The sequence below is a fragment of the Schistocerca americana genome, chromosome 3 (assembly GCF_021461395.2).
Source record: "Schistocerca americana isolate TAMUIC-IGC-003095 chromosome 3, iqSchAmer2.1, whole genome shotgun sequence".
Taxonomy (NCBI): Eukaryota; Metazoa; Arthropoda; class Insecta; order Orthoptera; family Acrididae; genus Schistocerca; species Schistocerca americana.
Genome location: NC_060121.1, coordinates 747,791,783 through 747,863,871, shown reverse-complemented (window position 1 = coordinate 747,863,871; position 72,089 = coordinate 747,791,783). Strand labels below are relative to the sequence as shown.

Sequence of the window (72,089 nt, the reverse complement as noted above, 5' to 3'; positions counted from 1 at the left end):
ATAAGGCACAAACGTCAGGGATATTCACGGCAGTTACAGCATGGCTGAAATTTAATCAATGAAAGTTTAACAAACATTTCCATATGCTCAGCCTAAGCGTCGTCCCTCTGTGTTCCTAAAGAGACCAAGAAGACATAAGCTATATATTTCTAAAATGTCCTCGGAACACGTATCACATAAACGTAATTGTAAGTAATCTTCGTGCGCTTGGTCTTCAGTTCCCAAGCAGTCTCCAAACCTTGTTAGCAGCCAATAATATAGGAACGTATAAACTACTATACGAGTTCGTCAGCAATGTCAGTCTCAAGATATAGCTCTCAGGCTGTTAATCTAATGCTCTTGGTAATCAGAATACCAAGGGAAGACAAAAGCTTGAAAGTTATCCTGGCATGGGACGCCACAATGAAAGTTAACCTGTTTGTGGGCTATATAAAAATGTTTGAGAATGTACGCAAAATCTAGTTTACCGACACATTTATTTTCCAAAACAAAGACAGACATGATCTATGGTAAACATGTTATGATAGAATATCGTAAACAACTACCAGGTGGTTTGAGACCACAATGGACAAGGCTCCTGGGTGGCAGAAGTGAGTCAAGTACTCTGTCCATAAAAATGTGGATAACGCAATCTGAATCAAACTGACGCTGAGCAGGCTTTTATCGATAATCTACGGAACTTTATATTCGTGCAGCTGAGAGCAAGTGGCATTGGGATTTGTATGCCCTGACAAGACCAGATCAGCAGTAAGTTACCCTGTTGGCTTCGTGCAGCGATGTATCTTGCAGCTGGCGAGATGTATGCGGCGGAGGCGGGGTGTAAGGCAGCACCTGTGAATCGATCGCGGCCACAGAAGAAATGCAGAACCTCATAGTCTAGCGATCAGGCGGACGGACAGCAATTCATTCTCTACCAGAGCCTTGAAATCACAGTAGATTTCAATGTGCGACACGCCCATTCGCTGGTCATGCCAAGGACCAATCCGGCTCACTTATACGACAGAGCACACATGGATACCAAATGTCAAGAATGGTAAAACAAAAACGAATAATTGTGCCCTCGGCAGACGAGTAGTCCGAGACATTTTAAGTCACACTGTCGGTACAGCAAGAACTTCACCACAGGCTCCGCAGCCTAATTACTCGCAAGGGAAGTCAGTCAGCCGGCCGCGGTGGCTGAGCGGTTCTAGGGGTTTCAGTCCGGAACCGCGAGACTGCTACGATCGCAGGTTCGAATCCTGCCTCGGGCATGGATGTGTGTGATGTCCTTAGGTTAGTTTGGTTTAAGTAGTTCTAAGTTCTAGAGGACTGATGACCTCAGATGTTAAGTCCCATAGTGCTCAGAGCCATTTGAACCATTTTTTGAAGTCAGTCAGGATTGGTCCCAAATACCAACCACACATGCCAGAGCTTCGACCAGAAGTTGCTTCCAGACTGAAGTCCAGAGCCCGAGTGCCTCGCATCTCTCCCAGAGAAAACAATTCCGTTTTTCTGCAAAGTGCATGAGCGACACTGCCTTCACCCCGTCTTGAGCCAGTCACAGGGCTTTAGAGGCGCTAAATCTCGCCTCCCACACGACAGCACAAACTCATGTCGAACTCTCTGAAATCACAACAAGCGAACAGGTACAGTCTTAAACATCTTTGACTGAAATGCCTGTGCATTGGAGCATGTTAGTCCTAGCAATGGGGTGTCATAACGATTCTGCCTCTAAACATTTCTCAGACGCCAGAGTTTGTTATACGACCAAGGTGACCGATGGAAGTGGGTCACAAGCCTATTTGCAGTATCGGTGAACACGAAAACTTGTGAATTTTTACTAGGCGTGGCCTTGCACACAATGTCCGATTTATGACTCCACTGTGTAGATGCATCCCTTCAGTCTGTCGCGCCCAACTCAACCTTTGGCTGGCGCCAATGTACTCGTAGGTATAGTGGCATTGTCCTGCTAGATACCTGTCTCGACGAGGGGATGCTCTGTCTGCCCTGTGCGGCTGTGGGCCTGTCCAGCAAGAATTACTGAGGGATGGGCTTGCCGCCACTTGCTTTCAACTTCCAACATGCCGTTTCTACGAACTAAGAACCGTAAAAATACCTCATGACTTTAGCACCCTACCAGGTTCCATCAATGCCTGCGCTCAGGCTGTTAACTTTTTCTAGAGTCTCACTCAAAACGTGTAACGTTGTAACAATATCGTTATGAAGAATAGGTGAAAGAGTAACTTCTCCTCTCCCAAGCTCAATTAACTGATGATATTCCCATGTGATACCAGTTAGCTATTGAATGCTCAGCTTCTGAATGTATGTCGCTATGTGCCTCCAGTATGTATTTGTCTGAATACTGGTGTAACTGTACATATCGCTGTTATACTATGACTCTAATACCCAAATATGGTTATGTATACAGTTCTCCTATTCTGTTTAAATGGTACTTACAGACCTACACAAATATTTTCCGAAGAAAATAAAAAATAAATAAAATATAATGATACGTTTGTGTAGGTACTTTCAGTGGTTGATCTCGATACTGTCCAAGAAAGGTGTTGCGAATAGAGTTAGTAGCAACTAAGTAATAAATTTAAATGTCTTGCACGTTGCGACAGTTTTTCACGCATCTCAGTGTTTATGAAGTCGTATCTCTTGAACTACGTGTAGTACAATGACGTAACTTGTCTGGTACATTCAGTGGTATGTGTGAAAATTATCTGCAAAAATCGTCACTAATACAGTTAGTAGTTGTTGTTGTGGTCTTCAGTGGGAAGAGTGGTTTGATGCAGCTCTGCACACTATTCTATCCTGTACAAACCATTTCATCTCCGTATAACTACTGCAACCTACATTCTTTTGAATCTTCTTACTGTAACCATCTTTTGGTCTCCTTTTACGGTTTTTACGCTCCCTCCCCCCCCCCCCCCAATTTACTCTTCCCTCCAATACTAAATTGGTAATCTATTGATGTCTCAGAATGTGTTCTATCAACCGATTCCCTCTTTTAGTCAAGTTGTGCCATAAATTTCTTGTCTGCCCAACTCTGTTCAGTACGTCTTCATTAGTTACATGATCTACCCATTTAATCTTCAGCATTCTTCTGTAGCATTACATTTCAAAAGCTTTTGTTCTCTTCTTGTCTAAACTGTTTATCGTCCACGTTTCACTTCCATACACACCTACACTTCACACAAATGCTTTCGGAAAAGACTTCCTAACACTTAAGTTTGTATTCGATGTTAAGAAATTTCTCTTCTTCAGAAACACATTGCTTGCCATTGCCAGTCTACATTTTATGTTCTCTGCACTTCGGTCATCATCACTTACTTTGCTCCCGAAATAGCGCAACTCATCTACTACTCTAAGTTTCCCGTTTCCCTATGTAATTCCCTCCGCATAACCTGATTTAATGCGATTACATTCCATTATCATTGTTTTTCTTTTTTGATGTTCAGCTTATTCCCTCCTTTCAAGACACTGGCCATTCCGCCCAACTGCCCTTCCAGGTCTCTTGCTGTCTCGACAAAATTACAATGTCGTCGGCAAGCGTCCAAGTTCTTATTTCTCTTGCATGGATTTCAATTCCTGCTCCAAATTTTTCTTTAGTTTCCTTTACTGCTTGCTAAATCTACAAATCGAATAACATCGGGGATAGACTATAATACTATCTCACTTCCTTTTCAACTACTGGTTCCTTTTCATGGCCATCGATTCTTATAACACTCGTCTGGTTTCTGTACAAGCTGTAAATAGCCTTTCGCTTCCCGCTCCCTTCAGAATTTCAAAGAGAGTATTCCAGTCAGCATTGTCATGAGCTTTCTCGAAGTCTACAAATGCCTATAGCAGGGCCAGTATAGCTTGCGTGTTCCTACGCGTCTCCGAAATCGAACCTGATCTACCAGTTTTTCCATTATTTTGTAAAGAATTCGTGTTAGTAATCTGCAACCATGACTTAATAAACCGATATTCCGGTAATATTCACACCTGTAAGCACCTGCTTTCATTCTAGTCTTCTTAGAGTCTGAGGGTATTCCGCCTGTCTCATATATCTTGGACAACACATCGGTGATGGCGCTAAGTTCCTATGGGACCAAAATGCTGATGTCATCGGTCCCTAGACTTACACGCTACTTAATCTAACTTAAACGAACTTACGCTAACAACATACACACCTATTCCAAAGAGAGGACTCGAACCTCCGACGGGGTAAGCTGCAGCGACTGTGACATGGCGCCCCAGATCGCGCGGCTACCCTGTGCGCCACATACCACACCACATCGTGCACATGAAAGAGTTCTATCTTGTTTTGCTCTAGCAAGTCTGTCAGTAGTTCTGAATGACGTCTACACAAGGGGCCTTGTTTCTACTTAGGTCCTTCAGTGCTCTGTCAAATGCTTTTCGTCTTCATTTACGCCCACTTCAATTTCTATAATACTGCTTTCAAGTTCATCTTCTTTGTGTAGACCCTCTACATACTCCTTCCGCCTCCGATACATACATTTTTATATTTATAATACCTATCAAAACAAGCAAAGCAATGTCGTTTAGTTTTTCATACTCAAAATGAAATCAGTAAATCCATATCTCCTAGCCAAGTAAATTCGATGTTAGTTTGTATTTGTGAAGATAAGATTGCGGCGATTAATTCCTTCTCTGACAAAAACTTCCGAAAATGGTTATGTCACCGAGATAAAAACACATGCCTAGGAAAGAGGTAAAATATTATTAAAACGTACTGAAAGAAGAAAAGCAAGTTCTTAACTTACAAACCGAAATCAGTAAATTCATGTATCCTAGCCAAGTAAAAACGGAGTTTGTTTGTACTCGTAAAGATAAGATTGCGGCACTTTATTCGGTCAGTGACATTGTTGTTGTTGTTGTTGTGGTCTTCAGTCCTGAGACTGGTTTGATGCAGCTCTCCATGCTACTCTATCCTGTGCAAGCTTTTTCATCTCCCAGTACCTACTGCAACCTACATCCTTCTGAATCTGCTAAGTGTATTCATCTCTTGGTCTCCCTCTACGATTTTTACCCTCCACGATGCCCTCCAATACTAAATTGGTGATCCCTTGATGCCTCAGAACATGTCCTACCAACCGATCCCTTCTTCTGGTCAAGTTGTGCCACAAACTTCTCTTCTCCCCAATCCTATTCAGTACTTCCTCATTAGTTATGTGATCTACCCATCTAATCTTCAGCATTCTTCTGTAGCACCACATTTCGAAAGCTTCTATTCTCTTGTTGTCCAAACTATTTATCGTCCATGTTTCACTTCCATACATGGCTACACTCCATACAAATACTTTCAGAAATGACTTCCTGACACTTAAATCTATACTCGATGTTAACAAATTTCTCTTCTTCAGAAACGCTTTCCTTGCCATTGCCAGTCTACATTTTATATCCTTTCTACTTCGACCATCATCAGTTATTTTGCTCCCCAAATAGCAAAACTCCTTTACTACTTTAAGTGTCTCATTTCCTAATCTAATTCCCTCAGCATCACCCGACTTAATTCGACTACATTCCATTATCCTTGTTTTGCATTTGTTGATGTTCATCTTATATCCTCCTTTCAAGACACTGTCCATTCCATTCAACTGCTCTCCCAAGTCCTTTGCTGTCTCTGACAGAATTACAATGTCATCGGCGAACCTCAAAGTTTTTATTTCTTTTCCATGAATTTTAATACCTACTCCGAATTTTTCTTTCGTTTCCTTTACTGCTTGCTCAATATACAGATTGAACAACATCGGGGAAAGGCTACAACCCTGTCTTACTCCCTTCCCAACCACTGCTTCCCTTTCATGTCCCTCGACTCTTATAACTGCCATCTGGTTTCTGTACAAATTGTAAATAGCCTTTCGCTCCCTGTATTTTACCCCTGCCACCTTTAGAATTTGAAAGAGAGTATTCCAGTCAACATTGTCAAAAGCTTTCTCTAAGTCTACAAATGCTAGAAATGTAGGTTTGCCTTTCCTTAATCTTTCTTCAAAGATAAGTCGTAAGGTCAGTATTGTCTCACGTGTTCCAGTGTTTCTACGGAATCCAAACTGATCTTCCCCGAGGTTGGCTTCTACTAGTTTTTCCATTCGTCTGTAAAGAATTCGTGTTAGTATTTTGCAGCTGTGACTTATTAAACTGATAGTTCGGGTCAGTGACATAAGTTTCCGAAAAAGACATCTGTCATTGAGTTAAAAAGTAGACCGTGTCATCTATTGATTCTTTGGAGCACTACAAAGCAAACAGTGTCATCTATTGGCACTTTTGGATGTGTGGTTTCATGATTAACTATCCGAACTACTAGGCTGAGCAGATATTTTTAGATGAAACTCTAAATCAAGATACTATACTGTAATGCCTGTGTTACTCTGATTACGATGCGTAGTTCCTTTGGACATCCATGCATGTCCCAAGGAACAGGCCCAGCGGCGACTATAGCCATTATCAAATACATTAAATGTATCCTTTATGAAATACATTAAATGTATTACGCAAATTGCGAATAATGACAACCATCAGCTGTAGAACGGAAAGACGTCTATGAAAATTTGTGCCGGACTGGGACTTGAACCTGGAATCCCCGCTTATCGCAATTCCGAATACATTTGATGACTGTAGTCACCGGAGTGCCTGTTCCTTGTATCAACACAGGCACTGCAATATCGTATTTCACTGCCGAAGGGCAAGCGACTTTCAAGTACAGCGTCTGACCTGTACAGGGATATACATAATGGATGTACGCGGACACGTCGTGGATGCATGGTTGATGACATATGGGTGTTTGGGTCTGGCCGTGGGTCATGCACGGATGGTAAGTCGACCGCACGTGATAAACGGGAAATCCGGTTTCGAGTTCAAATCCAGCACAAATTTTCAGTGTCATCTTTCTATTCTACAGCAAGTCGTTGTCGTTATTCACAATTACAAGTTTATGGGAACTCTAATGTTAGCATCTACTCTACTATAGCGTGCCACTGCCACTTTCTAAGGAGTCTCTTCCTTCACCATATCAGACGAGATAATCCTAACAATCATAATACGATACTTAACTTCCGGATATTCTTATTGCAATGGAAATGCCGCTTATCGTATGAACAAGGGTAGTACTGGAACTTTGTACAATAAAAGATTAATCTCTAGTAAACTTGATTTCGTAACAAGGTACGCAACGGAAATGCATCTGATCCTGTACGACCATAGGCGCAGAACGATTCTATTGGGATTCTTTACACATATCGAAAATCAGTGCCTTGCTTGAATATTTATGCAATATGGGTACCTATCACGAGGTGAAAAAAACTGAAGATTATCTTTCATAAAACAATTATTTATTACATAAAATTCCATTACAGTGCAAAGAAATAGATCTTAACATCACGCATAAACCTTAGTTTACTTTGGAATCGTACACACGAGAAAGACATTTATTGATTAAATGGATCAACAAGAACACCTCTCGAGAGATGCTTGCGATAAGATGACGAAATGATACTACTCGATTGTCCCAAATCGATCACACAGGGAGGGGACGGGGGAGGGGGCGGGGGTAAGAAATTCCAAGACTAACACGTCCATTCGAGATTTAACTGTTCCAATTAACACTTCATCAAGGGAAATTATCATGTTTGTCGCGTTTCATTCTACACAGGTTACCTAGCACCATGCGGTTAGACTAGAGGCTCTGGTTGGGTATAGGAAAGAGGAGAACCCACTGAACCGAACTACGTTAAATACAGTAAAATTCATTAAAAGAAAACGATATTTTTGATATTGGTATTCATTATGTTCATAGGATCGATCTCTCTTTGGCAAACGTGACAGAATTAACAGGCAACACTGAATTACAATAGTAGAGTTCGCTGAAGACTATGATAAAAAAAATACGGAAGTCAAGGTTACAAATGAGCGACACGTCGGAGTATGACTCGAGATAGACGCCAGGTCCGATACAACGGTAGATTTCATTATTGTTCAGTACTCGTATTTCGCTCAATTAACAGTCTGAGAGTCCAGTGGAACTGCTTAATCGAAACAAGGCACGGAACATGGAACTGTCATCAGGTGCTGCGATACGACCTCATGGATAGATGATACTGAAGAGCAAAGACGAGCACAAAATCCTAGGTCGCACGCCAGTCTGTTAACATCCAAACACGACTGTTATTAAAAGAACAAAATTTGTCAATAACTGAAGATGAAAGTGCTGACACTTCCATGTCTAATAACACATCTGACATATTCTAAAAACTGCCATAAACATCGGAGCCTGCAGAAAGAGTTTCTAAAGTAGAGCCTCTCGGCCCCCGTTGAGGACGACGCTACGCTTTTTGCATGGGGATGGGATGGTGCACCCGCTATCCAATAGAGTGAAACATGAAAAACTGGGAAAGCTCAGGATTTGGGGTATGCTGATTTACTGGAAATAACTGGGATGTTGTAGCATAAATTGTGAGGTTCTACTGCTACGTTCTGAAGGAAAGAAACTTCCTCACCTATTCTGTAACATTCGAAAATATACACCCGCCCTTCCATATCATGGAGACAGGCATAGGGCTTGGTAATGGAAAAGTAAGAAGCTGCAGATGTCAAGAGAAAAGAAAAAGAAAATTGTCCCATTGTCTTCTTCTTCCAAGGAACGGCATATATTCAAAATACGATACTGAGAGCAACGAGATCATGACACAGGCATCTCATGAAATCATAAATTAAACTATGAAAGGGAGGGTCAAAGACGTGCCCCTTCACAATTGATATATTTAACCCGTTAACCAAATATGTTTTGCTTGAAATTCAACTCTAAAACCGGTGATGTGGTAAACCATTTTATTACACTACGTTTACTATTTTCCCTTTACTTACATAGAGTTTAATTTTTATTTACTTCTTTTTATTTCAGGCCAGCTATGGCCTGTCCATAAAATTATATGACACTAACCCGAAACACATGTAGTTAACTGGTTAAATACCGTAATTGCTCACTCTGATTCTGTTTATCGTCCGATTTTATTCTGGCGACTACAGCCAACAGTTACTTTTAATTTGTATTCTGACTGTGTTTTTCTTTCAGAAATTACTAAATCGGGGCTGTTATCATATCCGACAGCCCCCCACACAATATTTCCAGGAGAGGGATAAGAAAAGGCTCGAGGTCCCTGTTTTCTGCGACTTTTGAGAAGGTTGTCTACAGATACATAGATGTCGATACGACGGGCACAGACAGAAGAGAGACTCAGCGCTGAACATCACAGAATTTCACTAAGTGTTCCCATTGATTCTGGCTCTACACCAAGCAAGACTATATCATGATGTAACCGGTAAGGTAGGCAAAGGAACTCGAGCTCTTGATCCAACCAACATAAATCTGTTCACGATGATTCGTTGTAGCACTTTGCCTGTTACGTCCGTCCCTTTAACTGAGTGGTCAGAACGTCTGACAGCCTCACAGCAGGACCGTGTTTGATTCCAGGTGGGGTCGGAGATTTTCTACGCCCGTAGGTTGCATATTGTTTGTCCCCCTTCACCATTTCATCATGATCAACAAGCAAATCGCCCGGTGTGGTGTCAACTGAAAAGACTTGCAACTCGGCGGCCGAATATTTTCTCAAGTAGGGACTGACGACCATCAATGACATACGATCATCACTCTGCTTGTAACTTCTGCAAGGACTTCATCTCTCGACATCCGTCTATTTGCCAGTGAAAGTGGAACAATCATAGAATCGTCTCGTGGCGTAGCCCTACTAAAAGGACTCGTAACTTTTTGCCACACTTTCGTAACGAGAACCCCTTGTCATCGCTCGTTCTACACTCATTTGAGAACAGCCAACGGTCTGTGTGATCTGTCGGTATGATGTTTCCATGGCGCTCCTACTAATGAGCCGACCTCACTTAAAATCGGAAAGATGGCGACAAGATACAAATGCTCGTCTGATGGAGACTTTGTGTTGTGATCTCCAACTGAAATGTTTAACTATCATTATACACACCCGACAGCCATCACATACTCACACCATTCGTCGTACGTAGAAATGCTTTTTTGTGTCGAAAATACAGAAAGTAAGATTGCATTCGGATGACATTCTAATGACTTATCCAACAGGTTTGGAAATATTGGAATATCAGTTTTGTTGTGTTCGAACAAGACGGTCACGATACAGAACTTTCCATTTCCATCGATATATTTCACTACCCCCTGAATTATCTGGAATCATTCTTACCACGTCGACGGGGAAGGAGTAAAACCACGATCATAAAATTTCTGCATCATCTAGACTTCATTGGTGTCAGACTTATCTGCACCAAATGTTTTAAGATTCGGAAGGCACTTGTTCTCCTAGTTTCTTACGTTTAAAATCCCACTCTATTACTCCATAATCAAAACCAGAATGCATTCATTTATCTTCACATTCACTTATCTTCACTTCCAGAATGGAATTTAGTTCCAAAGCAGCCTCTCATCATGTGGCGGTAACATCTTAGAAATGCACATGAGCCATTCAATTAGTGACACCTACGAATTAAAGTGTGCCAGCCACTTTCACCTTTATGACGTCTTCGACACTTCATGACATCGACATAGCTAAACCGTTCGCGAGGCATCTTGCTCGATTAAATTCATGATAGTGCCCTTACGTAATGGAGATTTCTCCGAGTTCGCTCTGGGCATCCTAGGCTAGATTTGAAGCCATGTGTCCAAGTCAACCCTGTGGGGGCTATATAAATGATTGAGAATGAAGCAAAATTTACTAGAGTTCTAACAACAACTATTTTTCAAAGGAAAAGAAAACAGACATAAATTATGCTAAACAAGTTATTGATTGACTACCGTAAACAACTACCAGGTTGTTTAAGAGCACAATGGACGACGATCGTGAGCGGCAGAGGTGAGTCAAGTACTCTGGCCATAAAAATGTGGCTAACGCAATCTCAATCAAATTGACGATGAGCAGACTTTAATTGTTCAAATCTACAGAAGTTTCTCTATATAGGTGCACCTGGAGCAGTGGCGATTTCGATCTGTACGCTCTGACAATGCTGGAGCGGCAGTACATTACCCTGTTTGCTCCATGCTGCGATGTAACTTGCAGTTGGCGAGATGTGTGCGCTGGAGGCGAGGTGTAAGGCGGCACCTGTGAATCGATCAAGGCCACGAAAGAAATGCAAAAATCTCATGGTCTAACAATCAGGCAGACGTATCGCAATTTACTCTCTACCAAAGCCCTGAAATCACACTAGATTTCAGTGTGTGACACATCCGTTCGCTGATCATACCAAGGACCAATTTGGCTTGCTTATATGATGGACCGCACAAGGATAGCAAACGTCAAGACTGGTAAACCAAATCACAATAAGTGTGCCTTGAGCAATCTAGTAGTTCGAGACATTTGAAGTCACACTGTCGGTACAGCAAGAACTTCACCACAGGCTCCCCAGTCTAACTATTCGCAAGTGAAGTCCATCTTAGGACAGGTCCCAAGTACCAACCACACATGCCAGAGCTTCGACCAGAAGATGCTTCCAGACCAAAGTCCAGCACCCGAGTGCCTCACACCTCCCCAGAAAAAATTCCGTTTCCCACAAAGCGCATTAACGACATCGTCTTCACGCCATCTTGAGCCAATCGCAGGCTCTAGAGGCGCAAAATCTCCCCACCCCGCACACGACAGCACAAACTTCTGTCGAACCAGGGCAAGAGTTAAGAAACCTACATTTCTGTAAAAAAAAAGGAACCGCCAATTACTGGCATTTTTAAGTTTTCGCAGAGGGGGAAGATGATTTTCTCCGAAGCCATATCACTTCCCATGCCAACGAGTGAACAGATACAATCTTAAAGATCTTTATCTAAATTGCCTGTGCCTTGGAGCATAGTGGTCCTAGCTATGAGGTATAGTAGAGATTATATCTACAAACGTTTCTCAGATGCTGGAGTTTCTTATAAAACCAAGGCAGTCGATGGTTGTTGGGTCATAGGCCTATTTCCAGTATCGACGAACACAAGAACTTGTGAATTCTTATTACTCATGGCTCTGCACACAATTCTTCACTGTGTAGATGCGTTCCTTCAGACAGTCGCCCCCAGCCCAGTCTTCCACTGGTGCCACCGTAGGTAACTTGGCATTGTTCTGCTGGAGAGCTGTCTCAAGGAGGGACTGCCCTGTCTGCCCTGTATGGCTGTGGGCCTGTCTGGCAAGATTTACTGAGGGATGCACTCGCTGCCAATTGCTTTCAACTCCCAACATGCTGTTTCTAAGAGCTAAGAACCATAAAAATGCCTCACTTCATCAATGTCCACTCAGGTAATTGAGTCTTGCTCTAGGTGCTTTATGTTGTAACAAAATCTTCAATATTTTTCCGTAAACGAAAAATAGGTGAGAGAGTAACTTGCCCTCTCTCACATTTGTTAACATAATTCATTTCCAACAGAACTGTGAGCTGCCATTTTGAAGATATAAGTCAAATGTGGTACTGTAGGTGAACAAACAGGTGCTCGTGATAAAATAATATGTTTGTATACTGTCTGTCACTGATAAAATATGCTGACATGAAAAATCCTGAACTTCTTTTCAAGGTGCCATCCTTGGAAGGGTCTGAATGTTGCACTCATGATCGTTTCTTCATCACTGAGATCAAGTTTTCCCAATGTGGCGTGAAATGAAAAGACTTACAAATTCCACAGATGGTACTCCAAATTATCAATGTCATATGACCATTTCATCTCTTTTCTAAATTGGAGCATAAAGTAGCGTTGTTTGTGGGACCTCTCTTAGTTCTGGCCCTGTGACGATAAGAATAGATTTACTTATTCCGTTGGGGCTCCTGTACCCCTATGCAAGGACAAAGTACTGTACTGAATGGCTGCCCAAGGTTATTGCTTTCCGCCATTGAATAGACGGGTTACTATGTCCCATCAATCGATATGATCCACGGTAGTCGATGGCTATCCCTGTAGTAACGGAATTTGTGTGGCTGTGATGATAAGCTCTTGACACAGTAGCTCATGAAATTTCCAGTGCCTGATTGTAGTGTCTCATACATTTGTCACTATGTGGCCTCAGTCATGCAGGGATACGACACGTAATGGCAATCCTGCACTTGTTGTCGCACTGGCAATACTTTTTCGTGGTGATAGAACCTCTGTCACTGCAGCAAAACAGCTGTCACTAATTCAGCTGTTGGTGACTGTAAACAGCCAACAAACGTCTGGCAATTTCCCCTGAATCTCATTTTGTAATCTTTGTAGGCTATTTCGTTGAGAAGTGAGTCAAAATTCTGTTGTCATTTGGCTTCACGATCAACTGTCTTTTGCAATCAACAATTCAAATCCATACATATTATGAAACTGGATTTTCATATATATGTAAGTATGTATGTATGTTCCATACCTCCTTCTAAACCACTAGCCCGATTTCAACAAAACGTAGTGCACATATTAAATACTATCTGAATAGAATCGTTTGGGGGTGGGGGTGTAAGAATCACACACCTATGGAATGGGTGCAAGTGAGGGTGAAAAGCACTGTTGCCAGTGACATACGAATACCCATACTGCAGTCGTCTAGTATTTTAGAATGATACCACTTACTGACTTCCAACAAATTTGACACATATTTTCACACTTTAAGAAATTTTTTTCCAGCAGAGAAACGCCACAAAATGATGAAAGAAAACAAAGGTTCTCGCTTACTATATTTTCTATGTCCATGCAGTAAAACTGCCATATGAAGCACGACTTTTTAATTAATTACTTCTTTACTTAAATCTATTCGCGACACAGTTTGCAGTCAGTATTCTCAAAGTAACACTGAATGTACCAGGAGAATTATATCGTTGTAAGGCACATAGTTCAGGAGATATGACGTCATAAACACTTAGATATGTCATAAAGTGCTGCATCATGCAGTCGTTTAAATTTATTGCCTCCTTAATACTGACTCTGTTCGTAACACTTTTCACACGAAGTATCCGTATATGCTGCTGAATGTACCTACAAAATCATATCATTGTACGACCCATAGTTCAGGAGATATGATGTCAAATACTGAGAAGCGTGAGAAACTGCCGCATGTTGCATGACGTTTTAATTTATTACTTCTTTACCACTAACTTCATTCACAACACATTTCGCAGACAGTAGCCACATATACCACTGGCTTTACCTGGAAAATTACGTCATTGTGCGGGTCATAGTTCAGGAGATACGACGTCATAAAAATTGAACTGTGTGAAAATGAACCTCCAAGCTTAATTCAATACACGGAAGGAATACGTATACAAATACGAGTGTCATATGTCAATTATCTGTGAAATATATCGGGTGATCAAAAAGTCAGTATAAATTTGAAAACTGAATAAATCACGGAATAGTGTAGATAGAGAGGTACAAATTGACACACGTGCTGGGAATGTCATGGGGTTTTATTAGAACCTAAAAAATACAAACGTCCAAAAAATGTCCGACAGATGTCGCTTCATCTGATCAGAATAGCAATAATTACCATAACAAAAGTAAGATAAAGCAAAGATGATGTTCTTTACAGGAAATGCTCAATATGTACACCAACATTCTTCAACAATAGCTGTAGTCGTGGAATAATGTTGTGAACAGCACTATAAAGCATGTCCGGAGTTATGGTGTGGCATTGGCGTCGGATATTGTCTTTCAGCATCCCTAGAGATGTCGGTCAATCACGATACACTTGCGACTTAAGGTAACCCCAAAGCCAATAATCGCACAGACTGAGGTCTGGGGACCTGGTAGGCTAAGCATGACGTAAGTGGCGGCTGAACACACGATCATCACCAAACGACGCGCGCAAGAGATCTTTCACGCGTCTAGCAATAATTTGTTTTGTTGTTTGGTTCTAATAAAACCCCATGTCATTCCAAGCCTGTTTGTCAATTTTTACCTCTCTATCTACATTATTCCATGGTTTATTAAGTTTTCAAATTCATACTGACTTTTTGATCACCCAGTATTTTAAATGGCACTACCTGGCCAGTTCCAAGAGGGAAAAGGTGATTCTAATTCCCTGGAACGATTTTAACCAAATTTGCGACACATATTAGTTAAAATTTGAAAAGAAATACTTCGAGGATAAGAACCATCAGCATCCTATTAGCGTGTGACAACGTGCAGAGAGAATGGGGTGTGGAAAAGGGGGTGGACAGACAGCGAGGGGAAGGAGGAGAGTGACACAGATGGGGCAGAACGAGATGGACAGAGAGAGAGGGAGGGGGAAAATAACACGGAGAAGACTGAGGAGGACATGGATAGAGAAAGGAAAGAGGAGACAGGCAAAGGAAGTGGAAGAAGGAGACAGACAGATGTAATGGGGGAGCAGATGAACAGACAGAGATGGAGGAGGAAATGAACAAAGAAAGGTAATATGTGGAGATGGACCGAGAGAGGAAGGAGAAGGACAAAGAGAGGAGGAGGAGAAGATGAAATTAGGGGGGATGGGCAGGTGTACAGGGGGGGGGGGGGGGGGGGATGGAAGCTGCAGATGGACAGATTTGAAATTCTGTCTCGTTGTTGGAAAAGACACGGTAACACACATTTATGTTTAGGTGCATTACGTAATACTTTGTTATTCATACGAAAATAAAAAGTCATGTGTGATTAATCGAGACTTCTCCAGCAATTCGTGGAAGTTACCACAATGGGCAAAAACTGGAAATTTCAAAGCTCCTTCAGAGTTGTCAACAACTTAGAGACTACGCTGGTGATTAAATGGAACAGACATTTGCAAGTTGATTAAAAAGGTTTGAAAATGACATTGAAAACCTAACAGAAACTATCTAGACAGTTCAGTTACGTGTATTTACAGAACTCCAGATGGAAACGTCTGCATACACGAACTACAACAACGGCACATCTGCATAATTGTAAAATGTGTTGTCTCATCTAGAAAAATAGTGTTTCTTTCATTTTTAGTATTGTTTTTCGTTTGAATTAACTTCTTAAAGGAATAAATTTTCGTTGTGTGTGAATATCTGAACTGCGTATGCAACATGTGTGAACGAGAGGCGCCCTCAGAAGCGATCCCTTAACAGAGTGCGTATAGGAACATACACGCAGACTGTGTCTCAGACAGCGTCTGGCATGCTTTCTCCATCTTCCAAACACAGAACTTGGTCACTAGTCTGTCTTGTATATCCGCCGCAGGTAGGTCCTCTACAGTCATGGCACGTACTGTGAAATGTGTTCTTTCCGACATCAAAATGACCGACAATGAACCCTTTCGCAGACAGCGCGTGCCTTATGAGACCGTCTCGCCGAGTGTCTACTGTGGGTTGCCTCCGCCCATGTGTGCGTGTGTGTCTTTGTGTGCCGAATCCGCAGGAAGAGTGACGCGGCGGAACAGGTTCCAGAGGCACGGCTGGGACTCGAGTACACAGGCACTCCGGCTTCGCAAACAACGGCCTCTTGGCTCACTTCTGTACCCTTCGCATTCCTCTGACCCTGGTACACGCTTTCGGTGCTTCCTCTGGCCAGCTGACCGGATGTCTGCCGCACGCAGTGCACGTCCGTTGTTCCAGCTCCATCCGTTCTTTCCTACAGAACTCACAGTTTCCGTGTTACTTTCGAGCTTTCGAGGAGTTTGTGTTTCTTCGACTTAACAGCTTCTCTTCCATCTTTTGTTCTTGCACAACTCTAATGACATTAAGGAGTAAGGAGAACATAGCACATTCACTGTGTTCTCATTCTCTCGAAATTTAGTTAAAAAACACCTAATGGTTGCAAGATTGGCTCTGATCGCTTGCGGGTGTTTGGATTACCTTGTGTTCATCAAAGATGTAATACACAATATTTTCTTGAAGTAGCCGCTAAGAATGGCTGGTGTACTCATTACTGCAGAATCGTGCTTGCATATGGAAATATAGCGTGATGAGCGTAATTATCGGTGCCGCAGTCTGATTTAGAGATGTAAGGAGTTAAGTGAGAGTAATGTGCAAAATGAAGGTTTTACTCCAGATCGATTATACGTCGAACCTGCTGCCCTCAATTTCCCCACAGCAATTGCCCTGATAAGCCGCATTAATAAGTGTATTATTTGGCTTGCGTTTACTGAACAACATTGCTAAAAGCTATGTAAACTAGTATAAAATTATATATATATATATATATATATATATATATATATATATATATATATAGAGAGAGAGAGAGAGAGAGAGAGAGAGAGAGAGAGAGAGAGAGAGAGAGAAAAATCACAATATAAATAGTTTAAACAAAGGCTTAGTATAAGATTACCGTATCCACATAGCTACAATTCTATAGTTAAAGAATCTTGACATGATATCAACTACAGACAAAACCGATTATATGAGAGAGCTCAGCAGGTGTTCGGGAGAATGCACTCGGAAATCAGAGTCTTTATGCAACCACATACAGTCCACCAAATTTGGTAAATATGTTACTTAAGTGTATAAAATCAAAAACGCCTTGTATAGTTGTTTGAGTGTTTTCATGACGCAACAAGACTACTTATTGGAAGCAGAATATTCATTTTCAAAAGGATTTGAAGTAAACAGTTTTACTGTACTGCGAATGAATTGCAGGAAAACAGCAAGTGGCTTGAATTTCTTTCTTCTTACTTCTAACAGTCGCAGAAAGGGTTATTCTTTATGCCTATCCAACGTATGTGCGAAGGAGTTGAAATATGATTGATATGCATTCCTAAGAAGGCGCTTGTTAGTTTCCTGCTCGCTTCAAATGAGCGAAAAAAGGAGTAGCATCTGATTACTGGTTGCATATCAGTATAATAGCACCTTACTGGCTGATTAAAAGACGCCATTATTCCTCTCTCACATTCCGTGTCCATTACTTAAAATCGGAGTATGGCAGACTGACTTTGACTAGAATGCTAGGAACAATGAACATCGGCCTCGCAAAGGCAAAAGATCATTCTATTTCTTCTGCAACGGTGAAATGCCTTTTCTTCATGAGTCATCAGTCTTCTCATTGGTTTTATGCGGCAGTATCACTTGCAACCTATGGCCTCAATTATTTGCTATATGTATTCCAATGTCTGTCTTTCTCTAAGGTTTCGATCCTCTATAGCCGCCTCTACTCCACTGGAAGTTATTCACTGACATCTTAAGGCAAGTACTATCTTCCTGTCTCTTCTTCTTCTGTTTTTCACATATTCCTTTCCTCGATGGTTCTACAGATAACTTTCTCATTCCTGCCCTTACCAGTCCACCTAATGTTCAACATTTTTCTCTGGTAGGACATCATAAACGCTTCGAATCTCTCACAGTCCATGTATTACGCCCATACAATGCTGTCCTCCAAAAGTACATCCTCAAAAATTTCGTTTGAAATTAAAGTCTATGTTTGACAGTAATAGAATTCTCTCATCGATAATGGTAATGCACTTGGTAAATCACAACTGTAATTTGAGGGTTTGCTCAGCTCACCAGATTCTATAAAGATTAAGCAAAGAAAAAAACAACACTACTCGGTATTTTCTGTGATGTATCCAAGTCAAGTGACATCAATTCACAACATTTTGTAACAACAAATGATATTTTATAGAATTAATGAATGAAACATAAATAACGAAAAGACTGTAAACTGTTCTACTTCACAATTAATGTTTTTCTGATTGGGAAAAATTCTTAATTTGGCACCACAAAGTTTAATATTGTGCCTACTGTTTTTCATACATGTTAAATATCTTCCATTTCGTAATGATAAACCAGAATGCTAAAATTACAGTTAATTCCAATGTACATACAGTAACCGAGGAATCTGTAGACAACATGTTTGAAACGATCATTTACTGGTGTGAGGGAAATGGTCCTCTCAATTTTAAAAAGACATAAGACATTCAATTATGTACATCGTAAAGCACAACCGTGATCAGAATAAAATTTCACCTCTGTAACGGAGTGTGCGCTGATATGAAACTTCCTGGCAGATAGATCACTTTCCTACGGAAGGCAGAGTCCCGATTTCGAGTATCGGTCCGGCACACAGTCTTAATCTGTCAGAAAGTTTCTTTACAACATGAACAGGATTCACATAGTAAGATAGAATGGTCAAAAAATATCGCTGTACGCACTAACGAAAATTTAAATTGTAAAATAGAAACTAGGGAGCTTTTTAAACAACTCAGTTTAGCCACTTTATCAGTTGGTGTTATAGCAAACCTCGAGGAAAGGGAAAGCAGCACATTAACGAACGTCGCTTATTTTTATTTGCTAAAGATATACGCAATTGTATTCTACGGTAATTCATCTTAAAGAATGAAACTATTCATTGGACAAAAATATGCCTTTGGAATAAAATATGGTTCTCATCTACAGTAACTCTACAGACAACTGTTAAAGGTGTTAGATAGTTATTTGTAGCTTCACAGTATATACATTTTCTCACAAAATTGTTCGTAAATAATCTATCAGATTTTAAAGGAATAATCATATCCATAATTACAATACTAAAAGGAAAAATGACCTACATTATTCTTAAATAAAACTGACTTTAGTTCAAAAGGAGTAAAAGATGCTGCTATCACAGTCTTCCATCTCTCACCCAACGATATTAAAAGCCTGACAGATAGCAAAGCTAAATTTTAATATATGCTGGTAAAGTTCTTTCTGGGCAACTCTTTTTTCTTTTGCACCAATGGCGGATTTTTATTTCAAGACTTGTAAATTACTTAATGCAAAATTATTCCCGTAATTCCTTGTGATGCTATGGCTGCTTTCGGTCCGAAGACTACTTTGATGCAGCTCTCCATGCTGCTCTATCCTCACGGCGTCTCTTCATCTCCGCGTAACTGCTACAACCCACATGCCTTTGTACCTGCTTACCGTATTCCTCTCTTGGTCTTCCTTTATAAATTGTACCCCCCCCCCCCCCCCCCCCGAACACACACACACACACTCCCCTTCGATAATAAATTGGTATCCCTTGATGTCTCAGAACGTATCCCATCATCTGATCCCTTCTGTTAGTCACATATTTCTTTTCCCCCAATTCTGTTCATCACCTTCTCATTACTTACGTAAGCTAATCTACTCACGCAATCCTCAGCATTCTTCTGCGATGAGAACTCATCTGCAAATGATCAGTACGCAGTCATAGGTTAACCCTGTAATTTGGCTCGTTCCCCGCCATTATAATATATTGAACAAAGTGAACGGTGTAACATGTAACTAAGTAACTAATTTAACTTTTTTTATTACATAAGTTACTGTTTTAACTTTGGCTTTATCAGTGAATGTGGGCAACCAGAAATCATGTCTACAGCCACACTTCCGTGTAGTCACCACCATTTCCTTTCTCGTAGCTTCAATAGGATGCATACGTTACGTTGTACACGCTTTAATCTGATTGAATCAGCTATAGTGAAAACACCTACCTAAAACTGAATCAGTTATAACAAAAACAGTAAAGTGGGAGGTTGCAACACATTGCACGATGAAAGCCTGACAGCTATGAACAGAAGTTATTAATGGGGGAGGAAACGGCTTCACCACTTTCTAGGTCATCAGAACCAGATATAACTCCTGACCTGGTTTAGAATGTGGTGTTTTCTAATTAAGTTACAACAAGTGTGATCGATGTAGGGGATAGGAGCTATCACCATGTAGCCAAAATTTTCCTGCTTTTTATCTAACGAAAATAGTTTAAATAGATTTGCAGATTTTTAAGTGAAACTATAAACACGAAACCTTTTTTCACATGCTGTAACGATACTTTGTTAACGTTGAATAATTTAGTAATTTGAAACAGTGAATTCGTATGAAATATCGGAAGGAGGCTAATAACATTCATAAAGAAGCAAAGTAATGCAATTTACTCTCATGTGAATATCTTGTAACCAGTAACGGGTAACTCAAAATTTAATAAAACATGTAATACGAAAGACAAACCGCAGTTGGAGATTGGTGACAGTTAAAGATAAGGAAGAAGCAGCTGGATGTGAGAAACAAGAACTTGTTTTCTTTGTTTGCTGACTAGGATGTAATTGCTGTGCCACTCGTTTCAATAGCAATAGGTTAGAGACTACAGGATTTGACACTTGTTATCAGCCTAACTTAGGAACCACTAATTTTGTTTCTCAGTTGAATAAGAAAAGCTCGGAGTGGAAGCGGTATTAGTAACTTTTGATTTAAAGGAATAGATGCTGATTACCACACACTACAGAACGTTTCGTGAAAATAAAGTTTGACTCGAAAAGATATCAGTAATAGAAACAAACTTAAGGGACAGATTCTGCGTAATTTGGAACCTGGATGATAATCTGTAACACATGTAATTTTTAGAAGGACTGTCACACTGAAATATTTACTACTTGTCTCTGCAAGCGAATATCTATCCTGTGACCAGTAACAAGTTACTCAGAATTTGGTAAATGATGTACTACGAAAGAAATTAGACGATTACAAGAGTGGTGATAGTGAAGGCAAGGAAGTATGCCGTTAGACGTTTGAATTTCAGGTCAGCGTATCTCCGCAATTCCTGGTTCAGTCCTCTTGGCGCACTGGGAACAAACGTAACTGGTTGCGAAGTTCTTGTAGTCATATCTGTCTCTTATGACTCGAGAAATTTTAAACTGTTGGCTGTTCGGCAATGCATATGCCCCAGTATTTACAGCTGCAACAAAACTTTCTAAGGAGAACAATTTCAGTAGGACGAGGAACTGTAAAGAAAGTTCCAGTAAGCGTTTAGATGGAGATATGTCCCGTTGACATAACAGTAGAAGTTGACATCGTGGAAAATTATAAGACATATGTTTCCGGAATGTTAATTAATGCCGGCCGCGGTGGCCGTGCGGTTCTAGGCGCTGCAGTCCGGAACCGCGGGACTGCTACGGTCGCAGGTTCGAATCCTGCCTCGGGCATGGACGTGTGTGATGTCCTTAGGTTAGTTATGTTTAAGTAGTTCTAAGTTCTAGGGGACTGATGACCTGAGATGTTAAGTCTCATAGTGCTCAGAGCCATTTTTTGTTAATTAATTTTCTCTTATTTGTAGTGTATAGTACAATACAATACCTTTCTGGCTGTTCCTTAAAAACTTCTGACAGAAATCGTAAGTATTTTCAGTGTTTATTGTCCTAACCAGGCACTGTAGCTATGAGGAAATCGTTCAGATCACGAAACAGTACCTCATGACAAGATATCAATTGATAGACATGAACTGGAACAGTAATACAAACAGCAACTTCACGTAGGCTATTAACTATCGGACTACATGTGCACTGTATTACCCTCGTTGCTTGCTGTCAATATTTGTTAATACGTATGTCATTGCCAGGCTACTAGTCGTGATAGTAGAAAATTTACGTTTATTATTTCGACGAAACTTTTCTGTATCTGTGTCGACATCATGTTAGAAACTGAAATAATTCTTCCCAGAAACTGATTCTTCTTGAATGCGTAACTCATAACTTACTGCTTACGGATAGCTTATAGCCTGTTGATCTATTTCTTCATTGTGTATGCTAAACCTTGTTTGCACAATATTCCAAACAAATGTCGTTTGAAGTCGATATGATCGTAGTTAAATGTTTGCAGAGAAATACGTTTAGCCCTGAATACGTAAGTTGATGTTACGTGAAACTCGTTCTGAAATAACACTTACAATACCTCTTAATTAATGAGGTAAATAACTTTTTACTCCTATCGTGGTATCTGTGAATTCGCAGTACGAAACAAGGACTTTCGATAGAAGTAACAGAGATTCAGAGGCAGTAAACAATGACACCTGCGAAATTGGTGCCGTACCCACGGATGGCGGGGAAACCAGGTTTCTTGGGGGACCTTGCACTCACCCAGTGCCGGAATCGGGGTGTTCTCATGGCGAGGCGGTACGACGAGCGTGGTGGGAGCGCCGAGGTCATAATCGCGCACGAGCGGAGGCAGAGAGAGGCAGAGAGAGAGGGAGCGAGAGAGACAGAGAGAGCGAGCATCAGGGAGAGGAAAGCAGCACTCCGCACTCCCCTAGAGGTCAAGACGCCGCCGGTCCAGCTAGGTCCCTCGGGCCGCTGGAGGCGTTCCGCCGTAGTGGGGGGACGTTTTCAGCACATATAAACCTCTGTGGCATATCGTTGCGAGGTTCAGTGTGTAGATAAGACGCCGGTTTTCGCCCGTCGGCACCACCTATCAACAAACTAAGGGTACTGCTGGGAGCCAGAAATGCTGTTCCGAACGTGGATGCTGGTACTGCTGGCAGTGACATGGACGGCATCGGCTGATGACAAGAGTGGAGACGGAGACGAAGATCTCGGCGTCGGCCTCAAGATGGCCTTCCGCTTGTACGACGAATGCGAGAGACGCGGTGACACCCTGGCGGTCTGCCTCAAGATGCGAGCTGTGAACCTCCTGGACCGAGCCATGCGGTTGCCGGAAATCCCTCTGGGGGAGTCGGTGCTACTGGTGCGGTCGTCAGAGGAGGATGACGCGACAGGCGGCAGCAGGGGCGCGTCCCAAGACGACCTCGCGGATCGCAGCAGCAGCCCTGGCCAGAGGGAGGACAGAGTGGACCGAGCCCTGATGGACCGCGTAGCGCGCTTCATCAGCTCTCACAGGCTGCAGCTGACGCTGCCCAGGCTGCAGGGCGAGGACCTGGAGAGGGGCGTCGAGGAAGGTGTGTTTCCGTTTAGCTTTCATTGAGATGTACGTCTACATACACAAATTGCGAGAAACCACTGTGCAGTACGAAGTGGAACTAACATCGTGCCAGTACCATACGTTTATGTTCTACTCCATCGCTCACTGAACGAAGGGGTTAAAATGACTCTCGGTACGATGCTGTACGCCCGCTAATCTCTCATGTTCTAATGGTGTCTAGCACAATGGCAGCACGATGCTCTCAGACTCATTTAACAATACGGGTTCTCTTAATACACCCACAGGGTTTCGAGGGAACGACGTTGTGCTTATCCAAGGAATCCTGGTTAAGTTCAGTGAGCATTTCATTACACTTCCATATTTGCTATATGGACCTAGAAGCATGTCTTTGGATATGCTGAATGTCTGTGATCTAGCCCGCTTGATAAAAGCTCCAGTCGCTGGAACTTACCATGGAAGTGGTCGCACCAGCGACCTTTACAGATGCACTGCATTTTCTCAGAACATAACCATCAAGTAAATGTCTTCCATTCGCTTTTCTGATCGTACGAGATCGTCACATTTCTTAGTATTACCGCTACATGCTTAAGTGGTATGATATGCTCAAAATGCTCATTACTATCCCTGTAATGTACTTTTGGGTCCTTTCTCTTCACATTAATCTATTTTGAAATAGTGTTGCCACTCATCACAACGAAAGGAAATTCCTATAGTACAAAACTCTATCATTGTCGCTTATTTGTAGATGGCCTTCATGGTTTTTGGTGTATTTATCATCACAAGTTCGTTTACTCTGAGAAATAATCCAAATGGTTCTTATGGCTCTGAGCACTATGGGACTTAACTTCTGAGGTCATCAGCCCCCTGGAACTTAGAACTACTTAAACCTAACTAACCTAAGGACATCACACACATCCGTGGCCGAGGAAGGATTCGAACCTGCGACCGTAGCGATCGCGCCGTTCCAGACGGCTAGAAATAATCCAGACTCCGTGTTTTTTATGTACACAAGGAAAGAAGAAAAGAATACCAAGTAACAGAAATTATACTGCAACTACCCGACTTTTCACGAGAAGAGGGATCTCTATGCTAATGTAACAAGCTCCCAAAATAGAAGCTATTTTGCCCAGACCGCAGCTCATGCTTATCCTGATTACTAGCTTCAGCAAGTTGTATTGCCATATTCATGTGATCGAATACGTGAACTCTAAAGCCTCTAGGTGTGGCAAATTGCCATCTGGTAGTATGTAAACACAAACAGGCATAACGCGAGAAAAGGGCAAAACTGCAAAATTTTGGTATTGTCTGGTTTCCTGTTTAGTCCACCTTATCAAACACCCCATTCAGAGTGAAACTTCAAATCCTGTTTACATTGGGATACATGATTAATATGATATCAGTAGCAGGCAAAATAATTATTCTCTGGTAAGAGAACCTTGATCCCTCAGAAGCACTGATGACGGGCTACGTTAGCTGCGTAATGTACTTCTAACTAAACTCAATGTCCTTTGGTTTAGACATTATAGTAATAGTCCACAGCTGTGGCGCCAGTCTTTTGTAGTTTCGTAATATTTTTTTTACTATTCCTACGAGAGTCACACACTGACGATAGTATCCAAAGAGCTACGTTTCATGTATAATGCACTTCATTTATTCTTACAATGTGATAATTTTACTAATTTTACTATTATGTAGTCATACATCTACCTGCAGATAATCTTGGTTGTATCTCTTTTCCTCAGTTTAGTATTCAATTGGGATTTTGATTGATGATTTCGATGGATGATAGTTGCACATAGTAAATAATAAATGACAGCAGCAAAAATTTAAAATAGAAAACAACAGGAAAATACAAATCAAATTTAGTACCAAATATACGAAAGTCAATTGCGCCAAGAACAGACATTTCGAATGTATATTGTAAGAAGCAAAAAAAAAAAAAAATCCTATTTTACGGTGGAATTGTTTTACAATCAGATGAAAAAGATGCACGCAATGGTTCGAAATGAATGGCTCCAAACTAGTCACCTTTAAGGAAAATATATGCAACCGTGACAGGAAAATAATTAAATAAGGTAGTAAAACATTACTCTCCGACTGTCTGAGAACACAATATAGTGAGTAAAATCAAAATGTCAGATCAGAGCATGTATAATTTGAATCTCTTAAACAGGTAAGAAAAGCAATGTCTCTGCCAATACCGATATATTACTCTCTGCAATGACATGTATTAAAAAAAATTAAAACTGAACATGGCTGTCATGTTCAGAGGACTGCGCGACACCGGCCGGCCGTCGTGTCATCCCACGCCATATGGCGTCACTCGCTTGCGATACAGAGGGGCGTGGGGTCAGCACACAGCTCTCCTGGCTATTATCAGCTGCTCTGACCTTGGAGCCGTTATTGATCATTCACGTCGGTACTGAACTGGCATTTCGAGGCCACCCATTACAGTTCTCCTTCCAAGGATGAATTCTTGGCGCTGCTGGAAACTGAATGCATTTGCTCCGCATTGCATACACGCTGACCACTCAGTTATGGAAGCGGACCGCCATTACATGTGAAATTCTTAAATATCACAGGCGTCTATACATACGATACTCAAGTATACGTGTGAAATACAAAATCGAAAATTTCAGTGGGCCTAATGTTTAAGACACTTTTTTTTTTTTTTTTTTTTTTTTTTTTTTTTTTTTTTTTTTTTTTTTTTTTTAAAGGAAATGTAACGTAAAATCGCAAGCTAACACTATTCCTCCAAGCTTAAGGTTAACAGTATTCTCGCAGTTGATCTACATCATCTCTGAAAGCAACTGAAAAGTGTTTGTACAACGGAACATAGGCGGTTCACGGTACTATTGTACATTAATACATAAGAATTGTCAGCCAATGTGTAATTTTATTTCTATCGTGAAGCACAACAGCAGCATCCATATTCTACAAGCCACCTTGCGTTAAATGGCTAAATGTTAAGTGTAGTTCCCTCGTCCTCTCGTTACATTAATTCCAGTGAGCCAGCGCACGTGTGAATACAGTAGAAGCTTCGAAAAATTGTCTCCGTGGCTGTGATGCTTCGAATTTGACCTGTATTTACGCGAGCTTTCCGTTTTATTCTCATCGATGCATGCCGAGAGTATAATGCTGCCCTCAATGACTTTTCTACTGTACAATGAAGCATTCGCGATTTCTATGCTGTTAGACGTAGGTAAATAACTGACATGTCTTTAGAGGTTAAAAATTAATATTTATAATCCTCATAGAAGTGTGGTACGTCCTTAGATTTAATTCCAAAATAATTCTCTGACACCGAGGATGAAGAGAAAAGCTCGTGAATAAATATTTAGACGTTTAGACACATTCATTTGGTTCGGAAAAGACCTTTCTCTCCATCAGATCACCCGTACCGACAACATTACATGACGTGGAATTGTTGAGGAAATAACCGGCCATTAATGCTTTCAGGCAAAGCCCACACACGTGCATAACCCTAAGAAAATACACCTACCACTGTCGTAACGCCGTTACGGAAGTCAGATACATGGAGAAACATTTGGGTAGCCATTGTACTCTACTGGAAATATCTTGCAAAAAGAAAGGTGTAAATTCTCAGCTTTCAATAAAATTTAACGAATTGTGAATTTAAGACGTGACCGCATGTAGTTCCGAGGCTGTAATTGCTGCAGCTGCGGTTGCTTCGTGAAGTAAAAATTAAGAAGGAATGAGCTTTTAACACTTCTTTTTTAGTGGCAGTAAGGAAGAAAGTGGTGCGGCTTGGAAACAATAGGGAATTACGTAGTAATTGTCGCTCGCAGCCACTTTGCTCGCCCGTGACTGCAAGCTTGTTTTGTGAAGCCAAATTGCAGAACCGTTGTTTCTTAAAATTACTTCTTTCACCACTCTTTCAAATCTGCGAACAATAACAAGATTTTCCGAAGAATTTAGTCTGTCACCTCACAAGAATCCAAAGGCCTAGCATAGTGTTGAGAATGAAACGAATCACAAAGAATTTTCGAAAAAATTACGTCACACAGAATGTTAGTTTTTTGGACACATAGTGATGACATCAACATCGATGTAGTACATATCAGGAAAAAAATAATAAGTGATAATTATTTCAAATAAAAAGTCATTAATGAAATTTTCGTATGTGAATTAAATTACATTTATTAAACATCTTTTCATTTAAAAATAACACAAATTTTATCACAAACATGTGAAAAAAGTTATCACGGTTAATTTTCACAGGTCACTTTAATGAGCGGAAGGTGTATAAAAGCCGGATACCATATAGCAATCAGGTTATTTAATGTTACTAATAATATACTAATGATTATTTTGTTCTCCTCATAAATTATTCAGCGGAGTAAAATGAACTGGCTACCTCTAATTCTCTCAAGTTTCTTTCAAATTATGCTTTATTCCTAGGTAAAATTTTCATGAATGCTGGTGAGTTATTGGAAAATGTTTCTGGTTGATGAACACCTTAGTGTTCACCAAAGGCATTAACTTCAGCTCTTCACACTGATCGTTCTTATTCATTTTATTGATTCCGTGATTGTGATGTTCGTTTGAAAGAGAGATCGACCTATATTGTTTTCATCTTGTTTAACCCAGGAATAAATATAATATATAGTCGGTGTATCTAATTCTTAGCAGTTGATTCTGCGGTACCTTCTGAATTCCACGTCATGCATAACTGGTCTGACATGTTTGGGGAGATTTAACTAGGCTTCGTTTGCTACCCTAAATACGACAATAAAAGACAGTAAGCATTCTATGCTTGCTTTACTGTTCTAGTACGACGCATGTCTCACACTTTGCTATAGCAAACAAATTTCTGCTTAGGTTATGTGCTCCTTTCTTCGCAACTGAATTTGTTATCTAGCCTTCTGGGACACCACTTGCAGTTGGTTCCCTGTCAGATTGACACACAGTTTAATAAAGGACTTTCTCAACTAACATCACGTTTATTGCTAGAGATAAACAAACTGGGCCAGTTAATCGAAATTCTTTCAACACCGTAGTTCTCTTACATACTTAAAAGACATGAATTACATAGTGAAACCGCTTTGGCAGAAAATTTGTAAAAATACTGCAAGTCGTAAATCTAGTATCCAATGTCTTAAGTGAGTCATTCCTCCTGTGTAAACAGCTTTCTCATTACTGGGATTTTTTAGAAAAATTAATTATAATTTCTGTAATATGTTACGATAAGTTAGCTATGGAGCTTCGTCGTAAAATTGTTAAAAATGTTTGAAATAGTGAAATGAAACAAAGTTTTGGTCTTACTTTTTATTCTCATTCTTAGAAGGAAATTTGTCTCATAGTACCCGAGACAGCTGGAACGTCCTCCAGTGAGAAATGAATGGTACAACATATAACTTTAGATGTCACAAAAATCTATGAACAAACTTCAACTTACTAGATGTTTTAGATTAAGCATTAGAATGTTTAAGTTTTAAAGTTTTAACGATAGACGTTGCTTCCTCGGGTGCTTAGGGCTTGATACTCATGTTACTGAAGTCAGTTAAGTATGCCAGACAAAAAGGAGACATCGTGCTCATATTGCGCGAGACCGCATCCTCTGTCCTCGATAATTCGATGAGGAGGAGAGTGCACAAATTTCTTCAGGTACATCGTATTCCACTGCAGTTACTCATTGATGATAATTTTAGGCATTTGACATCATCCCGCACTGCCGATTACTGAAACAAACAAAAAAAAATGAGTTTAGCCAGTTTCGGACCAGATTTACAAGTGCATTCAAGACTTCCTTGTAAATAAAGCTCAACACGTCGCTCTCAACTGAACAAAATCGACAGCATTAAAGGTAATTTCCAGGGTACACAAGGAAGTGTGATAGGACCGTTAAATCGGCCGGAGTGGCCGAGCGGTTCTAGGCGCTACAGTCTGGAACCGCGCGACCGCTACGGTCGTAGGTTCGAATCCTGCCTCGGGTATGGATGTGTGTTATGTCCTCGTGTTAGTTAGGTTTAAGTAGTAATAAGTTCTAGGGAACTTATGACCTCAGAAGTTAAGTCCCATAGTGCTCAGATCCATAGGACCGTTAATGTTCACAAGGAAAATAAATGATCAGGTAGAAAGAGTCGGAAGCTCTTTAAAACTGATCGCAGATGGCGCGCTGTTTATAAGTAGAAATGCTAGAATACAGCACAGATCTGCAGAATGACCTCAGAGGACTTGTGAATGGTCCACGCTCTGCCAGTTGACCCTGAATCTGATTATAATACACTGCGTATAAGCAGGGAAAGAAATTCACTACGGTGCAGCTAAACTATTGATGTCAAATTTCTGGAAACAGTACCTGTGGTAAAATATCTAGGAGTAACTATCCAGAGTTACCGTAAGTGTAACGGCCACTAAAAAAAAATAGTACGGAAAGCTGGTGCCAGACTGAGACTCGGGGAAAGAATCTTAAGGAAATGTAGCTCAGTCACGGAGGAAGTGACTTAGAAGGCGCTTGTTCGACCGATTCCTGAGTATCGTTCTTCAGTCTGGTTCCCGTTTCAGGTAGGACTGACGGAAGGGATAGAGAAGATCCCACGAAGTGCAGGGCGTTACATTACGGGATTATTTAGTCGATGCGAGAGCGTTACAAAGATTCTTAACAATCTTCGATGATAGACACTACAAGGAAGGCGTTGTGCAACACGCAGAGGCTTACCTTTTAAATTTCCGGGAAGAGTCGGACAACATGTTACTTCCTCTACGCACACACACACGCGCACACGCACACACGCAAACACGCACACACACACACACACACACACACACACGCACACAAATTCGAGAAATTAGAAGCAAAGCGACAATAATTCTTCTCACGCGCCATTCACGAGTGGAACATAGGAAGGGGGAGATTAGTTAGTGGTAGCAGTTGTACCTTCCACCAAACGCAGTTGTGTGTTTTGCGGAGTATGATGTAGATATGAAATCAAACCACGAACAGGATTTTTCTTGGGAGATAGCACCTCCAAAGCACACTTATTTAATTGTAGACGAAAAGCCAGCCCTGAGTAACCGAGAACGTTGAAATAAACTTCCTCGTTAAGTTTGACAGTAACCTGAATGAGTGGAATGAAGTCATGGTATAAGAGACGCCCCAAAACATCACCGATACTCATTGCATCAGTCAGCCACTGTCCACTTCCTAAGATGTTTTGTCCCTTGAAGACGTGCAGCCCTATGTGACACTGTGAGAAATGACCTTTTGCGAGGTTCCCGAGCCCATATATCAATTACTTGCGGTTTCTTTAAGATACTTCACTCTGAAACTGGTGAACAGGGACATGCATGCACTGACATTTGCAATTTATGTCAGATTTGAAACAAATTGTCATTGGCTAGGACTTACACTCACCTTCAGTCCATGTCGGTTGGAATCTTCTTGCGATCACAGGCCATAGGCGATTTTATGTACCCGCGGTTGGAAGACCATTTATTGTAGACATGTTGGACAGTTCACGGTGATAAAGCAACGAATTTGGCAACATCTATAATAGCTCTTTGTTTCCATTCCGTAGCGCATCAACCCACGTCACCGTCCTTATTCGATAAAACCAACTGGCTACAGCATCTGCAGCGCTTCAAATTGATCAATGCACTCAAGGTAACTAACATTTCTTCTGCTGAATTTGTTCAGGTCGGTCATAAGTATTCCAGGAAATATAATATGTTGCTGGTATCTCCGTCTGCCAAGTAACACTTCCAAGCGCTTCTTAATGCGTTTTTGCTAATCTACACGCTTCTGATACCAGTACAACACTTACTCTCGAAGTTACATCCTAGTTTTCTGCTTCAACTACTCTTTCTTTGTATTCCACATCGTCTTTATTTTGTTGGTGGGGTAACTGTCTACTTCCAATACACTGAAATACGGCTCATAATGAATTATAATATCAACATCACAACTCTCCATTTATCGTATATTCCTTGCCAACTGCATCATTTCTTTTGTAATCTACTTTTGAACGAACAAATGGGTGAGAACTTAGTTCCATTTTTCATTCATTCTTGGAGCACTGTAGACACCACTTCAGTTAAAGTCAGTATTATATAAAACTCAACTTATCCCGATTAACTCAGTTCTACAACAGGCGATTTTCTGTCCTGATCACTACACACATAACCTATCATATTGAAGGTTTAAGCTGCCGTTGACTATTGGTTTTATTTTGACTGTGATTTACGGGTAGCGTATTATACAATTTGTACAAACGTTGTGATTCGAGCGTTCGATCACAGCTCCTCTTTGGATTTTGAATAATAGCCATTTGGGTTACCTGACTTTATCACCAGGAGAACGATCTATGAGTTTCAAAAATGCGATCTTCTCACTAAAGCAGTTTTATTTGGCCAGGTCGCAAAAAATACATGTATAAACTAGTTTCGGCAATTTAAATTGCAATCTTCAGATCATCTACGTACATCAACAACTGTGCCATTCAATGCAGTTCACTCTAATGAGTGGCGCAATGGTTGATATGTGTAGATGCTCTGAAAACGGCTGTTTGAATTGCCGAAACTAGTTATCTATATTTGTATTTATTGCGATCTACGCAAATAAAATTTCCCTAGGAAAAAATTATACTTTTCACCAACCAGTAGCTTCGGCGGCTAAAGTCTGTATAGGAAGAAACCACCTCAGATTGCCAAGGGCCTTGGAGAGCAGAAGGAGAGATAGGGGAGAGAGACAAACAGACAGACAGACAGAGAGAGAGAGAGAGAGGGGGGGGGGGGCGAGGGGGGTTTGGAGAAGCGGGTAGAGGTTACATGTATCCTCTTCTTTTTCTGTGCAAACTGCCTGTCACTGAAGGTGGAAGAATTCACAATGTTCAACAGCATAAAGATGGTATGGAGACAACTGCATTAGAGAAACATAATGTGGCTCGTAAGTGGAATGCTGTCCTTGGCGAAAGTTTCCAAATGTGTACGCTGTTTGGGTTGTTCGGTATACATTTTGAATAGGGAGTTAAACATAAAGTGAAACTGAAAAACTAATAAATGCATACCGTTCTACGATTCGAGCGCTAGTGAAATATAAAAATTCTGGATGTGGCAATGAAGTTAGAAAAAGGTAAAAGACAGTCTAGATGCAATAAGGGTGAATGAAGTGAAATGGAAAGTGGATAGAGATATATGATCAGATGATCATTGGGTTGAATCAACATATCGGCAAGAAGAGGAAATGGTGTAACAGAAGCCGGTTTGGATTTGAAATGGAAGAAATGACAGAGAGTGATTTATTGTGAGCAGTACTGTAATAGTATCTGTCTCATCACCAACGCGATCAAAGGAACGTCAAAACGTATGTTTTGGGTATGTACATGTCATTAACATAAGCACAAGATGAAAAATAGAGATATTATATTAGATTCGTAACATAGAATATATAGTGGAGATGAAAATTGTATAATCATAGGGTGCTGGAACATGGAAGGAAGTGGAAGCAGAGCTGTGGGAAAACACATTGTCAGCAATTGAAGTGAGAGACACGGGAAACTACTGAGTTCGGCAGTAAATTTTGCTGGTAACAGTAAATACACTGTTTAAAAATCATAAGATCAGGAGACACAGGAAGGAAACGTATTAATTAAATGATGGAGAGACGTAGATTGTGATATCTGGTATTGAAGTCAAAGGTGTTCCCATCTGCAGATTTATTTATTTCACATATGTCACAACATACGGTTTTGTTATACAGATGTATAACAATGGCACCAATAAAAGAGTGAAAACGTACAGACCAAGTACGTCACATATTTATTAACATTAGAATTTAATCATTCAATCCAATCAACAGCATCCAGTATCATTACCAGGAAGTGTTGGATGGTGTGGGATGTCTCGCCGTAACTACTAGACCGGTCGAACATATTTTCCCACTCGAAAAGAAAGTTCTTGCATGCACCGTTGTTAGTTGTTAGTGCAGTATCTAGGCGCTGTTGGTTTAGTGTGGGTATTTGGTGGTGATTTATGGCTTGCATCAGAACCTTCATCAAGACATTCTGTAGCAGTTCTTATTGCCGGTTGGCTGGATTTTAGTACGTCAGACGTAAAACTTGCGATATAATTGTTAGTGCTAAGCGCGAGGTTGCCACGTGCAGATATAGACTCAGATCACAGGTTAGTAATAGTGGCTAAAGTTTTAAAAAATCTGTGTGATAGAATCAAAGTACAAATAATTGGCATACTAAAGAACTGAGTAATGAAGATCTGAATTAGAAATTATCTGCGGTTGTTGATACGGAGATGTTCATAGTCTTCAGGACAGTCCAATTAAATAGGATTTGATATCACAAACAGAGTAAATACTGAAGCGGGGAAGATAAATGTGAATACGACTAAGGTAACTGCGAAGAAACATGGGGTAGCAAAAGAGAAATTTCAACTCCTATAAGGAAAGCAGAAAAGCAAAAATTTTCAGGATAGGAATGGCATAAAACTGTGTGAGACAAATATGAATGAAATCAATAGGAAGTACAAAGAAACTTGGAAACTTGTGAAGAAATCAAAAAATAATTGATCGTTGGAAGGACAGATCCTGCAGACAAGAAAGTAAAAACATCTTTCGGAGAAATTAAAAGAAAATGCTTCAACATTGTGTGCGAAAGGAATTACGGTGTTAAACTCAGAAGACAATGGGAAACAGCTTCTGTAAGAGGGAGGTAATATCGGCTAACGTGATACAGAAGGAAATGGAGGATCCAGTATTAGAGTCGGAGTTTGACAGAGCCGTGAAAGATTTGCACTGAAACAAGGCAAGAGATATATTTATTTTCTGCGGACTTTGTAAACTCGTTGAGAGAAGTGGCGACCAAACAATTATTATGATTAACTTTTCTTAAAGGGGAACCACTGTCGAATAAAACTTTTAAAAAGACTTTGATTGTTAAAATTACTTATCTGAAACCAAAATTTCAGTTTTGAGCTTTAGCCATTTTCGAATAGAGCGCAGCAAATTTAATTGTAACATGAGCTAGAGACGTACAAATGTGTTTCAAAATATATAGTCAGAAGCGTCGATGACAACCATGACATACTTTAAATACAATTTCTCTATTTGCAGGCAGACTCTGTGGGAATGGATACATGAGACTTTCTGAACAGTTTCGTCCACACAGTCCCAAAGCTATCAAGGGTATTCTTTTGCGTGAACTATCGCAAAATCAGTTTTTCAGTTCATCCATCCAAATTATTGAGCATAAATATAAGCAGAAAAACGACAAAGAAGGTATCATGTGATCACTATGCTGTACGCAAATGATGGAGGATTAATATAGAATGAGGAAGCAAACGCACAACATACGGTGTGAATGGTAAACGAACTAGGAAGACAACGCGACAATCTGAAACTATCCCCCCTCTATAACTGAAGTTATGGCTCAGTAAGACATCGCCCAGTTCAATCAAAAACTACTATTGTAGTCAAAGCAATGGGACATGTCTCCAGTTTTAAATATTTACGGTGTGATGTCAACATGAATAACGACAATGATGCTCAGCATAAAATGAATAAGTTTGAACACATTTGTGGAACTATAAATAAAACGCCAGCCATTGTTGCTGTGCACTATATTTAACACCTATATACCCATAAATCACGTACAAATTTTACCATTTATTCTTAATACTTTACTGTATACGTACTAGAAATGAAATTTCGTTTGCTATTCTCCCTGCTGTTGGAATTTTAGTGCCTGGAATTATAGTATGTTGACCATATCACAGTTTAATGTGCTGTTAAGCTTGGATATGGAAATTTTTTTGGCTCGTATTTAGATAAGCTGTGTAGACATATTAATGTGGTCACCTATCAATATCCTGAATAATGACCTCTTGCAACGTAGATGTGTTTGAAGAGAGTAATGATGTTCTGGAAGGTACCGACAGAGATGTGGAGCTATGTGCACTGCTTTCTCGGTTCAGGATCCAGTCTGCAAACAGCCCGATGAAGGTGGTCTCACAGATTCTCGATTGGCTTTCAATACGGGAGTTTGATGGCCAGGGGAGTACAGTAAACTCATGTGGGTGATGCCATCACGCTGAAGTAAAACAAACTGCATGTACGTGTGGATATGGTCTCCACGGATATATTCATACTTATGTTGATCCACTGTGACTTCCAGAATCACCCAGAGATCACCCATGGAATGCTACGAAAACGTTCCCCAGACCGTAACACGCCCTCCTCCGGCCTGGAATCTTCCGACAATTGATGTAGGATGTTGGCTTCCAGTCAGATGCAGCATAAAACGTGTTCCATATGAAAAGGCCACCTCTTACCTCTCTGTGGACGTCCAGCTGTGGTATCTGCGTGGAAATTGCAGTCTTCGTCTCCGATGAACAGCAGTCGGCATGGGAGCACTAACCAGACACGTGCTATTGAGATCAATAACCAGCAGCTTTCACTGAACGATGAGACGATCTTGGTAGTCCCTTGGTTCACTGGTTCATCTGGATGGTCAGCTGCTCAACAGTTTTATGTCTATTGACGCGTACACATCTCTGCAGCCGCCTCCGCCCCCCCCCCCCCCCTCCACCTGCCAGAAGCCCTGTCATTTAGGCCGGTATCACACTATCAAATTTCTTTGTCAAAGATTTGATCAAATATTCCGTCAAATATATTTGACAAAGATCTTTGACGTAGCGCTAGAAGTGGTATTACACTGTCGTCATATTTCTCGTCGAAGTTCAAGATGGCTGACAACAACAACTTGTTATTAACCGCAGCAGTTGCATGTACCACAACTGCACTGCGTGCTTATGCGGAAGAGAAGCGGGGGAAAAAGGAAACATACCTGGGTGAAGCCGTGGGTTTTACGACGACACGATAAAAGCATTCAACAAAACTAGTTATGTGAGCTTACAGTGAAGGACGTCAAGTCGTACATCAATTACTTAAGAATGAATGAGCATACATTTCTGTATGTGCTCGATGAAGTGTATCGTCATATCACAAAGTACAATATTCACTTAAGAACTGCTACATCTGCAGAAGACAGCACCACTGTAACACTCCGATTCCTTGCTACAGGAAAGGGTTAGGTTAGGTTAGGTCAGGTCTTCAATCTTCATAATCTATTTTTGTATTAAGCGTGCTACACGTCGTAAAGCGCCTCATCAGCTTCATACATTTCTATTAATTTTGTAGTTGTCGGCACACACCAATTGTATTTACCCGCAATGTTTATAAAAGCACTACAGACGACAGAATGCAGCGATGCTAGCGCTCCGTGTGGTAACATGTCGCATTGCAGTGAACAGAAGACAAACGACTTCTTTGATCAGATCTACGGCGAGGCCCTACATTTGATGCAATATTGGACGAGATTGGACAAAGTTCCGTATTACACCATCAAATATCTTTGACAAAGGTACTGGACAAAGATAATTGACAAAGAAATTTGATAGTGTAATACTGGCCTCACGGCCCGTGGTTCCCCGCAGTTGCCTCTTAATACACAGTGTACGTAATCCGCGGCGACACGAACAAGTTTCATTCCGGAAGAGTTTACAATAAACTTCCCCGTTTCGAAAATGTTTCCACCCTTGCGCTTTTGGACGTCAGATAAATCGCTACGTTTCCTTATTGTGACAGTGACTGCACAGTTTTCCGCGTCTGCCCGACATGCACTGCTAATGCTGCCACCTGCACTCTGTGAGTTGTTATTGTACGTTGACAGTCCGCAGCTCGTGGTCGTGCGGTAGCGTTCTCGCTTGCTACGCCCGGGTTCCTGGGTTCGATTCGCGGCGGGGTCAGGGATTTTCTCTGCCTCGTGATGACTGGGTGTTGTGGGATGTCCTTTGGTTAGTTAGTTCAAGGGGGCTGATGAAGATAGATGTGAAGTCCCATAGTGCTCAGAGCCATTTTTTTGTACATTGACATTGAACATCCGCGGTGGTCAAGTTAATGTGACTGGACTGTGTATAACACCTAGATAGAATTATTTCAGTTACACTACCGTTTTCTAGAAAGCTACTATCACAAAGGAAACCTTTAGTGAATTCCATTCGCTTCTTTGTTCCCTCATTACCTCCAATATTGGCTCACAAATCTATTGTCTGCTCCCAGGACGTGGTAAGATGAAGAAGATGATGGGCATGATGATGATGGGCATGGCCTCCAAGATGGCCGGCCTGATCCCCGCAGCCATCGCCGGTCTGTTCCTGCTGGCGGGCAAGGCACTCATCGTGAGCAAGATGGCGCTGGTGCTGATCCTGGTGATCGCGCTCAAGAAGATCGTGGCCCAGCGGCAGAACGAGGGTGGCCACCACTACGAGATGGCGCACGGCTGGCAGGGCGGCCACGGGGGCGGCGGTCACGGGGGCGGCGGACACGGCGGGGCCGACTGGGACCGCCGCTCGCTCGCCGCGCATCGCATGGCGTACCGCGCGCAGCACCGGCCCAGGGCGGCCGACGCCGCCGCAGCTGCAGCAAAGGAGAAGGCCGCCGCGTAGGGGCGACTCTGCGCCTAACCAGCGTGCGCTCTGCTCTCTCTGCACTCTCCTCGGGCCTCAGTGACGTATACCGAGTCTTTCACTGTATCTGCGCCACCAATTCCGCTTTTAACTCCAATTCCTCCCTCCCACGCTCCACTAATAACGATCACTCACTACACCGTTACCTAATATAATTCAGTTTCTTCCCCTGCAACTGTCATACGAATCCATTGTTTACAAGTAGTTTTCTATGTCAGTGGTGAGTTCTATCTCCTCTTGCTGGTTCTACGTGATATTGGTCTGGTCAGTGTCTTCCTCCCACGCTGTTTTAAGTTGTTCGAAGGTAACCGATAAGTGCCTAGGTCTTTAAAAGTTTTCTTTCTTAAACTTTACTAAATCTGATGCTCTCTCACATATGTCGCCAGCGATATAAAAAAGTTTTCCATGCCAAACATCAAAATTTCAAGTCCTCTTACCATATCATAGGATTTATTTAGTGCACACTACCCAGTGGGTAAGAAATAGTAGTCTTTATTCGCTGTAACCGTAATTCTCTCTCACGCTGACTGTGATAACTGCTGTATTATTCTCTTGTCTTCGTCCAAAACCTGGGAACCACAAAGTTCCACAGTGGCTAGTTAAACTGTGTATTAAAAGTACTTGCTGTGGCGGAAGTATATACTTTTGAGTAATCTTGATATGAGATGATGCATAAACGGCTTTGTGACAAAGTATTCGATTGTAGAGGTGATACTGAAATTTCAATTGTAGAGGAAAAACAGCTATTTTGACATTTTTGTAGAGCGCACCCAGAAATTGACTTAGGTGTTAGCTCCCAAGACTCTGAAGAATGCCAGCTACAAAAACGTGAAAGAAGACCATTACCTGTCGAATACCTAGCTGAAGCTACGTCTTTCGCGTAGCTATACCGAGTAAGTGGTATGTCCTGGAGATTTTTATCACGAAGAAAAGTGTAACGTTCACCTTCTCATCATTGAAGGGGATTCCATTGAAACCACTAATATATCCCCCATATCATTACCTAATTCATTTTCGTCGCCTGAATGACATGTAATTTACGATACGTCCAAGAGAAATTTAATCTCCCCTCTATTTTTAATTTTTTTAAATATTTGTGCTTATGTTATCACCATATCTTTTAATTTCGCAGTAAATTACTATATTACCAGAGTAAGAGTTCCATGCTAGTGATTCAAGAATGTATGGAAGAATCAAGTCAGTTTTTATATTTAATTTCGTTCAAAATTGAATAGGTACAGCATCAGAGCCTCATATTTGTATCCCACAGCACCCTCCGACTCATTTTGCTTCTAATGCTTTTCCGACGTGTTGAAGGAAGGATCAAATTTTTCTTGTTTCTTTCAAAGTGTAATGGATCTTCTCTCGACTGTTTATCTGCACGTGTACTGCTCTCGTACCAAACTAACAGTTCCACACTATTTGCTCGAGGATGCAGAGAAGACTAGAGCCCACTTTTATGTAAACTGTCGTACAAAATGAATTATGTTTTATTTATTTTATGAATTGTCACGAATGATTATAATTTATTGTGCGAATGTGAGTGACCTGCATATGTGTGTGTGTGTGTCTGTGTGTGTGTGTGTGTCTGTGTAATTTTCTAAGAATATCTCAGGTGTAATTCCTAACAAAAACGACCAACAAAGCCAGTCAGCGCGAGTTGAGCAGCTGTGACGCAGCACCATTAATCACGAGGAGAGCATTAGAGAGCCTGCATACTGCCACGGTGAGCGGCGTGCCCAAGCAGGCACGGCCCCTCCACATCCCGGCCACGGCCAGTGTCACAGGGCAGGCATGAGAGAGCCCGCTTCCGCACGGCCGTGACCCCGCGCGTGCAGCCGTGCGCTGCGTTGTTCCAGAGATCTGTCAACCTGCTGTGCGTGGGAACGCTTCCCGCGGGCGAAACTCTACAGAACTGCTTCCCGGAACGAATCAGTGCTCCTCGTGACATGCTGTACCAACCGCACCGGGCAGCTCTAGAGGCTGTCACGGGAATTTTATTGTCTGTATGTTGCCATGGCTGTACACGCTCATTAATGTTCATTAAACGCATCACTATTATTTGCTTAATACTTTTTTATTCATCCAGTTCACTCCCTATAATTATCTGATATGACAATTTTGATTGGAAATTAGCGAGACGCCTACTGCCACTCCGATTAAACATTAGTGTGCTGTACACTAACCGAACCTATAATTACAGAGAAAGTGAAACAGAAAAAAGTGAGTAAGCACTGTAAATGACAGTTAAGTATCGTACTCTGTCAGATTCTCTGGGCGGCTTTTCAGATGTTCGGCCGGCTTTTGAATTTTATTTCGATGGCAGACCCAGTAGTCTTCTTTAGTTGCTGCAGCCTGTGTTGTTATTCGTACTCACTGATTGGGCTGTCTCGTTGAACTGCAGGCAGCGGCACATAATAAAAAAATCCCGCAAAAGCTGAAGAGGACTATTGGTCCGTCCTCTGATTTGAGTCATCAGTACTGTGACTGGTTGATTGCAGAGCACCACGAATTTCTCTCCTGAGCCAACTACTCCATCTCAGACCAGCATTAATACCCTGCATCCTCAACTATTTACCAGAAATATTCCAATCTCTCTCTTGCTCCAAAGTTTTTATCCTCTATAGTTATCTCTATTACAGTGAATAATATTACCTGATGCCTTTAAAAAAAGAAAAGAAACGCTTGTCCTATCATCCAGATCCTTCCTCTTATTAGTGTTTGCCGTATGTTCCATTCCTCGCTGGTTCTGCAGACAACATTCTTTTCTTCATCTCATCAGCCCACCTAATTTGCAACATTCTTCTGTCGCACCACATCTCAAACGCTTCGATTCATCTGGTTTTCCCGCTGTCAGTGATTGATAGTTATTACTTTTTCCGGTGTACTCTCAATCTATATTCTGTACTCATTAAACTGCTCATTCCATTCAACAGATCTTGTAATTTTTCTTCACTTTCACTCAGGATTTCAATATCATCAGCGAATCTCATTGACCCCAATTTCAATCGCACTTTTGATCCTTTATTTCCGTGACTACTTCTTCTATGTATAGATTGAAATGTAGGAGTGAAAGACTGGTCCTGTGTCTTACACATTTTTAATTCGAGCACATAGTTCTTGGTTTTCTAGTCTTGTTGATCCTTCTTGGTTTTCGTTCATATCATTTAGTATTCGTCTTTCTTTAAGTTTATCCCCATTTTCCTCACAATGTCGAACATCTTGCGCCTTTGTACATTGTCGAATGCTTTTCCTAGGTCAACAAGTCGTAGGAGTAAGTCCTAATTTTTCTTTAGTCTTGCTTCCGTTATCAACCACAACGTCGGAATTGCCTCTCTAGTGCCTTTACCTTTCCTGTAGCCAAACTGATCATTTAACAGATCCTCAGCTTTCTTTTCCATTCTTCTGTACATTACTCTTGTCAGCAGGTTGGAAGCATCAGCTGTAAAGCAGTTTGTGCAATAGTTTTAGCACGTAGCCACCCATGTTACCTTCAGATTTGTGTGGATTATACTTTTCTGAAAGTCTGACGCTCGCCAGTGTCATAGATCCAGCAAGAAAGTTTGGAAGGTAGGAGACGAGATACTGGTAGAAGTAAAGCTGTGAGTAGCGGGCGTGAGTCGTGCTTCGGTAGCTCAAATGGCAGAGCACTTGCCCGCGAAAGGCAAAGGTCCCGATTTTTAATCTGCCAGGAAGTTTCACATAATAGTCGTTTCGTTGCCATTTCACCAATGATTCTAGAAATTCTGATGGAATGTTATCTATTCTGCCTCATATGACTGCAAATCTTTCAACGCCCTTCTAAATTTTAATCCTTGATCCCCTATCTCTTCCATACTGAATTTCGCTCATCGATCACGTCAGTAGACAATACCACCTCCTTGTATTAAATCGGTCGTAAATTCTTTTTCTTTACTTTGCCTGATTCCGTTTTACAACTGTTGTTCGGTTAAGACTATTTGTGGAAAGGTTACAAGGACTGACATTCGCCTATGTGTTATAATGATTTAGACAGTGTCCTACAAGAAGACACACTGCTGATACCTTCCCCCATCTTGTCAAATAGCTCGTAAAATCTGAAAGCGCTTTACTATCACAATCCTGTGCATTTAATCCAACCTCTAAACTAATTTGTCTCTGTTATTATCCGGTAGATTGGGTCCCGCTATGCGAAAGACTGACTGAGATTGCAAACACGGGACACCATCACACTTCTATCACGTACAAAGTAATTACTTAATCGTGAGACATACATACAGATGAAATCTCTACTAATATTATTTAGCAAGAACTGCTGTAACAATAAACAAATCTGGTTTACTATTTGCTATTGAGGACGGATATGCGCATAGACAGTGCAAATTAGTTATGGGAAAACGTCTTTCACAAAAATTGTGCATTTTCTGCTAATGGCTTGTTATTGATAGCAATTTAGATCTGTTGGATTTCAGAACCTCCTTTGTCGAAAACTTTACTTAAGCAATCAACATTCAAGTAAATGATCTTGATTGGAATCAAATAAATGTCAGCTATGAAGAATGAGAAATGACCTGGCTTGAAACGACGCTCCAGTCGTTATTAGCTGATTAGAAATGCTTCTGTTGTTTCACGAGCGGTATCTTTAATAACGTGGGTTCCAGTATCAATAGAACAAAATTGTTGATTCTTTATTCCTAGTCTCTTCAAAATAGCGCTAGTTAAACTATAACCTTTAGTTCAGCACACACTGTTACGTGACAACTGCGGACAGTTCTGACACTGAAACTGCCGTTAACCGCACAGATGTAGTTTTAGTTTGAGAAGTTACGGCAAGAGAACTGTTAAAAAAGGTAAACAGAAAACTGACTTGTCCTATGTAACACAGTCAAATGGTTCAAATGGCTCTGAGCACTATGGGACTTAACAGCTATGGTCATCAGTCCCCTAGAACTTAGAACTACTTAAACCTAACTAACCTAAGGACATCACACAACACCCAGGCATCACGAGGCAGAGAAAATCCCTGACCCCGCCGGGAATCGAACCCGGGAGCCCGGGCGCGGGAAGCGAGAACGCTACCGCACGACCACGAGCTGCGGACTAACACAGTCAATAGGAGTTTACTTTTATTGAGCCTCCGCAGAAATGAAATGTCGGTTGAACGTGGACTGTGCGATTGAAGAGATGTACATTCAGCAGCTTCTTTCCTGAGACGATTGCTTCAATATCTCTGGTGCAGATGCTTTGTTGCCTCGTCGATCGCCGGTCCGTCAGAATACACCATAAATAAAACCTCACTGGTCAAAAACCAGAATGCGACAGGGCCGATGTAGGTAACATAATTTCAAGAATGCAGATTTCCCGAAACAACAGTGGACGGGCGCCCGAGCACCACTCCCGACGCGTAGTCCGCCCGTTTATTTTTCACTTCACCAAAACTAAACCGTTCAGTAGATCGGCCCTTCCATAGGTTCTAGAACAGTTTTCGGAATACCATACACACCTCACTGCCCCAAACGGAGACAATCCGTTTCACTCGTAATACTCTGCCCAACTCATAGGTGCAAGGCAACATAGTTCATCATAGCTCCTCAACTGTCTCTTCATAACATTATTAACAGACTGGTGTATTCACGATCTAAACTCAGTTTTTCTAGTACCAGTCACTGGCAAACGAGATAAAAAATTAATTTTGAAGTAAGTAAAAGGTTTAGTCAACTGTTTTGAAAGCGGTTGAAGAGTTAAATTAATTATTCATAAACATATGGTTCTGTAACAATTAAAGACGTGTATTAGCGTGGGACTACGAGATTATAGTAGCTTAAGCGCTAAACAGAACGCTAAGCCACTTCATGCCGTTCTCACACTAATTTTTGTTTCTTTTTAGAAAAAAATTGACCTATACCGAATTTGTGGCCATGCTCCTTAGAATAAAACAAGAAAACATGGGCTCTAAAATGCATACCTGAGGAGCTATGAGTGCTTGTTCAATACAACAGTAGCGAAAATGAACAAGTGCTCATTGCTTTTAAGGTGTTCACTTAGGAGTCCACGTTTACTGGACTTTTTTTCTTACTCTGGTCCGTATTACCTCTGCTACCTCCTCCCAAAACATCAAACCCAGAGAGCTTGTAGCAGAGGAGATGTGTTTCATAGTAGTGAAGATGAACATGTGCTTACAGCTGTTAAGGCATGCATTTTAGAGATCAAGTTTATCGGTCTTTCATTTACAGCTTTATAGTTTTTTCTTGTTTTGATGTGAGCAACGCGTCCTCGAGGTCTGTAAAGGGAATTTAGCTACATCCTGTACGAGAGATCTTCATAGCGGCTTGTCACATACACTCTCTAAAGACATTTGTTTTCAGTACCAACACGAATCAGTTCACACCCATTATTATGTACAGTTGGCCGTAAAAAGATCCGAGACTGATTTTATCCCTGACTTGTAAGCGAAGTCAGCGCAGTCACTACGGTGGCAGCTTGAACTAAATCTCTAAATAATGGATGTTGATTGCACCAGTTAGTTGTGAGCAGGCGATGTTTACTGAGTGTACGGCTTAGTATGTCAAGGGTATTGCGTCACAAATCGCAATGGAGCATCTCTAGATCATGCGTTCAAGATATTCTGCAGGGTGTACTGAAGAAGAGAAAAGGTTGTGCAACGTTTGTCCTGCATACTTGACTCCCGATAAAAAATAATGACGTTTGGACGTCGATCGCCACTTTATTGACATGCAAAAAGTAGACAGTTCTTTTCTGGGAAAAAAAAACATCACTATGGGTAATGTGATATGGTGTTATCAATGTAAACCTATCACAGAACGACAAAATGCTGAAATTCACACGCTTTGAAGCTTGTAACTTGCTAGCTGAACAACATCCAAAGGACTTTTCTGACACTTGCACAGGGTTGTATGAACGTTCTGTGCGTTGCTTTCAAGTCGGGGGAGACTATGTAGAGCACCTGAACCATTAAAACTACCTTCTTAACATTTCTCAGCTTTTGTTAATCCAGACACGAAATTTTTTAGTCTGACGGAGTACATTCATTTACTTTCCTCCGTTCGCTTTCATTCTGCACAACACATTTTCACTTGCGCAGACAGAAAAACTTATTAACGCAAAATAATTCTCACTTTGAAAAGTTTCTTTGATCACAAAGCCTTTTGACGAAGGGTTCCTAAATTACAGAATGAGATATTCACTCTGCAGCGTAGGGTGCGCTGGTATGAATCTTCCTGGCAGATTAAAACTGTGTGCCGGACCGAAACTCGAACTCGGGACCTTTGACTTTCCCGGGTAAGTGCTCTACTAACTGAGCTACCCATGCACGACTCACGCCCCCTCCTCACAGCTATACTTCTGCCAGTACCTCGTCTCCTACCTTCCAAACTTTACAGAAGCTCTCCTGCGAACTTTGAGCACTTATCCGCGAAAGTCAAAGGTCCCGAGTTGGAATCTCGGTCCGTCACACAGTTTTAATGGTTCCTAAATTGCTTATAAAGAACATTTCCGGCGATTCTTTCTCGATATAACACAAACTACGTTAACAAATCGTTTACAATCTATATATGCACTTTTTATGTGTCAGAATCATCATTAAAATAGCCATTTATGTCCTTCGCACCATCTTTTTTGCATGTTGGAAAAAATGAATCAATATTCATTCGTAGCGAATGAACTGAAAATGAGGGAAAGTTATTCACATGGATATTGGATACTGATTTTCCACTAAGATAAACGAAAGAATGTTATTACTCATTTACACAATAAACCCCATCGCCAGAACCATCATTTTCTTTAATGATGAACTAACATTTTTTTTAATGGACCACAGTGTCGCCTTTGACTACACAGATTTCTGTATTTACATATTTAACTAATGAAATATCAGCTTTTCTACCTTATTCAAGCGAAATGATTTCGACCTTAAGCAGATGTTAAAGTCAATAACTATCGGACTATATACTATCCTCAGTCCAGCCACGTTAATGTGACAACCGCAATAACCACTTCCACTCTGCAGGTGGCAACACTAATCAGAGGAGGGTGTGTAAAGCAAAGACAGGTACCTATAGATTTCTGCTTGATACACATGGAGAGATCGCTATATCAAGCAGAAATCTACGGATACCAGTCATTCAATGCTGGCCCCTGTTTTGACCGGAACGGAGGCCGATTTCTTCCTAGACGTCGGCCAGCGCGTCTGAAGGTGGAGCGCTAAATCGCCTAAACTGGTAGCATAATAAAATAACAGGTTGGAAATTAGACGGCCGAAAGGTGTTTGATCTGACATTCTTGCTGCTTATGGGCCAGAGCAGCAGGTGCCTGGCTCATGCACCCATCCTAACAGATGTCCATCGTCGATGAAGGCTGCAATTTTCACGTCAGCACAGCAACTGGACGCCACTGGGTGGCGACAGGTGGCCTTTTCAGATGAATCACGTTACGTGCTGCATCGAGTGCACGGCTGTTGGCGTCTATGGTATGAAACGTCTGAAAGCAAACACCCTGAAGTCAGAAGGGCATTTCCTTGGTGATCTCGCCATTATGGAGGGCACAATGGATCCGTAATGTATGCATCCGTCCTTCCGCTTCGTTTTTCCTCGGCTCGATGCTAGCGGAACAGTGCAACGAGTCTCACAGCTTGCAGAGCTCGCTCGTGGGTCGAACAGCACCATAATGAGTTTACCGCATTCACCTCGTCAACAAACCCCTAGGGTTAAAACCTTAATACTCAATCTATAATCCGTGGACCACCGCGATCGGACTGTCTGCGCCACGGATCCTCAACCAAGAAACCTAGCGCAGCTAACTACGACGTTGGAGCCGGCATGGCTTCACATTTCTGTCTGCACCTTCCAGAAACTCATTGACTTTCATCATGCACGTCCAGCTGTGGTCCGCGCTGCGAAAAGTGGTTATCCAGGCTTTGACATTAATGTGACTCGTGCATACATAACTGAATAAGTTGATCAGGTGGCATGAGATTTGCACCAAGTATTCCTTTGACAGTGTGAAGGTGGAATACCTTCCGTTAGGCGGACGAAACCTCCTTAAATAATGAATGCTAACTGTGACGTCACTGCACCCCATATTTGAAGTGTTCCATGTATGAGCACATGTAGCCATCGTGCGAAGAAAAAATCGGATGCCGATGATACGCACCGTCAGCTGACTCACTTACGCAACGCCTTGACAAACAACGGTTACAAGGATCACCAAACAAATCATACGAACTCAACAAGACTTGCAGTAAGAACACCGACGACGAGCGGGGACAGAAGTTTGCATTTATACAGACGTGTGGCTCCGTTTCAGGTAAGGTTAGGTTCCTTCACTCGACCTTCAGGCCGTGAGACCAGTGTTTGAAGAGATAGATCTCAGAACGCCTACGTTTAACAGAACATCCGCTTAGTGAGTACTGTTTTATCTAAGACGAACAACGCGCGCTGTGGAACAACTCAGACAAGAGCATGAAAAGAGCTTCGCCTACACTACTCCGGAAAATCTGCAGTAGCTAAGATTACCTTGGAAAACGTTCACCGAATTTTACTGAGTTGGCAGAAGTCATGGGATACCTTCAAATATCGTGTCGGATCTCCTTTTGCCCAGCGTAGAGCAGCCTCTCGACATGGCAAGGACTCAACAAGTCGTTGGAAGACCCCTGCAGAAATACTGAGCCATGCTGCCTATGTAGCTGTCCATAATTGCGAAAGTGTTGCCGGTGCAGGATTTTGTGCACGAAATGACCCCTCAATTATCTCCCATATATGTTCGATGGGATTCATGTCCCTCGATCTCGGTGGCCGAGATGTTTTCTTACGTCTGGTTAAAGTTAACCATTAATACACGCTCATCTGGAGATACTTTGGGTCGAAAGTCGAACAAAGGGTGACGGTTTGAAGGGCAGAGGGAAAAAAGTGCCAAGGCAAGAGCCAAGGGAAAATAACCTCTGACGTAGTTAGGTCGGGTAGTAAGAGCAGAAGCTGATGTCATGGTGTCAGCGACAGTTCGTGTTAGGGTAGGCTTTGTTAGTGCGTATCATGCAAGTCGATACGTTTGATGTAGTGCGGTGCTGTTACTAGGCGGCTGCCGCTGTGTGCGGTGTTGATCTCTCCGTCAGTGTCAGCATATCTGTAACGGTTAGGTTCATCATCGTTTTGTGTCCGATAGGTCAGGTATCAGATGCATGGTGTAGGGTGATGTTGGCAATTTGTTTGTGCGTCAGTGTGCGAGCTCGTCGGTTTCCCTGCTGTAGCCTGTTGGTCGGCTTTAATAGCAACTGGGATATCCAGTCATGGCTGCTCATATGCAGGGGCTTGCCGTCGTTTGTCGCTTGTTGGTGTATGTTAGCTTGCCATAGGTGGTTATGCCATAGCTAGTAGTGTCTTTGGCCGCTCATGCTTCCACATATGGTTGTGATCGTAGTTTCAAAAATGGTTCAAATGGCTCTGAGCACTATGGGACTTAACATCTGAGGTCATCAGTCCCCTAGAACTTAGAACTACGTAAACCTAACTAACCTAAGGACATCACACACATCCATGCCCGAGGCAGGATTCGAACCTGCGACCGTAGCGGTCGCGCGGTTCCAGACTGTAGCGCCTAGAACTGCTCGGCGATGGTAGTTTCCCAGAATAAGGATGAAAGGAATGTTCGAGTGTCTCGAAATCCTGTATAGTCGTGTGGCGTGTTTTTTGAATACTTCCTTGAGGGTTTCAGGGCGGTATTCATTGTGAGGATCCATGGTGCGTGTATAGCGTGGAGCGTTGCTAATGATGCGTAACTCTTTGTTCTGTATAATCTGCAAGCGGCACAGACGTGTAGGAGCTGCATATCCCCAGACGGGAGCTGCGTACGTCATCAGAGGTCTAATGAGTATCATGTTTATAGACCTCGACACCCTCTTATTCAGTGCACTTTCCCTGTTGAGCATTCAGTAGAGTTGTAACACTCGCACGCGCTCTGTTGGCAACGTATTCGATGTGGTTCGCCCATGTAAGTTTCCGGTCCAGCCAGACACCGAGATATCAGACTTTCTCTCGGAAACGTTTTGGGCGTGTATGTAGTGTTACCTGTCTACAGTGTTGATGTTTGCGCAGAAGTTCCGGTCTGCGTGTGAACAGAACTGCTTCGCATTTGTCGACGTCTACTTTAATACGACATCGTTCCAACCAAGGCTCGGCAGTTCTATAACGTCGTGTTTTGTGTTGCTGGGAAGTCGTTAATGTACAGGTTTAATAATATGGGCCCAGCATGCTTGTCCGGGATACTCCAGCTTGGATACCGTGTTGTGTCGATTGTTCGCCCTGCACGCCAGTGTCACAACATCTGTTCGTGAGATATGAGTGTATGAGACGTACGAGTCCGTCCGGAAACCCAGCTTCGCTTATTTTGCGACTAAAGCCATTGGCCCAAAGACGGTCGAAAGCTAATTCGGTGTCCAGGAACAAGGCCCCTGTGGCTTTGTTCATGTTGTAGCCGTGTGTTTATGGTCGACTACGCGGAGGAGTTGTTGTGTTGTTGAGTGGTGATTCCTCAAGCCGAACTGCTCCGTTCTTAGGGTGTCATTGGCGATGCAGTGCCTAGTGATGCGTTTTAGTGTTACCTTCTCAACAATCTTACTGAGCGAACACAGTAGACTGATGGGTCGGTAATTTTGTGGGAGGAAGTGGTCTTTCCCTGGGTTCCTGAACATCAGGACCTTGGCCGCCTTCCAGAAGTCAGGGAAGTGTTGGTGTTTAAGGATGGCATTCGTTATGTGTGCGACGTATTCTACGGCTCTCTCCGTGAACTCCTGGAGGACACAGTTTTGAATGGCCCAGGGGCTTTCCTAGCAGTGGTTTGCTTGATAGCCCATGTAATTTCATTTATACTAGTGCGTCTGATTTCGTCACGCGAAGGCTGGGCTACAAATCGTGTAACCTCCTGCCCCGTTTCACGTGTGAATACTGGATCTGAAGTAGCCAGATTCGGAATGAAAGACGCTGCATGTGTTGTGTCCATAAGCTCTGCCTTCTCCGTCGTGGAGTAAGCTGGGCCATCTGGTCTTTGTAGAGTGGGAATGTAATGTTTGTCTCTGGCGAAGTGTCTGGATACCTTCCACATGCCAGGACGTGTGGTATCTACCTCTGCGAGTTTCTGTCCCCATTGTTCGTTTCTAAATGTTTGTATTTTTTCCCGTATTATAACCTGGAGTCTGTTAATGCGCAGTTTATGGCTCTGAGCACTATGGCACTCAACTTAGAACTACGTAAACCTAACTAACCTAAGGACATCACACACATCCATGCCCATGGCAGGATTCGAACCTGCGACCGTAGCGGTATCACGGTTCCAGACTGTAGCGCCTAGAAACGCACAGCCACTCTGGCCGGCGCGCAGTTTACGCACACATCAAAAAAAGTTTTGATTCACCCCGGTACCCTGAACTCCTGAAGATAGACGTTGACTGTGGGTATTGTGTCACAGATACAGTCTCTTTGACTGTTCAGAGAGGTCACTAAACTCGCCCAAAGATGTAAACAACCATGCAGGAGCAGCGCCTATTAGGCGGAGGGAGTCAGACAGCCGATCAATTCCAGCCATTCCACCAGGAAGGAGATACCACGGCTCCTGTTGTCTGTAGTTCAACCATACCTAGGCAGTCAATAACGCGGTTCTATTGTGTTCGCATTCTTACTTTGTGCCAGGAAGGTATCTCAACAAGGTATGTGTCCAGGCGTCTCGGAGTGAACCAAACTGATGTTGTTCGGACATGGAGGAGATACAGAGAGCCGGGAACTATCGATAACATTCCTCGCTCAGGCCGCCCAAGGCCTAATATAGCAGTGGATGGCCACCTCCCACGGATTATGGCTCGGAAGAACCCGGACAGCAACGCCACCATGTCGAATAATGCTTTTCGTGCGGCCACGGGATGTCGTATTAAGACTCAAATTGTGCGCAATAGGCTGCATGATGCACAACTTCACTCCCAACGCCCATGGCGAGGTCCATTTTGGCAACCACGACAAGATTAAGCGCAGTACAGATGGGCCCAAGAACATGCCGAATGGACCGCTCATGATTGGCATCACGTTCTCTTCACCGATGAGTGTCACGTATGCCTTCAACCAGACACTCGTCGGAGACGTGTTTGGAGGTAACCCAGTCAGGCTGAACGCCTTTGACACACTGTCCAGGGAGTGCAGCAAGGTGGAGGTTCCCTCCTGTTTTGGGGTGGCATTATGTGTGACCGACGTACGCCGCTGGTGGTCATGGAAGGCGCCATAACGTTGATACGTGAATGTGAGCACCATTAGTGCAACCATATCGGCAGCATATTGGCGAGACATTTGTCTTCATGGACGACAATTCGCGCTCCCATCGTAAACATCTTGTGAGTGACTTCCTTCAGAGTAACGACATCACTCGAATAGAGTGTCCAGCATATTCTTCAAACATGAACCCTATCAAACATGGCAAAAAAAATGGTTCAAATGGCTCTGAGCACTATGGGACTTAACTGCTGAGGTCATCAGTCCCCTAGAACTACTTAAACCTAACTAACCTAAGGCCATCACACACATCCATGCCCGAGGCAGGATTCGAACCGGCGACCGTAGCGGTCGCGCGGTTCCAGACTGTAGCGCCTAGAACCGCTCGGCCACCCCAGCCGGCTATCAAACACGCCTGGGATAGATTGAAAAGGGCTGTTTATGGACGACGTGACCCACCAACCACTCAGAGAGATCTATGCCGAATCGCCTTTGAGGAGTGGGACAATCTGGATCAACAGCGCCTTGATTTACTTGTGGATAGTATGCTACAATTAATACAGGTATGCATCAATGCAAGAAGACGTGCTACTGGGTATTAGAGCTACCGGTGTTTACAGCAATCTGGACCACCACCTCTGAAGGTCTCGCTGTATGGTGGTACAACATGCAATGCGTGGTTTTCGTGAGCGATAAAAAGGGCGGAAATGATGTTTATGTTGATCTTTATTCCAGGTTCTGGAACTCTCAGAACCGAGGTGATGTAAAACTTTTTTTGATGCGTGTAGAATGGGCGCCTGGTACGCTGCCAGTATCTCCTGAGGCGGTTCCTCATTGAGAAAAGGACCAGGATTTCCTGTGACATGGCCGTCGACTGTTGTTTTGGTGGGTGGTTAGCGTGGAATGACATCAGTCATTGCGTCTTGGATGGCAGTAGTAAGAGCCTCCACAGCCTCATCAGTTTATTGCGTGTTGTTCATTTAATGGGTGTCCGGAATACGACTTCAAGCGTTTTGTTGAACAGGGTCCAATTGGCGCGCTTGTAGTTCAGTATCCTGCGTGGTTCTGTGTCCTGCAGTGTTTCTTCCGTGTGTAGTATTGCAGGTGTGTGGTCTGAGTCCAGATCGTTTTCAACCATAAGTTTGTGTGTGCATGTGATGCCCTTAATGAGGGCTATGTCTAACACGTCTGGCCTGTGTCGGGCCTGTGTAGGCACGTACGTGGGAACAACAATATGATACAGGTTAAAATGTTGGTCCTGAATATTGCTAATCTTAATCTCTAGCCCTACAAAAAAATCACTGAACCAGAACTGTTGCTGTAATTACAGAGCAAATGAACATGCAAAGTAATGCATCTGACTTTCTCATAACCCGCTTGAAAACTTACAATATAGCATTTTTCTGAAATCTTTTACTGATGTGAAACCTCTGAACTGATATGATATTTTCATAAATACATTCCGAGAATAGTTGTACCTTATAGTGGACGTATATTTTGACGATAATTAAATTTGGTGGCCTACCCGTGCGAAGGGTACGATCGTCTTTTCTGCAACTTGTTACTACTAAGATAACGATAAAACCATGAGAGTCATATTTCATTTACGATACTTGCGATTTTCAAAGCAAGTCAGTATCTTATAACTTTTCATAAAAATGCTTCTGCAGCACACAAGCCAAAACTTCTTAAAAACCCTCATGGGTAATAGGTCAGCCCCTATCAAGTAGAAAGCTGGGAGATCGTTATTGTACCTTCTGGTATAAGTAACTTGTCTTGCGTCTCGGTAATTTCGACGCGAGAGGCAAAAGTTACGTTCGTGAGTGCACTGTGAAATATGATTGAAGCAGACGGAATATTTTGCATTGGTGTAAGCAGTGTACACACAGGAAATTGGAGGACACTGGGCAGCAACAACGTATGAATATTCTACGGGATTTGTCTATGGTTTACTTACGAGAGCAACCATTTCCAGAAAGTATTATTTTCGTAGTACTTTCGCACTCGGAATTCACAGGCTGGACTGCTACCTGCAGTTAGCTGTCCTATCGGTAAGTCAGCTAACTCTGACAGGTATGGAGGGTGCGTTTGGACTTCAGATCTGCAGAACCGCAAAGGTAAGTTTGCTAAGCGCATGATCCAATAGACCCGTTAGTCTATGGTGTCCTGATACAAACGGTTTACAGTTGCATCTAGTGGTTCAAAGATTGGACCGTCGTACTCGTCTCTCGTAGCATGAAAATGTGTTTTCTTTTATCTGACACGAAAAGGTTTACAACTTATGTTACGACCCTGTGGGAGCATGATTTCCTATTTTTTGATCCTATTTGATAATTTTAAAGCTTCTGGCTACTTACATACTCTATGCTTGCTTCAGATAATCAAACCAAATACATGGAACAGTAATTATCGTTTTACTGATGAATGACCGAATGGTCATTGGACTATCTTTTTAATTTCGTGGCACAGTTTTGTACTGTCTGCATATATTGAAACTATTGGTATACGAAATTATTATTATTTTTAAAAATTAGCTTGTCATGTTCAACGTTTTGAGCACACAGTTTGTATGATCGTCAAAAGTTTTAATTTTTCTTGCTTAATTTAATCGGTTAGTCGGTGACTTCTGACTTCCGTCGGTGAGCTAACACAATGAGAAGGAAACGCTGGGAAGCCACAATGTACAACAGCTTATCTACTATTCACTGTACATCACACGCTATTCCTACATTTCTGGAATTGGAGGAGCGTCATTGTGTCTCATTTTTAGATGTGGTATCTCTGAATGGGTCATTCACCATTCAAACTTGTAGGATATTTCTACAGCCCCATCTATTTTAACAAGTAGCGAAAACAAAATTTTCCTACTTTAAAAGCCATTTATTCCTAAACTAAAGCACCAAGCATGTTCTCAGTCATGACCAGGATGAGAACTGATGCACTGTACACGCACAAAGGACTGACACCGACGTGGAGGCTTACGATGAAGGTATGATTTTTGTTGATGGTAATATTCTAGTAATTGGTAAAACACTAAATCCTTCGAAAAGACAGGAAAAGATAAATGGTTCAAATGGCTCTGAACACTATGGGACTTAACTTCTGAGGTCATCAGTCCCCTAGAACTTAGAACTACTTAAACCTAACTAACCTAAGGACATCATACACATCCATGCCCGAGGCAGGATTCGAACCTGCGACCGTAGCGGTCGCGCGGTTCCAGACTGTAGCGCCTATAGCCGCCCGGTCACCCTGGCCGGCAAAAAAAGAGATATTCAGTGTAATTTTGCAATGGTCAACAGAAAACAACCTTCATATTAATTAATTAGCAGTAACTTCGCCTGATGCATGAGTGATACACCCAATTGTTACACGCATAGTAAATTTACAAACCACATAATAAACTTACCAATTTTTGACGACAATATTGACTCAAGTAATCAAAAACTCCTGTTGAACGCAAGAGAATACTATGAAACAGACAGGAGATAATACGGTTACTAAAACTAGATTATCCATTTGCCAACCAAATTTATTCCCACGACTTGTTTCCATTGTTTTATAGTTATTTTTAAGTGTACTAAGTGTTTATGTTTCAATCTGGACGACATGTGTCGTTGTTAGCTGGAGCAAAAGTTGATGACGTATCTCTGCTAGGGATTCTGGTCATTTATTTGTTACTAATTTGTTTTCATTAACATGAGATCATGTTCATATCTGACCGTGTAAAACAAGGTTTGTATATTATGAATAGTGCGATAGAATATGATAAGAATCGCCATCTTTCCATCTAAATTGGACAAAGGACTGATATATTATTGTACGGCACAGAACAATGCTGGGATGTGAATCGAAGTGTATTTTGTTTGACTGCTCAGCCTGTTATAGAATTAGCAAAAATAATATAACGAAATACATATTACTAAATATGACCTTAATTCAACATTAGTGAACATGTCAGATCAGTTATTTACTTGCTTTGTGTAAGGGAGGAGGGGTGCCAAAACTATGATAGTTATCATAGTTGAATAAAGAATGGCAATTGATTTAACTGAAGGTAAAAAATCTAAGACACTTCTCTCTCTCTCTCTCTCTCTCTCTCTCTCTCTCTCTCTCTCTCTCTCACACACACACACACACACACACACGCATACACTCACACACAAATACGTAACATATATTTAATTCTTTTCTGGTAAAATTGATAACATTTTCCGACAAATAAATTAAAGTATTTCCAGTCCCCGGATTCTACCAATGTTTTCAGAAGGTCTCCCTTGGTTATCATGTGGATGCTGGAACGAGTAGTAAACTCACAATTCACCCAGAGGATTGGTGCTCGTTAATAAGTTATAAATCTGCGAATACAGTGTAAACGTATTACCCATGCCTGTGCCTCAGTGGCTAAAAACATTTTCTTAAGAGAGGAATGTATCCTAGGCAGTTTGTGTGGGCTGTGAAGCGATACGCCGAAGTAGCGGCTCCGGCTGTCGTGACGTATGCTAAGTGCTGAATATCGGGTTGCGTGGTTGAAACGCGGCTCAGAGACAGAGTCAGCGGATTAACACAGAGTGCCGTGCATGACTTCTGATAGGCACTGCTTGTTTAAAGTTACTGTTATTGTTATGTCATCAGAAGCATGGCCGTCAGTGAAAACACACATATTTTTATAAACTGCAAGTGTGTGATTGATTTAACTGAAAAATAAAACATAAAACTTTTTTTATCTTTTATTTATTTAGTTATTTATTTTTTGAGTCATCAGTCTTCTGACTGGTCTGATGCGAACCGCCATGAGGTCCTTTCTTGTGCCAACCTCTTCATCTCAGAGTAGCACTTGCAATCTACATTCTCAGTTATTTGCTGGATGTATTGCAATCTCTGTGTACATCTACATCTACATCTACATCCATACTCCGCAAGCCACCTGACGGCGTGTGGCGGAGGGTACCTTGAGTACCTCTATCGGTTCTCCCTTCTATTCCAGTCTCGTATTGTTCGTGGAAAGAAGGATTGTCGGTATGCCTCTGTGTGGGCTCTAATCTCTCTGATTTTATCCTCATGATCTCTTCGCGAGATATACGTAGGAGGGAGCAATATACTGCTTGACTCTTCGGTGAAGGTATGTTCTCGACACTTCAACAAAAGCCCGTACCGAGCTACTGAGCGTCTCTCCTGCAGAGTCTTCCACTGGAGTTTATCTGTTATCTCCGTAACGCTTTCGCGATTACTGAATGATCCTGTAACGAAGCGCGCTGCTCTCCGTTGGATCTTCTCTATCTCTTCTATCAACCCTATCTGGTAATGATCCCACACTGCTGAACAGTATTCAAGCAGTGGGCGAACAAGTGTACTGTAACCTACTTCCTTTGTTTTCGGATTGCATTTCCTTAGGATTCTTCCAATGAATCTCAGTCTAGCATCTGCTTTACCAACGATCAACTTTATATGTTCATTCCATTTTAAATCACTCCTAATGCGTACTCCCAGATAATTTATGGAATTAACTGCTGTCTTCCTCTACTCGTATAATTTTTGCTAACTACAATTTCCTCTGGTACCAGGACAGTCATTCCTGAGGTCTTCACATATGTTCTGTCATGCTGTCCCTTGTTACTGTCAGTGTTTATCATATATTGTATATCTCTCCAATTCTGGGCAGAACCTCGTCATTCCTTACCTTATCAGTACACCAAATTTTCTAAATTCTTCTGTAGCAGATCTCAAATGCTTAGATTCTCTTCTGTTCCGGTTTTCCGACAGTCCATGTTTCACTTCCGTGCAATGCTGTGCTCAAAACGTTCACTCTCAGAAATTTCCACTCAAAATTAAGGTCTATGTTTGATAGTAGTAGACTTCTCTTAGGCAAGAATGCCATTTTTATCAGTGCTTATATGCTTTTGATGATCTCCTTGCTGCGTCCGTCACAGGTTATTTTGTTGCCTAGGTAGTAGAATTCCTTAACTTCGTCTATTTCGCGACTATGAATCTTGATGTTAAGTTTCTCGGTGTTCTCATTTCTGCTACTTCTCATTACTTTTGTCCTTCTTCGATAGTATAGTTCTTGCTGCGTAGATAAATATGTCCTATAAAAAACTTTCATCGAATAAAGACGAAAGTTTTTACAGAATATATTTATTTACGTAGCAACAATTATATAATAATGTTTCTAACTGCTAAATACACTTTCCCACTGTTGCTGCTGCCGCTATTGCTGCGAGCACCTCTATCATCTAGTCAAACAATAAGTTAATATGCTATGTCATTGTTACACACTGAAGAGCACAAGCAACTGGTACACCTGCCTAATATCGTGTAGGGCCCCAACGAGAACGCAGAAGTGCCGTAGCACGACGTGGCAGGAACCCTGCTAATCTGAAGCAGTGCTGGACGGAAATGACACCATTAATCCTCCAGGGCTGTTCATAAATGCTTAAGAGTACGAGGGGTTGGAGATCTCTTCTCAACAGCACGTCGGAAGGCATCGCAGATGTGAGCAATAACGTTCATGTCTGGTGAGTTGGGTGACTGGACGTGTGGGGTGTCGCATTGTCTTGCTGGAATTGTCCAAGTCCGTCGGAATGCGCAATGGACGTGAATGGATGCAGGTTGTCAGACAGGACGCTTACGTGCGTGCCACTTGTCAGAGTCGTGTCTAGACCTATCAGGGGTCACACATCACTCCAACTGTACATGCCCCACACCATATGCAGGGTTCATGCGTTCATGAGGTTGTCTCCAACCCCATACACCTTCATGCGCTCGATACAATTTGAAACGAGGACTCGTCCGACAAGCAACATGTTCCCAGTCATCAACAATCCAACGTCGGTGTTGACGGGCCCAGGCGAGGCGTAAATCTTTGTGTCGTGCAGTCATCAACGGTACACAAGTAGGCCTCCGGCTCCGAAAGCCCATATGGATGAGATTTCGTTGAATGGTTCGCTTGCTGACACTTATTGATGGCGCAGCATTGAAATCTGTAGCAATTTGCCGAAGGATTGCACTTTCGTCACGTTGAGCGATTCTCTTGCGTCGTCGTTGGTCCCCTTCTTGTAGAATCTTTTTCTGGCCACAGCGATGTCGGAGATTTGATGTTTTACGGGATTCCAGATATTCCCGGAATACTCGTGGAATGGTCGTACGGGAAAGTCCCCTCTTCTTCGCCACCTCGGAGGTGGTGTGTCCCATCGCTTGTGCGCCGACTGTAACGCCACTTTCAAACTCACTGAAATCTAGATAATCTGCCATTTTAGCAGCAGTAACCGATCTAACAACTCTGCTAGACACTTTTTGTCATATAGGCGTTGCCGATCGCAGCGCCGTATTCTGGCTATTTACATATCTCTGTATTTGAATACGCATGGTTATACCAGTTTCTTTGGCGCTTCAGTGTGTCTAAAAGACACCGAGCCTTTCACCATTAAACATACTATAGGTTGGAAACAAATTTGATTTTTTTTTGTTTACACCACATACACACACACACACACACACACACACACACACACACATTCACTCACTTTCTACGGTATTGTGCGTGTACTTGTTTTCTATATGCCTTAAATTCGACCTGAATCGTATTCAAGCCAGTAGGTGTCGTTACATATATATGGGCATTCCTTCCGTACATTCAGTCTCCACAAATTTTACAGTCCCAGAGTCAACACATACTCGCTGTGTTGGAGGGGGTATACAGCCATTGATACATTGCTCCATTTTGTCCACAGTTTCACTGTTGTTGTGCAAATATTCATCAAATTTAAAGAACGCCCATCTTATAAAAAATGGTTCGAATGGCTCTGAGCACTATGGGACTTAACATCTGAGGCCATCAGTCCCTTAGAACTTAGAACTACTTAAGCCTAACTAACCTAAGGACATCACACACATCCATGCCCGCGGCAGGATTCGAACCTACGACCGTAGTAGTCGCGCGGTTCCGGTCTGAAGCGCCTAGAACCGCTCGGCCACCGCGGCCGGCCGCCCATCTTTCATTTTGGTGATAGCGACACAATTTATGTGTTGCCATTGGTAAGGCATAACATGTCTTTATGTTCAAGAACAGTTAAATGTTTTAGAAATGTGTTCCTGTCCCATGACGTTAACCATGATGTTGCCTCGCCATACAGATTTGCTACGGACACCTTACTACCATGTGCATGAATGTCGATCAGAATATGAGATGGATCTCACTCGTCAGTCATTTTCCTCTCCATACAGGCGGTGAGAAACGATCTGAATAGCATGCAAATGTGTTGCAAGGTAGGTTGTGGTGATTAATAATTGTTATGAAAAAACTTCTATAGGTTGCGCCATTTCTGAGTTAATTGGCCTTGAAATTAACCAAACAGGCCGTTGCACGCGTTTAGAACCACTAGCAGTTGGCGAGTAATACTCGTGTTGGTGCATAACAGTACCCTTGGAGGAGGGTCCTGTATTGTATATGTCGTGTCTTTAAATTGTTAACATGTCAGGCGTGATGATCTCCGTGGTACTCAAATTTTTTATTTTGATTTTATGAAGAAGTTTGTATGGTTTATTAATGTGACTTTACCACATATATATGACCCGAATTATGCAGTATACTGGATTTAGACTGCTCTGAAGATGCTTATCGTTGACTGAAATTAATTAGGTATCTGTTTAATAAACGTTTGTGATCCTTGTCTGGATTTGTAGCAGAACAGACTCTTGTGGGACTTGCTTGCACCTTAAGTTTAGGCAGCTGCTGTGGGCATAATCAAACGACACCAGGTCCCAGAGTTTGCGAAGACATTCTGTGGAAGTGACCGCTGCTGCTGTGGCTCAGGTGGGAACAAATGAGGATAATCGTCGAGCACTGGATCAGAGTCTCGTTGCCGCAGCTGTGGTGGCTGTGCTTCCGCATAGTTGAACGATACTACGTCAGGAAGACATCCTGCGGACTGTGCTAGCTGTTGTGACAGAAACAATGCCACATGTCCTCATGTGGAACAATATTATCAAAGTCCTAAGTATAAGAACACACATATAAAATAATAATAATAATCATAGTAACAATAATGGAGAATGAATGACAAAATACATACTACTAGGTCTCTTCTTCCCAGCGATCACGGCTACTGCTGGTGGCGCTATTGGACAGCACATGATGTCACACATACAATCATATTATTAAGAAAAATGCTTGAAGGGTGGAGACCTAAAACTGAATGCAATTGGCTGATAGCACGACAAACGGGGAGGCTCAGGACAGTGCCATGGTGAGGGGGGAGGGAGGAGGGGACGGGGGAGGGTCAAGCACACGGGTTGTGGGGGCGGGCACGCGGAGAGGCGGGCGCACTGGGGGTGGGGGCGCGGGTAGGTGGCGATGGCCTTAATGATAAAGTCTGCTGCTGACATCTGCACTGTTCTGCCCCATTTGACCTGTGACACATCACTAATAGGTAACTCATGTAATTATTATTGGTTGTGACTTTAATCCACCATCGATACGTCGGCAAATACACAGGTTTAAAGTCAGTGGTAAGCGTTAAACGTCGTTTGAAATCATACTGAATGCTCTCTACGAAAATGATTTTGAACAATTACTTCAGAAATTGATATGAAGTGTAATCGGTTCCGTAAACATGCTAATCCTCTTAGCAACAAATAATCCTGAGCAATTAGCGAGCACCATGGCCGATACAGCGATCAGTGACCACAAGGTAGTTGTAGTAAGACTGAATACCGTAACATCCAAATCCACCAAAACTAGGGGTAAATTACGTTTATTTGAAAAGGCGGATACAAATTCGCTTTGCGCCTTCCTAAGAGAGAGTCTCCGCTGTTTCCAAACGAACTACGTAAGCATAGACCAGACGTAACTTAAATTACAAGAGATAATACTGGTGGCAGTTGAAAGGTATAGGTATACCAAATAAATCAATAAGTGATGGCACTGATACTACGTGGTACACAATCCAGGTCAGAACACTGTTGCAGAAGCAACGAGAAAAGCAACCAAGAACATTGTTTTACCCGTTCGCTTGACCCCGCCCCCCTCCTTGTGCTGTCCTGAGCCTCCCCGTTTGTCGTGCTATCAGCCAATTACATCCAGTTTCAGCTCTCCACCTATGTATGTCACCATTTGCTGTCCAGTATGAAGCGCCACCAGCAGTAGCCGTGATCGCTGGGAAGACGAGACCTACTAGTACGTATTTTGTCATTCATTTTCCATTATTCTTATCAATGCGAGACGCTTTTAATAGTTCTCATAACGTAGATCTGTCTCAAAATCTAGCAGAAAATCCATCTGTCTCAAAATCTAGCAGAAAATCCAAAGAGATTCTGGTCGTACATAAATTACATCAGCCTCAGGACACAATCAATACCTTCACTGGGCAATAGTAATGGTAATGTTACTGATGCCGGTGCCACTATAGCAGGGTTATTGAACTCGTTTTTCCGGAATTCCTTCATAGAAGAAGACGAAGTGAATGTTTCAGGATTCGAATCAAGCCAACTTAAAAGCAGATATCCTTATAATAGTGAAGCGGCTTACGTCACGTAATAAGGGGAAGTCCTCTGATCCAGAATGTATGTAAATTAGGCTACTTTCGTAATATGCAGAATAGGTCCATACTTAGCAATCATGGACATCCGCTCTCTCTACGAAGAGACTGGAAAGTTCCACAGCTCACACCAGTATTAAAAAAATGAAATGGGAGTAATTCGTTGAATTACATTCTCATTTCACTGACATCGATTTGCAGTAGGGTTCATATAGCGTGTTCAGATTTATCGTGCGTAAGTGCTCTATGAGACGTCGCGATCATTTAGCTGCACTGTAGGAACACTATTTGTCTTGACCACGGTATTTTGTCGCTTTATTGCACCTTAAGCGTTGCAGCGTTCCTCCATTTTCAGAGCATCCAAATCATATCACAATGTTTTTGTGGAAAACAAAAAGCAGAATGAATCTGTCAAATATAGATACAAGTCATGAGGAGATACTTTCTACTTGCCAACCGTGGTTGAAAGTTATGAATTAACTGAAGAAAATGATTATTGAGAAACAGTCAGCACAGTATCAGAAAATATTGTTATTGTGAAACACAACTATTTATTCACACTAAGTAATGAATGATATCGACAAGGGATCTCAAGTTTATACCACATTTCTAGATTTTAAGAAAGCTTTTGACAACGTTCCTCATAAGCGACTTTCAGTCAGATTGCATTCTTAAGAAGGTTCGTCTGATATGTGTCACTGGATACGTGATTTCGTGTCAGGAAAACAAAAATGATTACTGCCGGTCCTCAAGGACGTGTTATAGGCCCTTTGCTGTTCCTAATGTATGTAAGGGATGTAGGAGGCGACGTGAGGGCAGACCTCTTAGATTATTTGCAAATGATGCTCTTATTTACCATCTTGTAAAGTCATCAGAAGATCAAAACCAACTGGAAAATGATTTGGATAAGATATCTATATGATGCGAAAAGTGGCAATTGATGCTGAATAATGAAAAGTGTGAAGTCATTCACATTTGTACTTAAAGGAATCCGCTAAATTTAGGTTACACGATAGATCACAAAAACCCGAGGGCTGCGAATTTACCTAAATACTTATTTATGGATTACATTTACGAATAACTTAAATTGGAACGATGACATTCATAATGTTTTGGGGGAAACTAACCAAGGACTGCGATTTAATGGTAGAACACTTAGAAGATGCTACAGGTCTACTATTGACACTGGCTACACTAGTCCTCCATCTTCTAGAGTATGCTGCACAGTATGGAATCCGTATCAGATATGTTGATAGAGGACATCGGAAAAGTTTGAAGAAAGGCAGGACGGTTTCTATTACCGCGAAATAGGAAAGAAAATTTGCGGATACGATACGAGAGTTGGTCTGGCAATAATTACTCGTAAGACAAAGGCGTTTTTCATTCCGGGAGGGCCTTTTCACGAAATTTCAATCACCAACTTCCTCCTGCGAATGCGAAAATATTTTGCTGGCTCCCATCTACATATACAGCACTGATCATCGTCATGAGCTAACAGAAACTACAGCTCGCACGTACAGATTTAAGTATCAGTTTTTCCGTAATCTGCTCGAGAGTCGAAAGGTGGAGTAATAGCTTGAAGGAGGTTCGATGGATTCTCTACTAGGCACTTGATTTTGTAGATGTAGATGAACATATGGATGAAGATGTAGATGTAGATGGAGATGAAGATGAAGATTTTCCCACTACTATTAATGAGAATCATTAATATAGAAGTAAAAGAGAGAGTTACAGTGAGCACCACCGCAGTTCCGGCTCGCAAAAATCTCAAATATGACAGTAAGCTAACTAAAGGGACAGACTTTTATCTTGAGCGTTTTTTTTTATCCTTGAGCGGGTTCTACTGCCTCCCATGTTAACTTGTGTTTTATCAAAAGCTACTGACATAATTTCACAGTTCATGCTATAGGCACCATAAATTTTACTGCTAACTTGGGCACGAATCTAGTCCACCGAGAAGTTCATCTTAAATGTTTTGGCGTTTGCTTAAAATCGTTGTAAACAACCAGTGCCTGCACGGAAGTGCTGGGTGATGATGTCTGGTTTGTGGGGCGCTCAACTGCGCGGTTATCAGCGTCCGCACAAATTCCCAACCTCTGCTCAATCCAATCTCGACACTTTCATGAATGATGATGAAATGATCAGAGGAACACAGACACCCAGTCATCTCGAGGCAGGTGAAGATCCCTGACCCTGCCGGGAATCGAATCCGAAACCCCGTACTCGGGAAGCGAGTACGCGACCGCGAGACAACGAGCTGCGGAAAGTGCAGGGTGACAACATTGTGTCGGACAAAATAATGAACGGAGGGTCCTGACACTGTACTGTTAGTCGGTGAACTGTAAGTATCTCGCTGACGTCATAAGTTCTGGGCAGAGTTTCATCTCTGGTGATTGGGTCTATTAGAACAGATAAATAAGGTACGAATCGAAGTATGTAACTGAGGATGCCTTTATGGGTCCTACAAACTTTACAGTTCAAGAAATACGAAGGGAGGATTTCAAGGACCTTAGTTGCGTTCATCAAACATTGAAGAAGCCAAATGGCCTGAAAAGCCTTGGAATGCTGTGAGTAGAAGTATGTGGTGATGATCCACCAGTTAGCAATAGGTTGCGTTAACCGTGGGAGAAATAAACTATACTCCCAAGTACAACAGGAAAGTTTCTCACGGCTTTCAGCGTTGAATGTCAACTATCCCCTGAATCAGTCAGAATCACGAAAGGTAACATGAAGTATCTATTATAATACTTTGATTGTATGGCGTGTAATCATACCAGTCTGTCTGTTTTCGTTAAAAATATCTGGTTCTCAACTGTTTCAAGTGGATGTATTTACAAAACTATTTAGAAATTACAATATGGTCCCCTGAAGAAAGAAAAAATGGTTGTTGTATTCGGTACTTTACCGTCATGCTTTCACAGTCAACTTAAATAGGGTGGCAACAACCTTTAACGATGACTGTATTTAAGTTTCAGTGGGAAGTAAAATTCATTTTTCCTACCTATTACTCTTCTGGACGCCTGTCTTTAATCTTCTCTGTCCATTATATTCGTCGAACATTAGGTAATTTTGGTGCGAGATAAATGTTTATGAAAGATTTGCAAAGAAATATCTACCACCGGAGATGAGTCACTGCAATCTTTCTATGGCTTACCTGTGATGCTGCTGAAACTGACAATCGCGAGTCGTCGCACCGCAACAGTTTGGCGATCCAGGGGAAGAAGACGAGAAGGTGAGTGTTATCTTTTCAGTGAAAGAATTACTTGAAAACGTGATCCCACCGCCACTCCAATGAGCTGTGTCTTTATAGAAATCTATCTGTCAAAACCTTTTAAACTGTTGTAGATAGGATTTGGGATTAGGATGTGCTAGGGAAACTGTTTCATACACACAATGGACGAAGGCATTCCTATACGTTTATCTGGAGTGCCGTCCATTTACAAATATTTCTTTTTCGAATAGTATGCTTTGTTCCCTACAATTACTCGTTTTACGATGGACTGTTCATTTGCTTCCACATGCTCTTAAATGGAAACTACACGGTCGCTTTTCATGATACACTCTGCACTACCGCTCTAGTCGACAATCCGTCCTCAACCACCGTAACGCCGATAACCATTGAGTGGAGAACCATGAGTGATTCCTTTCGTACATTCGATGTCTTGATAAGCTTCTGAATCTCTTTGCCAATCCAGTCTTAAGATCTTGGCTCTTACGTCTTCTTTTCTTACAGTCTTGCCCCCTTGCGAATCATCTTCTTTTCTACAATATCAACGTCGTATTTCTTCTTGGAACCTCGGCTCTTATCGCAACACTGCCGCCGTGATAGTTTTCTGGAAACTCTTGCGTTCCATTCGTTTCCATTGAAACGTCCCCTTTTGAACAATTATACATAACTGTGCTTAAACTGACACACAATATTTTGTTAGCGCAACGCAATCTGACTTTCAAAATTCCCTACAAAAGAATGGCCCTGACTAACATTAAACTATACCTTTCACAAATCACTTACCTCACAAAAATCTTCGCTGCTCAAGCTACTGCAATACAGCGAGCGCCACTACTGCCAGCTAAATAAAAGATTCAAACTATGGAAGGCACTAACTACTGATAGGGATAGTTAGCAAATGAAAGATATTAATAGAGAACAAACAATGTATTTACCTTGATATCATCATATATAAATATAGCAGTTCATGACAAATTTCAAAACTCCGCCATCTCTCTCCCCACATCCACCACTGCTGGCGGCTCACCTCCAACTGCGCAACGCTACGTGCTGTTCACAGCCAGCTGCCTAACACTACAATGGCGAGTATTACAACAATGCAAAGCAGCCACAGACTGCACACAGCACAGCAAGTGATTTTCATACAGAGGTGGCGTTACCATAAAAAACCTAAACAGCCTACTTACATAGAGAAAACATAAACAGCCTACTTACATAGAGAAAACATAAACAGCCTACTTACATAGAGAAAACATAAACAGCCTACTTACACCATATATTCAAACTGTTTCCTCTGGCTCACTGCTGTAATTATTTACTCCATACACAATCTTCTAACTTCCCCCACGAAGAAAATTTTATCTGTTTGCGCCAAATTACTACTCTTTTCATCTGTTAAGCGACACGTCCTCACACGTCCATCATCACATTATCGAGTGTCCGCACCGATTAAATCGTTTAAGTTGTCACTTCCTTCTCAACAAAATTTTGCACAGATAAAACTTCTACTGGACCAAAGCATGTCCTTTACATATAAATTGCTTGTCATTCAAGGTAAACAAAACATTACAACAAATTTTATATTCTACATGTCATTTACATTAACATACAAAATGAAGGAAATGAATCAAGGCTGTGCAAAATATATATACGGTCATCATTACATGTGTGGTTAATCATTGAAAATGCACTGTGTTTTACGTCTGAGAAAATATACTTTATAGTACATATTGTTGGCTGCTACAGACTGCTCCAATGCATTGGTGTTCTATCATACATCGTAGTAATGTTGTCAGTATTGTAACAGTTGTGATACTAAATGTAACACTTCTATCACTAAATGTAACTGGGTTTTCTCTTTTGACGCTGTCAGTTGTCAGGATGAGCATTCTAAAGCATTCTGTCAGGGTGAAAATATTAAATAAATTAACTTTTCTCTCTTAACAACATGTGGGCACGGTGGGTTCTTCTTGGCTCGGGTATGAGGTAGAATGAAACAGCATTTTTACGTAAGATAACTTTTATTGAAGTTCCGTACAACTGTATCTTACTGAATGTTCTGGTTCGGAGAACAGCAGCTGTGTCGTTTGCGTAGCCTTCTGCTGCGGCGGCGGCGTCTGATTGCGCGTAGCGGTGTGTATCTCGTGTCGCCGTCTCGCCCAGCTGACTGGAGACGCGCAGCGCGAAGTGGCCCGTTTATTTATTGCGAGCGAAATCGTGCATCGGATGGTGATACCTTGGATGTGGCGTCCCAGTGTTTCTCTTCTCTAAGCGGCCTCGTGTGTTGTGCGTCGGCCAGCGGAGCGGCCCGGCGGGGGAAGGCCAGTGTCGCGGACTCGAACCACGGACTCCCGCTTGCGTCTTCGGCTGTCAGGTCTTCATCCCAGCTCACAGGTGACTGCTGATGTGAGGCCGTCTCCTTCCCGTCCTCACGAGTCCCCGGGTACATAAAGATCAGACTTCAAATACATTTTAACTTCTGTCTTCTGGCGCCGAGACTGCTGCTCGCTATTCCATTACAGCGGCGGACTTGGTGCGACTGTGCATGATGTAGTCTTTTCTTGCATGACGGTCTTCAGCACCGAAACTGACTGAAAACTACTGCTACGCTTCTTCACTTCTTCGTCTTCTTCGTCTCTCGTCTCCGTCTCCGTCTCCGTCATCGTCTCCGTCTCCGTCTGTCGGGCCCACTACGTCTCGCGTATTTATTCACTTCAGTTTACTGGAGGTGAACGACTTCACGGCCATTGCCTCTTCTGTCACGTTGAAAAGCTTCTCGAAGAATCTTCTTAACGTCGGTCATTGGCTCTTGTAATGTAGGCGGGGGCCTCTAATCGCATGTGACGACTGAGAAACACGTGAGCCGGTCATTGCCTCTTCCGTCACGTTGAAAAGCTTCTCGAAGAATCTTCTTAATGTCGGTCATTGGCTCTTGGAATTTAGGCGAGGGCCTTTGCTCACATGCGACAACTGAGAAACACGTGAGCCGGTCGGGCGATGCCCTGACAGCTGAATCGACAGCGCCCGCTTATGTGGAACTTGCTGACTTCACGGTCATTGTCTCTTCTGTTCTGCTCTTTTGCCCGCTGTTTGCCAGTATGTAACTCTCTAAACTAAACCAAGTTTTACATTTATATTCTAATTTCTAGTTCACTTTGATTTCACTAATTTATTTACTTAAGTACCACTCAACAGTATCGTTACTAATATAGAAAAGGAAGTTCTGCCAGAATGGTCATCGATATCATTCCTATTGATTGTACTTTATAGGTTTATATTGGTAAAGGAAAGAGGTGTAGGAGTCTAAATTTCCTCAATAAAGAGGCCAATAAAGATGGGAGTTGAGGAATTTGGTTATGAAAGTCCAGTAGAAACTGAAATTGGATTGGTTGGTCCTAGCTACCCGTCTCTCTGTACAACAGATAACATGGATGTTGCAGAGAAAGGAGCAATATTTTATTTGCCATTGTAATGCATATAATATCGGAGGCTGTCGTTATGAACTGTTACTTTAAACTTACACTGTGGCTACAAAGTGTAAGTTGTTTTATCATTAAATACTGTTTGATACACCTTGAATGTGTCACATTATTACGATGGAGAACAGCCTTGCATTTGGTATGCATTAGCAAAATTAATGAAATTCATCTGAGGACAATCGAGTATGATTTCTAATATTATCCACTTAATTGATTAGAGGCAGCGGTTGTGAAGATAACTGTTACTTTTATTTAGCATCAAATACAAAAAAGCTCTCATCAATCCAAAGGTTGTTTGAACTCCATAGTGCTTTACTAGGCACCTCCAAGGAGTGGCATGGCATAGCCTTCTCCAGCTTTGAACTGTCTCACTCAACCAGTCGTAGGTGGACCTACAGTTTAACGTGTATTCCGAACCTTATCATAACTCGGTGTTTTCACATCAACAAACTTGGCCATCGGTGAAGCAAGTGATAAGTGAGAAATAAAAAACCTAGTGTTGCCTGAGGATCAAACACGAAACCTTTTGATTTGCAGTCTGGCACTGAGCCACCAAACCACCATGAAGCACACTAATCATTGGACTGTAATCCACAGCTAAGTGTCTCGGGAATCAAGCTTCCATCGTGTGGCTGTCTGCGTTGAACCTTTCAAACATTTAAAAAGCAGAAACTAGTCATAAATTAAAAACCAAATAAAAGTATTCGGACAAAAATTCCATTGTATTTTGTTTTTCTTTTATGAATATTTCATGCTTGTTAAGTGCGTTTGTGTGAAGGGTTGAACGCAGACACCTACACAAAGGGAGCTTGGTTCCCAAAACACGTAGTTGTGAATTAAATTCGTCACCTCGGTTTGTTGTGTGCTAAATAATGATAATGATAAAATGATTTACTTATTGAATACCTCACAGAAGAGATAAACTTTTAATGAGGTGGAGGAGGAGAAGATAAATGTTCAAGGTCCCGTCAACAACGAGGTTATTAGAGACGGAGCACAAGCTGGGATTAGGGAAGGATGGGGAAGGAAGTCGGCCATGGTCTTCCAAAAGAACCATCCCGGTATTTGCTTCAAGCGATTCAAGGAAAGTACGGAAAACTTGAGTCAGCATGGCTGGAAGCGAGTTTGAACCATCGTCCTTCCGAATGCGGGTCCAGTGTGATAACCACTGCGCTACCTCGCTCGGCAAAACTTTTAAGTAATACATAGGAGAGTTTACCCCGGCGACCTGTTTTGCTCGATGGATTTCTGGTAAAAGAACGCGTCTGGTCCGTTACATTTTCTCTGAGAACTGGCATCCCTTGAACTTTATTAGTACCGCAGCAGGGTATAAAAAATGTTTTATGCAGGCGTTAGTTTTTGCAGACACCGAATCGTCCTCTGATCAGTCCGGAGTTCCTTCTGAGTGAACAGAAAACCACGAAACAGGTTCGTTTTTTTATTCTTGTACTGTTTCTACGAGGGAGCTAACCGCAGCGGATGACAAACTTTTTACTGAGCAAAAAAATAATTCTTAGTACACGGAAGATTGCTCTCACAGTCTTTCTCTGGCCTCAGAGGCCACCTGCTCGGAAATTGGTAACGGAATAACCATAACAGCACACAGATGGCCATTAAAGCAGCAACAATAAAGCAGCAACAAATGAAGACGAGATGCAACAGTTATCAAATTAGCATTAGTGAGTATGCAAACGGCTATCATTTCAGTGCAATTGCACGAAGCCGAACCGCGCGGCGTAGCTGCGCGTTCTCAGGCGCCTTGTCGCAGTCAGTGCAGCTGCCTCCGTCGGAGGTTCGAGCCCTCCATCGCGCATGGGTGTGTGTGTGTTGTTCATGGCGTAAGTTAGTTTAAGATAGATTATGTAGTGTGCACGCTTAGGGGCCTCTCCAGTTTGGTCCCATAAGACCTTACCACAATTTTCCATTTTCCACGAAGCCTATAGAAGTAATGCTATCTACATTCTGTATAAAGGAAAAGATTACGTAACAGTTGCTCATTCAGGAATCTGATCTGAATGTTGCTGCTTTGTGGAAAGTCTACAGCGGCAGTATTGTAGCCTATCGAGACTTACATTTTCTGACGGCTTTTGTCGCCAAACCGCGACTGTTACGCCGGCCGAAGTGGCCGTGCGGTTAAAGGCGCTGCAGTCTGGAACCGCAAGACCGCTACGGTCGCAGGTTCGAATCCTGCCTCGGGCATGGATATTTGTGATGTCGTTAGGTTAGTTAGGTTTAACTAGTTCTAAGTTCTAGGGGACTAATGACCTCAGCAGTTGCGTCCCATAGTGCTCAGAGCCATTTGAACCACGACTGTTACGCGAATATGAAATTGATGGGTTCAGGGGGTCAATACTCAACGTACACTACTTCACAGTTGCTAAGGAATACTGATGGACAGGAATAATCGCAGACGATGATGGACCACATGATACTCAGTATATACATAATAGAGGTGGAGTGGTATATTCATAACATAAAATGGTACAGTTTGAACCACACGAAAATCTCGAGTAACAGACATAAATAAAGTTAATTTTTGACAAAGGTCAATCTCAGAACTTAAAGCTCGATATCGAACTCTTACAAATTGCACATTTTGCGCCTCTCTCAAGTAGATTTTCAGTTCTTGCACGATTCGGGAAATGCGTTTTCGTTGACTCACACATCTGCCAAGAGCATCTCAGGCATGTTCTATGGAGTTCAGGTCCGTGAAGTACACAGGACATTCCACACATTCATTATTTTTCCATTATGTCCGACACATCATCGGTCCTACGTGGGCGGGCATTGTCTTAAATATACAGAAAGCTGGGACCTAACGCACTTCTAAACAGATGGACATAATCCAAAACAATCTCCCTGCAACACCACTGTACTGTAATGGTATCTCGCGTGTTCGGCCATTGTGCGTAATGCCTGCCTACACAGTAATGCATAAGCCATACCGATGACATTTATAAGTATTCAACACTAACTGGCAGCCAGACTCAGTTGCCATAGTAAATCAGCACTCTTCGGAGAACATCACTCTGAACCACTGTTGCTGTCCCCAACCAACATGCTCCCTACACCAGCGAACTCTTCCTTAACGATGGCGTGGTTGAAGTGGGATGCATTTAGCAGGCCTCCGAGCACAGAAACCAGCCTGATTAAATCGCTGCGAAGTCGTTCTGGCATAGACGCGTGTTCAGGTAGCGGTTGCAAGATCTGAAGCGATCTGCGTAGATGTAAGATGTCTGTTCCTTTTCGCCACTGGGGCTACATATCGATCCTCATCCGGTGTGGTGGTCCGTCTCCGACCACCAGCGTGCTTTCGCTTACCAGTTCCACATTCAGCGACTTTTTTTCTAATCGCGAGATGGCACTTCTGGACACAACTGTTACTGTGTCCACCGGCTTCGAGCCTTCCAACTGTTCGTCCACGATCCAAAGTACTCAGATGATGTTGCCATACCACATGGAATGTCGTACTGCATGAACTGTCAAAAGCTTACAGAGCGTTCCTGCACAGGCTTCGCTGCAGATGACA

At 42.1% G+C, this 72,089-nt stretch overlaps 1 protein-coding gene across 1 annotated transcript; it reads left to right on the top strand.

The window, feature by feature from the left end:
• The first annotated feature begins 23,142 nt into the window (after window positions 1–23,142).
• LOC124606363 lies at window positions 23,143–38,055 on the top strand. The gene is made up of 2 exons (XM_047138345.1): window positions 23,143–23,593; window positions 37,670–38,055. Exons 1-2 carry the CDS (start codon window positions 23,143–23,145, stop codon window positions 38,053–38,055), a joined length of 837 nt encoding a protein of 278 aa, XP_046994301.1.
• The last annotated feature ends 34,034 nt before the right edge of the window (window positions 38,056–72,089 follow it).

Coding starts and splice junctions, on each gene's coding strand:
- LOC124606363 (XM_047138345.1), top strand. CDS start 23,143: ATGCTGTTCCGAACGTGGATGCTGGTACTGCTGGCAGTGACATGGACG. Junction 23,594..37,669: donor GGAGAGGGGCGTCGAGGAAG/GTGTGTTTCCGT, acceptor GTCTGCTCCCAG/GACGTGGTAAGATGAAGAAG.